This window comes from Miscanthus floridulus, chromosome 9 (assembly GCF_019320115.1).
Source record: "Miscanthus floridulus cultivar M001 chromosome 9, ASM1932011v1, whole genome shotgun sequence".
Lineage (NCBI taxonomy): Eukaryota > Viridiplantae > Streptophyta > Magnoliopsida > Poales > Poaceae > Miscanthus > Miscanthus floridulus.
The window spans coordinates 42927181-42999269 of NC_089588.1; the positions used below are offsets into that span (position 1 = coordinate 42927181).

At 43.3% G+C, this 72089-nt stretch overlaps 2 protein-coding genes and 3 non-coding genes across 10 annotated transcripts in view; all 5 read right to left on the bottom strand.

Moving 5' to 3' along the window:
- Positions 1 to 2181: 2181 nt before the first annotated feature.
- Positions 2182 to 2284, bottom strand: LOC136484490 (small nucleolar RNA R71). The gene has a single exon (XR_010766010.1). It is a non-coding gene; the product is annotated as a small nucleolar RNA R71 (small nucleolar RNA).
- Positions 2285 to 21609: 19325 nt separating this feature from the next.
- Positions 21610 to 21716, bottom strand: LOC136484478 (small nucleolar RNA R71). The gene has a single exon (XR_010765997.1). It is a non-coding gene; the product is annotated as a small nucleolar RNA R71 (small nucleolar RNA).
- Positions 21717 to 47040: 25324 nt separating this feature from the next.
- Positions 47041 to 47147, bottom strand: LOC136484491 (small nucleolar RNA R71). The gene has a single exon (XR_010766011.1). It is a non-coding gene; the product is annotated as a small nucleolar RNA R71 (small nucleolar RNA).
- A 13415-nt stretch (positions 47148 to 60562) lies between these two features.
- On the bottom strand, positions 60563 to 68374 carry LOC136483673 (disease resistance protein RPM1-like). Of its 4 annotated transcripts, none has more exons than XM_066480803.1 (3): positions 68065 to 68374; positions 67855 to 67937; positions 60563 to 63592 (listed from the first exon to the last, which is right to left on the bottom strand). In XM_066480803.1, exon 3 carries the CDS (start codon positions 63585 to 63587, stop codon positions 60873 to 60875), a length of 2715 nt encoding a protein of 904 aa, XP_066336900.1. In that variant the 5' UTR covers positions 63588 to 63592; positions 67855 to 67937; positions 68065 to 68374; the 3' UTR covers positions 60563 to 60872. The 4 variants fall into 4 exon arrangements, with proteins under 4 accessions (XP_066336900.1, XP_066336899.1, XP_066336898.1 ...); XM_066480802.1 differs by having other exon boundaries at positions 68025 to 68374; XM_066480801.1 differs by having other exon boundaries at positions 60563 to 63589; positions 68065 to 68373.
- An 800-nt stretch (positions 68375 to 69174) lies between these two features.
- LOC136481826 (probable inactive leucine-rich repeat receptor-like protein kinase At3g03770) overlaps positions 69175 to 72089 on the bottom strand; it is a 5720-nt gene continuing 2805 nt past the window's right edge. For all 3 annotated transcript variants that reach the window (XM_066479109.1, XM_066479110.1, XM_066479112.1), the window contains exons 3-8: positions 71464 to 71597; positions 71061 to 71301; positions 70753 to 70964; positions 70614 to 70660; positions 70148 to 70253; positions 69175 to 69698 (exon numbers count right to left, since the gene is read on the bottom strand). In XM_066479109.1, the coding sequence (XP_066335206.1) occupies positions 69462 to 69698; positions 70148 to 70253; positions 70614 to 70660; positions 70753 to 70964; positions 71061 to 71301; positions 71464 to 71597 (977 nt within the window). In that variant the 3' untranslated portion in view covers positions 69175 to 69461. The remainder of the gene's footprint in view (positions 69699 to 70147; positions 70254 to 70613; positions 70661 to 70752; positions 70965 to 71060; positions 71302 to 71463; positions 71598 to 72089) is intronic.

Consider the following 72089-nt stretch of genomic DNA (forward strand, 5'->3'; position numbering starts at 1 on the left):
GTTCCACTTGTACATGGAGGAATTTTTCTGTAGATAATGACAAATGGGGAGAATTGTGAGCCATGGGACCCACATAGGGGGGGGTCGGCCGACCCCCCCTTAGGGCCACCAAGCTGGTCCAAGCTGGAATGATCCATGTCAAAGTCCTCTAAGCCAATGTCTACCCTTGGATGCAAGTTGTGCTTCTTCTCAATAGCTCAAGATCAACTCACATGGATCCATGGGCCCACAAGGACACAAACCAACATGACACACATCAACCAAGGTGTCCAACCTCCACTATGACATGTGGGACAACCTTCTAGAAAATGAAGGAGGGCCCACCTGCCATAGGGGGGTCGACCGACCCCATCACAAGGTCAGCCGACCTACCATGTGGGCACAGGGGCATCCACCACATTCCAGCATGCCGTCATGCACCTCAGTGATCTCCACCCTTGATCAATGATGGTTCCAATGATGGTTTGATCCAATGGTTGAAGTGGAAAGGCACTCGGATTGATGACATGGCAATGGAGTAGCACCTACTCCACCTTCACTATAAATAGAGGCTCACACCCTGTCTACAACTCATGCTTTCAAGTTCAAGTGAAGAGTAGTATAGTTCCATTTCTCTTAGTAGGATAGTTAGTGTGGGCATTAGAGTTGAGTCGAGCTTGCTCGGGGTTTCCAGAGTTGTCTTCTAGAGACTCTGGTATAGCTCTTGTACCTTTCCTTTTTTAGTAAGACTTTTACTTTATTTAATATAGTTATATTCTTGCTCTACTTTACTTAGTCTTTACTTTGTGCAATATTACACTTGCTATAGTATTGTTTTGATCTATCTTTAGCATATACTTGTTGGATATTAGATTGTAATCCAGGCCCACACGTGTATTACGATCATCACCTGCCATAGGGTGCTCTAATTGATCTGTGCATGTGCAATTAGAGTAGTGAGAGAAGGTGCAAGCGTGGTGCTTATACATTATCTTGCCTTTGGTTACCGCTTATCGCATGGATTGTTTGTGGTAATTAGCATGTGGTGACAACCTTGTCTACCCTTTGTATTCCACCATGTGTTGTTAGGCAAGTTATTAAAATCGTAAGGCTCTAGTAACATGGTAGCTCCTTCAGGTAGGAGTTTTGCCTCCTATTTTCTCACCGACCACCTAGTATACTTGTTGTGTGGACTCAATCTATGTGTTGCAATTGTGTGATTAAGGTAGAATCATAGAAGATGAGTTTGAATCACAGGAATCCTTTACTCAGTCATTGTCCTCCCACCTAGCTATACCTTACTAGCTATCTTTTTATTATCTTTATCTTGGCTTGTTGCATCAACCCTTCCAGTTATATTTCGATTACCCCCTTGCACTAGTTGATACTAAGTTGTGGTAAACTTAAGGATCTCTTATTTATTATCATTCCTATCTACCGCTTTCCTTTGGGATAAAATAAATAACGATACCTTGGAATACTCCCGAGTGAAATGCTACAACGGTATATTCTATGCGCTTGTGGAATTATCCAATAGAAATAAGAAATACCAACAAGCATTTCTGGCGCCGTTGTCGGGGAAAGCATCAGCCTAGGAATTTTAATAAATTTGAATCCAGAATTTGCCATCAATTTAGTTATCAATTAGTTGTGGGGGCTTACCTTTGCCTTTGTTTCCCTTTATTGTGAAGCAAGGCATTGTATGAACGGTTTCCACCAGTCGAGCAATTTCATTGAAGATCCTGAGCAATTGGTGAGGAGAACTAGATGCCGTCAAGTTCCCCCTCAAAGGTTCTTCTCGATTCAGATCCATTCAAGGAAGGAGGCTCAGCACCACTACTCAAGGAAACTATGGCTCAAAAGACGATCTCCGACTTCTCGGCCCCATCGGCTACCAACGTGGCCACATGACCCTAGGTCAACTTGGAGGATGCTACCTTTGAGCTCAAGCCTACGCTTATCAACATGGTGCAAGCCAACCCATTTTGTGGGAAGCCCCATAAGGACGCCAATGCCCACCTGCAACACTTCATGGAGCTGTGTGGCACCTTCACCATCAAAGGGGTGACATTTGACGCCATCCGTCTTTGCCTTTTCTCATTCTCTTTGCTAGGGAAGGCGAAGCAATGGTTCTACACCAACCGTGATAGATGCACCAATGTGTTCCTCGAGAAGTTCTTTCCGATGGGCAAGACCAATGCAATTCATGGAAGGATCTCAAGCTTCCAACAACAATCTGATGAGACGATTCCTGAAGCATGGGAGGTCTCTAAGAGTACATTCGTTCCTATCCTCATCATGGGATTGAAGAATGGCTCCTTATCCATGGTTTCTACCATGGGCTAATCAGCATGGCCCGTAGTCACCTGGATGCTGCTGCTGGAGGGGCATTCTTTTCACTCAATGTGAAAGATGCAAGAGACCTCATCGAAAAGATGGTGGTCAATCAAGGATGGAATGAAAAATACCTCTAGCCAAAGAAGAGAGGTATGCACACCTTTCATGATGTGGACATGCTCTCTGCCAAGATGGACCTCTTAATGAAGAAGGTAGAAGAAGGATCCAACTCCAAGAAGGATCAGGAGGCCATTCAACACTACGCCACCACATGAGCCATTGAAGCTGATCCCTGATGTGAGGCATGTGGCGGAGATGATAATTCAGGCAACAATTGTCTCAAAACAAGGAAGGACGTGAACTTCATCATCATCAACAACAACAACAATGGGTATCGATCCCAACAACAAAATGGATGGAATAAACTATGGCTATCTCCTCGACTCGCCATTCATCACCAAGAAGGGAGATCCTGGTGACCCAATGATTGAGTGCTCAATTGGACCACAAGTCTTCCACAATGCCTTTTGCGACCTTGGATCAGGAGTCAACATCATGTCCAAGATAACATATGATAACCTGCTAGGTGGACCTTTGTTCGCTACCTTTATTCATTTGCAGATGGTGGACCAAACAATCTAGTTGCCTGAGGGACTAGCAAGAGACATCCTAGTAAAGATCCAAGATGACTAAGTCCCCGTGGACTTTGTGATTTTGGACATGGGAGCCATTGAGGACGTTCCTTTCATCCTTGGAAGGCCATTCCTCAACATAGCAAACGTGGTCATCTACGTGGGATCGGGGCAAATCCACTTCCGAATTCAGAATTCGAAGGTAAAGTGTGCTTTTAATGGATATACTAACAATCAAGTCAAGGCAAACCATCCTAAGAGAAGGCCATGATACAACCAAAGGAGGAACCAAAAGAAGGATGAACAGACCAAATAGGAAAAGAAGGACAACCGAAATCAAAATCCAAATAGGTTTGGAGGGAAAAGGAGGTGCAAACATCTCGGTCTCCATCTTTGGGAACGACCAATGAACCCAAAGAATGAACATGCCAGAGAAGTCCTGCTCTAAGGACTTAAAATATGAAGCCCTTGCCGAAAGGTAATTGGTAGTTATCTCATATTTGATTCTTTTTCAATTTGCATTCTCACTTTGCATTTTCATTTTGCATTTTTCATGCTCAATTTTTCAACAAACCTTTTTCTTTTATGCATTTAAGTTGAAAATAAACTTTTCACAAAATTTTGAGAAGTTTTGGAGGGAAGAGGGGTGTCAACTGACCCCCTAGGATGGCTTCTACCATTTCTTTTGAATGGGGAGAAAGAAGTGACCTTGGTGGAGACAAAAGAAAAAGAAAATAGGGACTAAGGCAGGTCGCCCGACCACCCTATGGCACCTTTGGTCACTTCTGCTTTCACCATTTGTTCTTGCTAGGAATCCAAGGTGGAGTGGCAGTGGTTGGCATGGTAAATGGAGGAGAAGGGAGGTCGGGCAACCTCCCCATGAGACCTCCAAGCCACGTCCTTCCTTTCCTATAAAAGGCTATGCTTGGGGAACTCATTTTCACACTCAATCTTCATAAATCTCGAGCTTCCCATCTCCCACTTCTCTGATGTTTTGTGAAAGTTCTTCTCAAACTTAGTTCATAGGTTAGCCACATTAAGAAAATACCAAAAATATTTTCTGTTTTTCTCTTGCATTTTAGTTGCATTTTCAAGCTTGTCTTTGACCTTGAGTCACTCTCACAAGAACTTTTGTGGTGGTTCTTACACCCGACAAGAACGATTTGTGGAGTGTGACTACCCACAAGAACGGTTTTGTGGAGGCAACCACGCCCCACAAGGACTACTAACCCGGATGACTAACGCTAATGCTAATCCCGCTAATCCTTTATCGCTCTAGTTGTGTTCTTGTGTCTCTTCTTGCTGCAGGAAAAAATGAAGAACCCGCTCAAGACGACAATCAAGAAGGTGAAGAATGTTGTTGGTGGGAGCTCGTCCCGACTCTCCCGTCACTCTGATGGTGACTCTCAAGGAAGGAGAAGGGGAGGTTCTTCCCATTTCTCTTGGGAGGACACACCAAGTGATGAACAAGGCCAGGAGGAGCAACATCTTGGTGCACACGAACAAGCCGCACCAAGCGAAGGTCAATATCATGGTGCAATTGTTGTACCCCCGATGAGAGCAATGGATCTCGAGAGTGGTCTCTGGTTCAACCAACCAGAGTACCTATAATGCCTCTCAATCCTAGGGCGCACGTTTGAGCACACCAAGATACTTGACCCAAGCCTCCTCAGCAGATCAGGTATGCACATGGAATTTACTACTGTCTTTCCTACAATTGGTTGGCAGAGTTTTTGGAAAATTGCTGATGAACTAGGAATTAGGCTTCTTACCATAGAGTTCTTGTGCCCGTTGCAAGTTTCTCATGATGGAGTTTATTTTCGCATGTTTAATCAAGAGTTTAATCTTTCATGAAGTCAATTAAATGTTGCTCTTGGTTTTGATGAAACATGCTTGCTAGATTTAGACTCTGCCACCCATAGATTTAATAAAGCTAAGTTTTGGGAAGCCATAACAACTTCACATAATTGTTTTAAACCAAGACCCAATGAAATCCAAAATCCAACCCTTCGTTTTCTTCACCGTTGGATGGCTGTAAATCTTTTTCCTCGCAATGATGTTCATCCCTTAAGAGTTGAAGATTTAAAACAGTTGTATGCCATGGTTCATAAAATTCATGTTTCACCTGTCAAGCTTTTAGTTGCTCATTGGCAAGGAGTGTTTAGTAGAGTTGGCTCCATCGAGTTTGCCTCTTTAATCACTCGTATTGCTGAAATAATGAACCTGCTAAATGGTGCACATCCTTTTGAATATATAACCATAGCTAGGGGCATAATCACAAAAGAATATTTTATTCATGCCCACATGCTAAAAAGAGGTCCAAGAGACTGGCTTAAAATGATTTATCGTAGCCATAAGGCTGAGGTCTCACTCCCAAGTTAAATACATCAGTTGTATAGGGCTCGCCAATTAACGTTTGATTTGGACCAAGTGGCGAGACACCAAAGTTTTGTAGGTACAAATACAGACAGGATCACATGAAGCTTGACACTAGCTGCTCAATTTGAGCAAGGTGGCACATCATGAGGTGCGGGTAGTGATGACGATGATGAAGAGGAGGCAACATTGAGTGCCATGGAAATTTCAGGTTCAAGTGGGATGCCTCCACCACGACCATCACGCACCCAAAGAGCGTGAGCTTCCTTCTCATCCTCATGAGATAGGGAACATCACGACTCATGGCAAGGTCTGGACCATCTCGCCAATGAAATGGGTGAGATGCGCATAGAGCAAGGGGCCACATTGAACATAGTCTAGCAAAACATCTAGCTAATCCAAGCCATCCAAGAAGAGGAAATCCATCATTGGATGGCTTGGTGGGTGCAACAAGGAATTTACCCACCACATCCACCACCAGGTCATTAAGCAAAAGACAAGCTTGGGGGAGGTTCCCTCCCCCACTAAAGAAAGTATTTATTTTCTGCATTTGCATTTTAGTTAGTTTGACTTCTTTCCTTTATTGCATTAAAAAAATCTGAATATGATAAATAGTTGCTCTGTTAATGTTTCTCTAGTACCTAGTTTACAACTTGATATTTCTCTAAGTATGGATTACTTGGCTCATATGAAACCTTCATGAACCTAAAACTTTTGTGGGAAACAAGTGCTATAACTAAGTCTAAGTTGTTGTGAGATAAGAAATAGCAAGACAAGAGCTGCTATAATACTGTTCCAAATGAGTATGATTATCAGAGTTTTATTCTTGAAATGATGAAAAACCTTTTTGTTCCTCAATGGTGATAATTCCTACCAAAGCCATATACGCTCTTTCATGATATAAGCTTTCTACATATGCTACTTGCTTTGTGTTGAGTTTTGTCAAGTCTTGTGACCCTTGTTGAGAGACTTATCAGGCTCCCAAGATCAAGATCACGTACACACCACATATATGTGCTACTTCTACACTGGAAGTACACAAAAACATGCCCTTCATTTTCCATAAAATAAATGCTCCATGCTCTAAAAGTGTGATCTCTCTCTAAATATGTTTTTAGTAGATGAGACATAAGGCTAAGCAAAAGTATGAGAAAAGAAAAATATTTGTGAGCACTTAAAGGCTCATAGAAAAAAATGATAGCCATGTCTCAAAATAATAAATTAGAGAGAGAGAACATATCAAATAGAGGAGTATTTTTCATACACCATGTTTCACACACTTGCACATCTTGATCTAAGAGCATGGCACTTCTCTCCTTGGATCCAAGCTTTGGCTTTACAGCATATGTATGGTAAGTATGCTACATTCTTCATTCCTACCTAAGCTCCACATAAGCCTTAAGAAGTAGGATGAAAAAAAACAAAAAAGGCAACTTCAAGAATATGCCTTGGTGAGGAACCATACACCATATGAGCGACATGAGAGTACCATATGAGGAACATTAAGTTTTCTTTTGAAAAATATTGCAAAACCTCCGATATGAAACTTGTGCGGAATGAGAAAAATGGTGCTCAAGTCAAGTTGTTCTGTCTCTCAACCGCCCAAGACAGAGGATAAGGCCATATGCCCAATGGAGGACAAAGGTAATATGGGTGAGTTTTCAACATTGCTAATTTTTCCATTCAAAGAGAAATATGTTTGTTGTACACTTGGTACTCTTGAAATGTGTAGCATTGTAGCAACTCCTGATCCACCGAGGCGAAGTTTAATTGTTTGCTCGAGATGAGCAAAGGTTAAGCTTGGGGGATCTTGTTGACGGTGAAAATGTCATAAATATACATACTCAAAACACCGTCAATAGCCTCATAATCAAAGGAAGAATAACATAACATGGACATATTTTATCAATAACGAGTTCCACCCTTGGATGCAAGTTGTGCTTCTCAACGGCTCAAGATCAACACACATGGATCCATGGGCCCACAGGGACACAAACCAACATGACACACATCAACCAAGGCATCCAACCTCCACTATGACATGTGGGACAACCTTCTAGAAGATGATGGAGGGCCCACCTGCCACAGGGGGGGTCAGCCGACACCATCAGAAGGTTGGTCGGCCTGCCATGTGGGCATAGGGGCATCCACCAACTTCCAGCATGCTGCCATGCACCTCAGTGATCTCCACCCTTGATCAATGACGATTCCAATGATGATTTGATCCAATGGTTGAGGTGGAAAGGCACACGGATTGATGACATGGCAATGGAGTAGTTCCTACTCCACCTTCACTATAAATAGAGGCTCACACTCCCTCTACAACTCATGCTTTCAAGTCCAAGTGAAGAGTAGTATAGTTCCATTTCTCTTAGTAGGATAGTTAGTGTGGGCATTAGAGTTGAGTCGAGCTTGCTCTGGGTTTCTAGAGTTGTCTTCTGGACAGCCTGGTATAGCTCTTGTACCTTTCCCTTTTTAGTAAGACTTTTATTTATTTAATATAGTTATATTCTTGCTCTACTTTACTTAGTCTTTACTTTGTGCAATATTATACTTGCTATAGTATTGTTTTGATCTATCTTTAGCATATACTTGTTAGATATTAGATTGTAATCCAGGCCCACACGTGTATTACGATCATCACCTGCCATTGGGTGCTCTAATTGATCTGTGCATGCGCAATTAGAGTAGTGAGAGAAGGTGTAAGCGCGGTGCTTATACAATATCTTGCCTTTGGTTACCGCTTGTCGCACGGATTGTTTGTGGTAATTAGCAAGTGGTGACAACCTTGTCTACCCTTTGTATTCCACCATGTGTTGTTAGGCAAGTTATTAAAATGGTAAGGCTCCAGTAACATGGTAGCTGCTTCGGGTAGGAGTTTTGCCTCCTATTTTCTCACCCACCACCTAGTATACTTGTTGTGTGGACTCAATCTATGTGTTGTAATTGTGTGATTAAGGTAGAATCATAGAAGATGAGTTTGAATCATAGGAATCCTTTACTCACTCATTGTCCTCCCACCTAGCTATACATTACTAGCTATCTTTTATTATCTTTATCTTGGCTGGTTGCATCAACCCTTCCAGTCATATTTCGATTACCCCCTTGCACTAGTTGATACTAAGTTGTGGTAAACTTAAGGATCTCTTATTTATTATCATTCCTAGCTTCCACTTTCCCTTGGGATAAAATAAATAACGATACCTTGCAATACTCTTAGGTGAAATGCTACAATGGTATATTCTATGCTCTAGCGGAACTATCCAATAGACATAAGAAATACCAACACTCTCCAGAAAGCTACACAAAGTTCTCATACTCTCGACGGTGTGTCTCAAAGGGTCTGGTTTTGGCATGGGATGTGCCCTCGTGATACCTCTCAAGGGTAGACCAGATCTTGTGAGTCGTCGCAAGATTTGAAACACGATCAAACTCAGGCAGCGAGAGACTTGCAAAAAGGGCATTTTTGGCTTATTGTTGGCTTCGTGTTGATCAATTTGGAACTGATCAACCCGAGCTGCCAAGACCACATAGTCCTGAGCCAAGAAAATCTCCCAAACTTTTGAGTTGATGCTCTACAAGTATGCAGACATCCGAACTTTCTAGTATAGGTAGTTAGTCCCATTGAAGAAGGGAGCTTTACTACTATCGCGCTCCATGTTGTCTTTGTGGATCAAGAACCGGTTAAGGTAGATTGATCCTTAACCCACTTCAATACCAATTGAAGGATCGAGAAAGGCGACCAGAGAGGGGTGAATGGGAGCCAATCAACCCTCGAGCCAACTAGTGGCTGGATGTTCTCGGTGATGACCAAAGAACACAGCAGGACAGTCACCACAGTAGAAAACCAAGTGCAACATAGAAACATTCCGAAACTCGAAAAACAGAGCTCTCAACTTCAATCACAATGAAGCAAGAGTCCGCCTCAAAATCCTCTAAGCCAACCGGTGACTTGAGGAATGAGAAAAGTTTCTGGGCACTGCTAGACACCCACGGAACATGCGGAAGCAAGACCAAACCAAGGAAACACCTCAGAACTACTAGAGGTCAATTATTAGCCCCCAGACCGTGGAACTTCAGCCTTTGAATGCGGAAGTTCAGCGCGCGAATGCTGAACTTTAGCATTCCGGCATGGAAGTTGGCGCGGAAGTTCAGTGTAGCCTATTTTCAGCAGCGCGAACCAACGAAGAAAAAGTCAGAACCTGATCAAACGAACTCAAATTGAGCTGAATTGCACACATCTTCTCTAGGGAGTCACCAAGGTGTCCACAAAAGTTGAGCTCCAAATGATTAAGGAAACTCTATACATCAAGAAATTTCTGGACCGGATTGAGGTTTTCTAAACTTTCCTCAAAATTCCCCAATCTTGTGCTCATGAGGAATCTACTCAAACTGACTTGCAGATACGTTCCTCATGTGTCATAGCATGTATCCATCCACCCCAATCGATCCCAAGTCCCCCAAAAAATGAAATCACCCAAAACTCAAGAGAAGGGGGTTCAGGAGAGGAATAACCGAATCGATACACAAGAACTCAGATCTAGAGCCACTAATTTCAGAGGTCAACATGCTTTATTTCAAGCACCAACAAGATCTAGTTCTTATAGAGGTCAGGTTACACAGCAGAGGAATCACTCTATACACTGTGGATCTCCTACCAGTGCTTAGGTAATGAAAACTAGAGACTAGGAAATCTAAGGAAATGACAACTGGAGAGATGGTCTGGTTAGAAGCAGCCATCCTCTTATTTATAGAGCTATTACATAACCCCCTAACATGCCCTTAGATAGTTTAGCTGAACCACTTAACCCCAGGGGCATAACGGTCCAACTTGAGATCCAAGCATCCGATGGCCATGGGCTGTCACACCACAAAATTTCCATTTTGGTGATGTGAATAGAAAACACTAAATAAAATAAATGTTTTCATGAATTTTCTAAAATCTTCCAAGATTTATTTATATTGTTTATAATTTAAACAATGAAAAATGTGATTTTCTTATACTTTTGAAGTTTAAACTTGATATGTTTGTTGCATTCATGCTGAGGGCATTAAATTTTATTGTGTGAAAAAATGAATTTATAAAACTCGTTTAAGCGTCGAATAGGTTTTATCCTATTTCCAAAATAAAAATATAAGTTTTTGTTGAAAAGTAAATTTAAATTTAGATTGAAAAAGGTAACTTTAAAAGTGAGTTGATTTGAAAACCTCTAATGGTTTAAACAAATTTAAAAACAAGTTTGACTCAAAAGGTTTGAATTTAAGTTTCAAACTATTTTTACAAAATTTGAAAAAGTTTGAAAACCCTCTCTCAATGCTCAGGAACGAAACTCTCTACCTTAGCCCATCAAACCCTCTCTCTATCCGTCTTTTTTCCTTTTTGGCCGTAGCTCTCTACATCTCGGGCCGAATCGCAGCCAGCCTGACCTGCTTCCTTCCGCTTCCTCTTTGTTTCGCGTGCACAGCAGCCCAGTCGACCTGAGGGGCCCCAGCCAAGGCCCAATGGACTCCTCTTCCCGCCCCTGCCTCTCCCTCTTGGGCCGCGCTCGGCTTGGCGGCCCAGCTCGCCAGCGTGTGGAGTGGCCCGCTCTCACTGCTCGTCTCCCTCTCGCTATAGCCTGGCCCTCCTAGCAGTCTACCCAGCACCTGCTGACTGTAGGGACCACACGTCAGCGACCCCATGACCCTTCTCCTGCCTCCAGCCGTTACCACCGCCGCTGTCGGTTTGCCTCCATGCGAGTGCGCGTTTAGTGGAGGGCGTGGTGGCCTACCATTACAGCTCGGTGCACCACCGCCTCGCACCACGACTCCCCCACTCCCCTCTCCGCCTATAAAGAGCACCCTAGCGTCCCCGTGCTCTCCCCTTTTCCCCCAAAACCGTAACCACGCCACCACCCTCTCGATCCGCCGCCTTGGAGCTTCCCCACCGACATTGCAGCGCCGTCGGGCTCCGCCTAGTGAAGCCACACCCACCGCGCTAGGTCTTAGCTCATCTCAGTGCAAGCATGGAGGCCGTTCGACCTCACCAGAGCTCCAAGCCTATCGTCATCCGCCTCACCACATCTCCCTCCCCCTCTGCCCCGAACCAAGCATCGAGAACCCCCTACTCGACTCCGCAATGAGCTCCTCTCTATTTTTCGCCGCTTATCGTCGTCCACCGTGCCCTATAGATCGAGTCTGAGCCTACATCGGCAAAGCCTCGCCGCGGTAGCCATGGCACCATCGTGCCTACTCTGTTCCGGCGACCAGGAAGCAGTGGTGCGCCCCTGGTCATCCATCTACCGATCAACGGCTCTAGTGCACCTGCACACACCGCCTCAGGCGTGGGCGCAGTCCACGGTGTACCGCAGGCTTGGGACTCAGCCGGTCCACGGGCTGTGGACCGAACCCACCGCACAGTCCCAGCTGCTTTGCAATCTTCCCCTTGCCCTTATCAAAAATTCCTCTACAAATTTGTGAGTCTCGGCAATCTTACCCGCTACCCCCTAATATCTATGTTTAACTCTGTTTTGGTCCTAGCACAAAAGGAAAAAAGAGTTTATTTGTTTTAAAATTGTGTTAATGATGTCATTATATTTGTTAATGATTTCATTAACTAGTTTTTGGTAATAAAAATATCTATAAATTTATTTATTTATTTTGTTTTTATAAAATTGATTAATGATGTCATAAATCATATTTATGATGTTATTAGCTTGTTTTGCTTGTAAATAATTCTGAAAACTGGCATTTTAGCAAATGAGCCATTAAACTTTATAAAATAATTTTGTGGTCCAAATAATTTACTTTTTGGTCCCTAATTTTGAAAAGTAATTACAAAAATGTCCTTTTATTTAGCAAAATGCCCCTAAAACTTCAAAAGCTCATATCTTTTTAACTGTAGCTCGGTTTTAGGTGGTTCTTGCGCTCACGAGTTCGTAGAAACGAGACCTATACGGTAGGAACCTTTATAGCTTGTTTTTGTAATGCTTCGTGTACTTTTTTAGGGTCATTTATAGGTGGTTGTACCGGATGTTGTGTTCTATAGAAGTGAAGCTATGCAAGGATGATCCAGAAGAAATGTTTGAGAAGTTTGAGCAACATTTGGAGGCAAGTGTAACATAAGTACGCCTTGTTACCTAATAACCATATAATCACTTTCATATGCATGTGTCTAATATGATGAACCCATAAGGACTTTACCTAGTACTTTTGATATCATGTATTCCTTGTTCCTTGGGTTTATGCATATGGGTAGTTTTGGCTTAGCTTGCAATTACCATTGTTATAATATTTAATTTGATTAATGACTTATGGAATCATTGGTTAAAATGATGTTTTTAGCAACATGGACAGAAGGGGCTAGAGCATTGGGCCTTTTTGGGTGCTAGTCTGCCCTCCGTAAGCACTAAATCTTAAAGCGGCCACCTAGGAGGTTCCGTACAACCTTGAGAATCACATGGCTCTGATCTTAACTAAGTAACTAGTTTTCTCTAGCTTATTAGTGATTACCGAAAGGCACAAGAGGGGGTGCCATGTTGGATATGGCTCTTGTCCTGCCCAAGTGAGTATAGGGTTGTGTGTCATGTGTGCCACTTGGGAGGAGAGCATCCATATACACTTGCCACTGAAACCTCACAGCTACTAACTTGTTAGAGTAATTAGTGAAAAGTTGTGTAGTGAGACCCTACTGCACATTCTTGGAAAATGTGATATGGGAGTCATGACCCCTGGCATATGGGAATCACGACTCGGGGGTAAAGTTGTACAAAGTCGGCAGAGTTGATCTAATCTGATATATCAGCCGTGCTCACGAACACGAGCGGCCTAGATCCTTTTTGAGTTAGATGGTTTGATGGATGGTTTGGGACATGATTAATCTTGATGATAATTAATTATATTCACATGAGAGCTCTAAGCATAACCTAGCAATTTAGGTTTAATAAATAAAATATGACCAACTAAAAATGCTTACCACAGTACAGCCGAGTCAAGACTTTTGAGCCTTGCATAAACTCATCTTATGCTTGTTGAGTATGGTGTGCTCACTCTTGCTTTACAATCAACAAAATCCTGGATGGTTACCAGATGGTGGTTCAAGTGATGAGTTACCTGAGATGTTCGAAGAATACTAGGCGAGTGCTCCCCCAGTCAACCGTCCCTGTGGAATATGGAGGCCTCAAGAGAAGATTAAGGATAGTTTCCGATGTGCTTTGTTATAGATGTAAGTTAATGTAAATATGTTTCGCTATGTAATAAAACAATGCTTCTGATATTTACCATATCTGTCACTATATGTGTCGCGTGGACATCCTGGGCACACATATAGTTAGCGCTTGGTCTTCTTTGGAAAACCAGGTGTTACAAAGTGGTATCAAAGCAGTGTTGACTATAGGACGCTTAGCCTAGTTAGAAATGGTCGTTTTTATAAACTTATTTTGGTGAAATCTAATCGTGGCTTCCTCGCCCTTGATGCTTTGTGAAAATTAAAAGTACTCTTTACCAGAAGCCCCTTGTTTCTCCTAGATCAGTGGATATGCATGTGAAGTTGAAGACTCTACATCAACAAGAAAAATCATCACACTAAAGAAGACTAAAGATTTCAAGATCGTTCTGTCCTATGACCTACATAAGTAGGTTTTTACCCGAGCGCTTTTATGTTAGCAACGATGCTAAGATAAGTGTTAGTTTGTTCTGATTAAGGACAACAACATGTTAGTGTGTTCTTACATGGTTGATTGTTTTGTTATCGCGTCCATGTGTGATTTGGCTCTTTGTAATGAGTGCCTCATCAGTGAATCTCAGGACAAGATTCCTGTGAAGGGGGGTAGTTTGTCACACCCCAAAATTTCCATTTTGGGGATGTGAATAGAAAACACTAAATAAAATAAATGATTTCATGAATTTTCTAAAATATTTCAAGATTTAATTATATTGTTTATAATTTAAACAGTGAAAATGTGATTTTCTTAAACTTTTGAAGTTTAAACTTGATATGTTTGTTGCATTCATGATGAGGGCATTAAATTTTATTGTGTGAAAAATGAATTTATAAAACTCGTTTAAGCCTCGAATAGGTTTTATCCTATTTCCAAAATAAAATATAAGTTTTTGTTGAAAAGTAAATTTAAATCTAAATTCAAAAAGGTAACTTTAAAAGTGAGTTGATTTGAAAACCTCAAATGATTTGAAACCCTAACCGACGCCCAATGGCCTCCTCTTCCTGCCCCCGCCTCTCCCTCTTGGGTCATGCTCGGCGTGGTGGCCCGCTCCCGCAGCTTACCTCCCTCTCACTGTAGCCTGGCCCCCCTGGCAGTCTGCCTCACAGCCACTGACTGCAAGGGCCCATGAGTCAGCAACCCCACGACCCTTTTCCTACTTCCAGCCATTACCGCCGCCACCACAGGTTCGCCTCCGCGCGAGTGCGCTATTAGTGGAGGGCATGGTGGTCAGCCGTTATAGCTCGGCGCACCACCGCCTCGCTTCGCGGCTCCCCCCTCCCCTCTCAGCCTATAAAGAGCTCGATAATCAACTAAAGCTGATCATCTCCTGACAATCACTCATCACAACTCGACACACAAGGGCACATATCAACCTTGTGTTCGCACCAAGCACGTATGGGAGGTGTTGAAAATTGAAGCTAGAATTCTAGAGGTGGAGAATCACTAAATCAGTTGAGGAGAGGTGATGTCCGGACATCCATTCATAAGCTGATGGCACACAAATAAGGAGAATATATTAGAAAATAGATAAAAGATCCAAGGGCTGTTGTAGCAAAATGCGCTTCGAAAGGGCGAAATCTATTAGACTTCTTGTACTACAACCTATCCACTTGAGTTTAAGTTCTTGATTTAACGTGGGTACTCGTATTTTTCTGAATCATTTCAGGATTTAATAGCACTATTTTTTAACCATAGGTGATGTACCCATCAACAACGAGGTGTTTGTGGTGATTTCGTCAATCTCAATATCCAACGACCTAGTCTTTCGGAGAGGCCAATATGGTGGCTTCATCAATCTCGAGGTTTACTGGCCTAATCTTTAGGAGGTGATCCTAGGGGTTGGGTGTGCATTTGTATATTCATAGTGTCTAATCTTTTAGAGGTACTCATAGGAACTAAGTGTGCGTTCGTACATTTACAGGGGTCAATGTGCTTATATGTATTACTCTTCAGGAGAACTGTACAAGTTCCTGGATCCAGACTGTGGCTATGTCACCAGTTTCACTGTGCACTGTTGGATCGATGGCGTAGGGCGCATTCTTCTTTCCGCCAGTTTCCCCATTATCATGGGTTCGGAACCATGCCAAGCATCGAGTTGTTCATCGGAGGTTCGTGTGTGGCTCTCTGGTGGTACGGACACACAAAACACTTAGAGGCACAGGCGATTTTATCCTGGTTTAGGCTTCTGAGCACCACGTCCAGCAGTATGGTGTTCTTCATGTTAGGAATGCCCAATCAGGAGTTTCTTACAACAATGGAGTAGCGAGACAGAGTTTGGTAGGGGATTACGTGGTGCTATCCTAGGGTTGTTCGGTTTGGTTTCTACCTCAGGCTAATAAATCTGCTGATCATCTGAGCCGATTGTCTATGTTCTGATCCCTTCTTTAGGAGCCTATGCCTCCACTTATATACCAAGGAGGGCACATGATATAAAAATGAGTAGGGTATACCCTACGGATTCTCTACCTAGTGCTTTTGGTTCCTCCGTCTTGGCGCCATCGAGTACTCCTTTGTCATGTAGGAGTGGGCCGACAATGCCACAACCACTCCTAGACGTCTCTGTGCAGTCTAGGGCTTGACCATTAGGTGCTGTCTTCCGCAATGTAGCCTTCCCTAGTGTGCCTTCTCGAGGCTTCCTTGGCAAGAGGGGTTGATGAGTAGGCCCAGAGCCCTTCACCCCGCGCGCTTGGGGAGTCTCTTGTCCTGACACGTCACACCCATTGCGTGACCCTGCCGAGGGGGTGGCTGACAGTGCCTCGCAATAGTTGGCTTCTTGTCTTGGCTCCAGATGTCGGTTGGCCCCGAGCTAAGGCTCGGGCAGTTGCCAGGCCAATGGCTCAGCCCGGGCTCCCCGTCGGTCAGGAATCCCGACACTGTGGCTAAGTCCATGAGCCCTAAGCCATAGTTGCCCAGTCATTCGGGCTTGTCCTTCTAACATCATGAGCCCCTCGGAGGAGGGTGATCCACGCGGTGCCGAGCCATCCGTTTTCTGCTAGAGGATACGCGCGAGCGTACCTGATGGGTATAGGCCCCGAGCCCCTGAGCGACTCAGAGTGTCAGTCGAGGGATCACTCGGTCTGTAGTCTCTTTCTTGAGGACTTAACATAACCCAATGTTAGACTCTCGTCAGGAGCCCCCGAGCCCTTCGTGGCCTCCTGGGTCATTTCTAGGATGGCAATGAGGGGTTGTTGCTGGCCTTGGCTAATCAATCGACCGAAAGGTGTTGGGCCTCATTGGCCTTTGGTTGGACATCCCTTCTGGAGACGCAACAGTTGCTTTACACGACCCTTGGGTCTGGCGATGCCATAAGTGAGCGTTACTCTGATAGAACCTGAGCGAGAGCCTGGCAAGTCTATCATGGGGCTGCCCACTCTGAGCCTAGTGAGGCGCCTGCTCACCCCAGCCAATCGTGGGTTGAGTGACTTGGGCTTGGTGCCCTGGCTTGGTGCCATTTCGTCGCTCGGCATCCCACGCTGATTCGAGGACTTGGTAACAGGCTTCTAGGGCTCGGGATGCACAAGGCGACGACCAAGACGCTCGGCGCACCCAGACTGGAGGCCGTTGATGGGCCCATTGCACAGTGCCCATTGCTCTTGATCTTTCATACCCCAGAGCCGGAAAAAGTCTAGATCACCCCCTCACCTATAACAAGGAGTCTACTTCACCCCCAAAACTATGAAACCGTCTGTTTTACCCCCTGAACTTTCCAAAACCGTCTATTTTACCCCTGGGCGGTTTTCAACGTCGGTTTTGCTACAGTAACAGCGGGTTTGCTACAGTACCGGCTGGTTTGAATTTCCTTTTTTAATATATTTTCGGTGCATTTTTGAAAAATCATAGTAAATCATAGAAAAATCGTAAAATAAAAAATCTAATTTTGTTGGACTCCACATGAGTAGATCTACATAGTGAATATATAATACGGTATGCTTTATTACAAAATTTTTACTGTAGCCTTAGATTAATTGGAAAATCTAATTTTGTCTGTAATTAATTGAAATAATTCATAGCTGCAGCTTGTATGGTCCAATTGTGGTGAAATTTTTATGGTACGCTAATTATTGTATGCTTGAACTATAGTAAAAATTTCGTACTCATTGGACCATGTATAACTTAGTTATAGATAAATTCTAATTAATTACAGACAAAATTGGATTTTTCAATTAATTTAAAGCTACAAAAAAAAATTTGTACTAAAGCATACCGTATTATATATTCACTGTGTAGATCTACTCATGTGGAGTCCAATAAAATTAGATTTTTCATTTTATGATTTACTATGATTTTTCAAAAATGCACCGAAAATAAATAAAAAAAAGAAATTCAAAACAGCTGGTACTGTAGCAAACCCGATGTTACTGTAGCAAACCCGATGTTACTGTAGCAAAACCGCCGTTGAAAACCGCCCTAGGGTTAAAATAGACGGTTTTGAAAAGTTCAGGGAGTAAAACAGACGGTTTCATAGTTTTGGAGTGAAGTAGACTCTTTGTTATAGGTGAGGGGTGATCTAGACTTTTTCCCCCAAGAGCCATCACATGGCGTCCATTGGCTGGACCTTTGATCTCCCGGTGGTGAGGGTCGGTGTAGCCCTCGGGCCATCATGGGGCCGGTTGGTCAGCGGGTGGAGTGGTTTCTCCACGTGCGCACTTCCCACTGTTGCTAAGTGTAGTCTTTTGATATTCCTCGGTCATCGTGCCAGCAGGTGGAGTTAAGGTGCGTAGCGCACCATGCTCCGTGCAGGGTGAACCGCCGTGCCGCGAGGCGATGATTCGAGGCGGCGCGACTGTAGCATTTTGATCACGCAGATCTGAGCTGTTGGTGCCATGCGGAGCATCCGAGAGCGGCGCGAATCCTCGATTCTTACGGAGTGTGCGCATTGTAGCTCTGTTGTGTAGTGGTGCGAATCTCAGAGCAGGACTTGATGGCTCGGCACTTCCCATCGGTCATGCCATTATGGCGCAGTTTCCTTCACGCAAGTGGCTCATGCCCATCACTCATCTTTGACGGATCCTAGCCCTCTTCTGGGGCCAGGGGCCAGTTAGCGAATCTACCATTGGCAGATGATCGGTCGGCCGTCACTACCCTAGGTTTCCCTGCTCTAGGCTATAAATGTCCTCCTAGTTGGGTGACCAAGTGGAAGCTCACTCAGACTCTTGTTTTCGCCCACACAACCCTTGTCGCCATGGTCTGGCCATCGAAGTGGGATGACGCTCTCCGTGTTAGCCTTCTAGGCATGGGGAGGAGCAGCTGTGTGGCACGGCATGAGGGGGCGAGTTCCCCTATGCTGTCGGCTAGGGGCCGCCCTTCTCTCCTCCCACGTCCTTCTCCTGCCGGGCTCCCTGCCGTAGTTAGCCTTTGCGCTGCCTCTGCACGTGAGGGGCCGGTGGCAAGCGACGGGTCCCCCATCTTTGTCAGAAATGGCATGGGGCCATATCAATCTAACCCTCACGTGAGGGCAGAAGTATTTCAGCGATGTTAGTTGCCACAAAATCCTTCCTTCAGGGCTGGTTTAGATTGCAAATTTTTGCAATCTGGACACTGTAGCACGTTTCATTTGTATTTGACAAACTTTGTCCGATCATGGATTAACTAGGCTCAAAAGATTCGTCTCGTGATTTACAACCAAACTGTGCAATTAATTATTTTTTTTACCTACATTTAATGCTCCATGCATGCGTCCGAAAATTAATGTGATGGAGAGAGAGTGAAAAAACTTGGAATTTTGAGGCAATCTAAACAAGGCCTCAGTTGGGCAAGGAGGATACCCACTCGGAAGGGTCGGCGCTACCTCGTCGGTGAGGCTAGCAGCTCGAGCTACACCCCCGACTGGTGCCCAGGGGATAGGTCATCATGAAGGAAGGGGGATGGAGCATGCAGAAATGGACACGACATCCTCTGTCGGTGTTGGTATTTCTTATGCTCAAGTAGAATATTCCACAAGTGCACAGAATACCATTGTAGCACTTCACCAAGGAGTATTACAAGGTATCATTATTTATTTAATCCCAAGGGAAAGCGGTAGCTAGGAATGATAATAAATGAGAGATCTTTATGTTTGCCACAACTTAGTATCAACTAGTGTATGGGGATAATCGAAATATGATAGGAAGGGTTGATGCAACAAGCCAAGATAAAGATAGCTCGAAGATAATTAGTGAGGTATAGCTAGGTGGGAGGACAGAGAGAGAGTAAAAGGTTCCTATGAGTCAAACTCTACTTCTATGGTTCTACCTTAATCATACAATTATAACACATAAGATTGAGTCCACACTACAAGTATACTAGGCGGTAGGTGAGACAATAGGAGATGTAACACCTACCCGAAGCACCTACCTTTTTACGGGGAACTTACCTTTGGAGAACTTGGCTAACAACACTTGGTGGAGTACAAAGGCTAGACAAGGCTGTCACCACTTGCTAGCTACCACAAGCAATCCGTGCGATAAGCGGCAACCAAAGGAAAGATAGTGTATAAGCACCACGCTTACACCTTCTCTCACTACTCTAATTGTGTACACACAGGCCAACTAGAGCACCTAATGATAGGCAATGATCGTAATACATGTGTGGGCTTGGATCACAATCTAATATGTAACAACTATATGCTAAGATAGGCCACAACAACAATATCATAAGTATAATGTTGCACAAAGTAACAACTAAGTAAAGTAGATAAAGAATATAAATATGTTGAATAAAGTAGAATCTTACTAAAAAGGAAAAGGTACAAGAGCTATACCAGATTCTCCAGAAGACCAGATCTGGAAACCCGAGCAAAGCTCACTACTCAACTCTAACTCCCGCACTAAACTATCCTATACTACTAAGATAGAATGGAGCTATGCTACTCTTCACTTGGAGCTTGAAGGCATGAATGGAGAGGGGGGGGGTGTGAGCCTCTATTTATAGATGGATAGAGGTGGACCCATGGATCCATGTGCTCTCCATCTCCTTCCTTGGATCAAACCGCCATCAAATGGAGTGTGATGATGCACCAAAGTTGTGCTTCCTTGTATGGGTGCATGCACAAGGTCGGTGGTGCACCAGGGGGGTCGGCTGACCCCCTCTCTCGCATGTGGGCCCATCCCCTCCTATGGGGTGGGTCCCTGGTTGGTGTAGAGTGGGTATGTGTTGATCTTTTCACCATGGCATGTCAGTTTGATGAAGTGTGGGCCATCCAATCCATGTGACTTGATCTTTCACCATTGAGAAGAAACACACTTTGCATCCAAGGGTTGAGGACCACTTGGGAGTGTGTTACATGGATCATGGAGGCTTAGGAAGGCTGGTGGGCCCATAGGGGTGGTTGGCCAACCCCCCTATGGTGGTCCCACCTGTTCATTTCTCTCCATTTCCTATTGTTCTGTAGCAAATACTCCATGGACATGTGGAACTTGTTATTTAATAAAAATATTCTCATGATATGCTTATCTTCCTTTATTCCAAGGCTGTTGATGGTGTTTTTGAGTATGTGAAAGTATGACATTTTCACCATCACCAAGATCCCCCAAGCTTAACCTTTGCTCGTCTTGAGTGAAGGGACTGTGACGCCTAAGAGGGGGGGGGGTGAATTAGGCAACTTAAAACTATATTTCTAAACTATGGCCTCTTTTTCTAACCTTAGCAAAACCTATGCAATTAAGTAAACTATCTAAATGTGCAACTACGGTTTTGCTATAGTATTGCTATCTCTACCGCAAAAGAGTTATGCAACCTAGGTGTTGATGGTGAAAATGTCAAAATTTACATACTCAAAACACCGTCAACATCCTCAGAATAAAAGGAAGAATAGCGTAACATGAGCATATTTTTATCAATAACAAGTTCCACTTGAGGCATTTGTATGTAGGATATCACAAAACAGGAGGAAATGAGCCAATGCATACTTGCAACACTTTATGGAGGTGTGTGGCACCTTCACCATCAAAGGGGTGACGTTTGACGCCATCCGCCTTTGCCTCTTCCCATTCTCTTTGCTCGGGAAGGCGAAGTAATGGTTCTACGCCAACCGTGAGGAAGCCACCATCTAGGATAGATGCACCAATGAGTTCCTCAAGAAATTCTTCCCAATGGGCTAGACCAGCTTCCTTTGTGGAAAGATTTCAAGCTTCCAACAACAAGCAGATGAGATGATTCCCGAAGCATGGGAATGTCTACTGGAGTACATTCGTGGCTGTCCTCGTCATGGGATTGAAGAATTGCTCCTAATCCAAGGTTTGTACCATGGGCTGACCAACATGGCCCATAGTCACCTGGATGCTACTGCTAGTGGAGCGTTCTTTTCACTAAATGTGAAAAATGCAAGAGATCTCATCGAAAATATGGTGGTCAATCAAGGATGGAACGATGAACGCCTCCAGCCAAAGAAGAGAGGTATGCACACCGTTCATGAGGTTGATATGCTCTTTGCCAAGATGGACCTCTTGATGAAGAAAATAGAAGAAGGATGCAACTCTAAGAAAGATCAAGAGGCCATTCAACACTACGCCACCGCATGAGCCATCAAAGTCGATCCTTGGTGCGAGGTATGTGGCAGAGATGATCATTCGGGCAACAATTGTTCCAAAACAAAAGACAATGTGAACTTCATCATCATCAACAACAACAATGGGTATCGCTCCCAACAAAATGGATGGAATTCGCGCCCCTTCTACCAAGGTAATGGAGGTAATGGTTTTAATAATAATTTAAATAATAATTACAATAACCAACCTACATTCAAAGATCTTGTTTGCCAATCTAAAATCAATGAAAGTATAAATAAAAAGTTGTTTGCCAATGACAAAATTCTTGAAAACCTTAATGCTAAAATGGACAGCTTTCCTTCTGCCATTAAGAATCAATTGAGTTTTAATAAAATGCTAGAAACACAATTAGCACTATTAGCGGCCGCTGTCCCATCCTTCGAACAAGGTAAGATCCCTGGGAAACCCAAGGATCCGATTGATACTGTTAAGTTGGTTAACATGAGGTTTGGTAAACCTCCACTCCGGTCAAACTACGGCTATCTCCTTGATTCACCGTTCATCACCAAGAAGGGAGATCCTGGCCGCCCAATGATCGAGTGCTTGTTGGTGTTTCTTAGCATCATCACCAGGATTATTAGTCCATGGCAATGGCACCAGAAATGTCAGTTGGTATTCTATAATGTTTACAGAATAAATCTGTAAGCGCACGGAAATACCGTTGTAGCATTTCACCCAGAAGTATTTTAGAGTATTGTTCATTTATATTTTCCCAAAGGAAGACATGGTATAAAAGTCTCTAAAAGTGATATGAATATGATAACATGACTGCATAATAGACCAAAGTTCATAACAGGGGTAAGCTAGGATAAAATATTGGATAGTGTGACACACACTCAAGCCAATCTCAAGGATAAAGATAAAATAAGAAAAAAAGAATATACCTAAATAGGAGCAGGCTTATCCTAATGGTTATGCTAAGATGAGTAGATGATCATACATATACATGGTTTTCTAGGGATAGAGATCCTAAGTTAAGATAGCCTTGGTCACTAAAGACTTGCTTTGGGCACCAGATCGCACCTGGTCTACCAAGTGATGCTGGCCTGTAGCTCTATGTGGTACCCGAATGTGGGGGATTACGAAGGATGGATAGGGCTATCACCACCTACCGCCTACCCCTCAACCGTGGAGTACGAGGCAAACGAAGGTAACTTCTATCTTAGACACCATGTCTATGCTATTGGTTACTTCTCTAGCATTGGATAGGAACTTTTGTCTTTATCAGGAGTCCTCTACTAGAGTATTCATCACAAGGACGAACAACAAACCCGCAAGCTTATAATGACCAAGACTAACTTAAAATAGAACTCACCACCTCAACTTAGGTCTTGGTCTAAACATGTATGTTGTATGAAAGATTAAGCATAAAGTTTCATATGCTAAGTGAATAACATAAGAACTTTTCTCTAATTCTATAACATAACTATATTGATAAGATCAGAACAAAAACATAGAAGAACTCTTCATATTGATCATACCAAGATTTCTTCTAGATGTCCAAGCTCTTCACAAGAGTCTTGCCTAGCTCCAAATACTACTAAAAGTAAAAGTACATGTGGGAGGAGAGAGGCTTCTTGAGTGAGGTGTGTGTTGAGAGAGAGAGCTCTCCCCCTCCTCTTATACTAGCCTAATGGTCGGTTTAGGGCGAATATGTAGGGGAATCTTCCCAAAACCGCCTCTCCTCATCATTATCGAACCGCCAGAGGAGGATGGACCTGGGCCACGGCACTGGGGGTGCGGCCGCACCCTAGCTAGCATGCCTGGCCACCACCTTTGCCAGGTGGGCTGCTGGCTAGGCCCAGGTTGCCTCCTCGGTGGTAGACTATGCTTTACGCTTCCTATATTGTGCACTTTGATCATACTTCCCATGCATTTCTTATGTATATCCTGCAAAACACAAAGTCTCCAATACATGTGCAAATATGTTAAAATGAATAACATATGTGTGTAAGGTCGCTAGTTCCTCCTGTTTTTGTGTCTTAATTGGCGGTCAGATTTGATCGTTAAGGACCACCAATAGTGCTCAATTGGGCCACAAGTATTCCACAATGCCTACTACAACCTTGGATCAAGCGTCAACATTATGTCCAAGGTAACATATGATAACCTACTATGTGGACCATTGTCCGCTACTTTTATCCGTTTGCAGATGGCGGATCAAACCATCTGGTTCCCTGAGGGACTAGCAGGAGGCATCTTAGTAAAAATCCAAGATGACTATATCCCTACGGACTTCATGATTTTGGACATGAGAGCCGATGAGTAAGTTCCTCTCATCATTGGAAGGCCGTTCCTCAGCACCACGAACGTAGTCATCTACGTGGGATCATGATAAATCCACTTCCAAATTCAGAGTTGGAAGGTAAAGTTTGCTTTTAATGGATACACTAACAATCAGGTCAAGGCAAACCAACCCAAGAGAAGGCCACGATACAACCGAAGGATGAACCAAAAGATGGACGAACCCGCCGGATCACAACCACAACCAAAATCGAAACCCGAACAGGTTTGGCGGGAAAACGAGGTGCAAACATCTCGGTCTCCATCTCTAGGACCGACCAATGCACCCAAGCAATGAATACGACGGAGAAGTCCTACTCTAAGGATTTAAAACATGGAGCCCTCGCCGAAAGGTAAATTGGTAGTTATCTCATATTTAATTCTTAATTGCATTTTCATTTAGCATTTTAATTTTGAATTTTTTATTTTTGATTTCTTGACAAACCTTTTCCCTTTCTGCATTTGAGTTTGAGTTGAACTTTTCATAAAAATTTGAGGGATTTTGGAGGGAAGAGGGGGGTCGCCCTACCCCCTATGATTCCTTATGCCATCTTTAAGCAAATGGGGAGCAAGAAGTGACCTTAGAGGAGACAAAAGAAAAGAAAAGTGGCCTAGGGCAGGTGCCATCTTTAAGCAAATGGGGAGCAAGAAGTGACCTTAGAGGAGACAAAAGAAAAGAAAAGTGGCCTAGGGCAGGTCGGCCGACCACCTTATGGCAACTTTGGTCATTTTAGCTCCCACTGCCTTGCTCATGTTTGGAATAATAAACAAATGCTGCTAAGTGGCATGACAAGATGAGGAAGAGGGGGGTCGAGGCCTCCACCTTGTCACCTTCTTTGGCTATAAATAGCCATGCATGGGAAGCTCAACCCCCAGCTCAAAACCGTCAGAATCTCGAGCTTCCTATCTCCCCCTTCTTTCAAGTTTTGTGATAGTTCTTGATGTAGACTAGGCCCGATCTTCTGATAGGTATGATAGCGTCGATTGGTGGAGACTCGACGTTCATGATCTAGGCTTCGAACCAAGACTGATTCGAACCCCCGCAACCGTTGCACCACTGCTCCGTTGGTTATCAACCACGCGAACGCGATTGACCTCGCCGAGAAGGCTTTCCTGCAAGCGAATCGAGAACACAAGCAAGAATGAGATGAACGCAATCTGAAATTGCAAATAAATATGAGGCTTATGATAACAAGAAGTAGTTCAAGTCTTTATTCGAAAGGACTAATCGCCACAGGCGAACAAGATCAAGAACTGGGGCCCTAGTTCACAGCAAGCGGCCTTGGCGGCGACAGTTACAGCAAAACGATGTCTGTTTCACGAGGAAATCAAGAACTAAACAAAACCCAAACCCTAAGGAGAGTGATGACTGGTATTTATAGAGTCTTGGGCGTCACCCCCCTAGACGCGCCCCCTAATGGGCCCAAACACGATACACGGTCCAACGGACCAAAAGACGGTGTCGTAGCACCCTGACAGATTCTGGACGCTGACTTGTTTCAACGATTCCTGTTGATTCTAAAGGGATTTTGATGTGAGACCAATTGGGTTGGCTTCCTTATCCAATTAGCTTTCCATCCATATGTGGATCATCGAAAACAGAGTCCGGATGCGTCCTGGGTGACCAGTTTAAGGCAAACTGGTCCCGGAGGCCGAGATGGACTCGAACTTGATTTGGGCCTCCACCTTGGTGACTCGAACCGGATGAGCTTTGGGCCTCCTTCATGCTTAGGACACCCTCGCTGATCTCCTTGGTCTCCATATGGTTCTCCAAGCATTGTCATATGTATGGAGGTCATGTCCTCATCATCCTCCCTTTCTTGACGAAAAGCCATCCTCGGCGTCGATTTTCTTTGAAGTCGATCCTGCACAAAATGAGGACAAACGAGGTTTCCAAAATAATGGGAATGGACAATGTTGTGAGAAAAAATATGACCACATGTCCAGGTTTGTAGCATGTCTTGTCCTACAGACATGTAGTCTGCTCGATTGAAATACACACGATCTTTGCCAATACTATCCTGCAAAAGATTAGTACTAACAAGAAATATATGCTCCATTTCTTTGGATTCCACTTGTGTTCGAAAAGCAAAACTAGAGGAATATGGCATAACAACAGTGTTGATCTTATTGTCCTCTAGTTGATCATTAATTTGCACAACAAAAGGAGAATTTGGATTTGCACAAATGTAAACTCGTTGTATCAAATATTGCCCTTGGTTGTTATATTTACCAAAAACATGATAGGTATGTCTAGAGAACCATGGTAAATCAGCATATGCATAAAGTTTCTCCTCTAAAGAACTAAGATTACACGGAACATCAAATTCAATGTAACCCAAAGTATTTAAAGAAGACAATAATTTTAGCTCATCAACTTCACTAGCATTATGAATAACAAGTCTATTTTCAGCACAAGTTCTCATTTTCAGCACACATATAGCGTGATCATTCTTCAATGATTGCATGGGTATAACATAAATATCATCATGCAAGTCATCTTCGTCACAAGAAACATCAAGCAAATCATCTTGTGACAAAGGTAAATCAAACGAATGCTCCACTAAAATTTGCTCTATCATAGCATGATTGGTGGAAAAATTCAGCACATCAAGAGAACTCTCACCTGCTGTGAGTTTAGCATCATGGGCATTACCTTTGCTCTCATGTTCAACAGGGGTAATAGTTGATGGTTCTAAATTTTCACATGAGGCTGTGAGCTTCTCATTTTATGTCACGTCATCCTCGCTCTTTTCTACATTGTCCTGCAAAAGGTTAGGCATAGCAGGAGGAATAACAACAGACTCTTCCTCTAAATGGTGCACCTCATCATATGAAGTCAAAACAGGAGGTGGATTAACAAAGGTTTCTCGCATAAAAAGTTTCATATCATTCCAAGTTTGAGGCTTATTAGAAGGATCTAAAGACTCCCACCAAGATAAAGCAGAATGTCGCAAAACACTAACTGCATTTTTTATCTTCCTCCTTGGACACATAAAGCGAGTAGAAAATATGTTATCGATGGCAATTTCTCACTCCATGTACTCATCAACACCTATACCATCATAAGTCGGTGGATACGAACAACCTGTCATTGTTAGAAGACAGCAAAAGACAACACAAAAGTATTATCTCTACCAACTACTTAGGTTGTGAACAAGGAAAAACAAGGCACTCAACTCTCAAGTATCTTACTACGGTCTTACAAGTGTTCTTACCAAAGCAACAGGCGGTGCAATCGGTCAGTGACTGTGATACCGTTGTAGCTTGAGTGTAACAGTTGCAAGGCGAACCTGTACTTGGTTAGAAGAAAGTGGAGCTTGGACAGGCACAATATAGTAGCAAGGAATAGCAAAATTCGCAACTGAATAGCAAAGCTGAATAAATATCCCAAGTACTTGTCTTAGTTGCTGGCCTACTCACGTTCCAAGTACCAGATGTATCAAGTGATGTGAATAGCAAGAATATGATTAGGAACAAGGTAGAAATCATCACACGCAAACACAGCTCAAATGGCGCTCTCTATGTGCTCCTCTAGATATTGTTCCTCTTTTGCCCCTCTCTTTTTTCTATTTTTTTGCTGTCGTTGTTTTTTTGAGAAATTTCAACTTTTTCTTTTTATTTTTTTTATATTTTTTCTTCACTTAGGAGGACAAAAGAAGTAACCACAAAAAATATGGGCTTAAACAAGTGAAAGACGTGGCCTGTGGAATTTTCAGAAGACGTGCTCGAAATCGATAAATACCTTGTGACCACGAAAAGAGGATCTTGTGACCACTTTTTTACCACAATAAAAATCTCTGACCCTGATACGTCGGGAATGAACGGATCCGAAATTTTTTTCTGATCGATTTTGATATATGGAACGTCAAAATTTGAGTTTGTGTGCGAAAACTAGACAGTTTTAAGAACGGACTCTGAATTAGAGGACAAAATGGGAACAATGCGCGCAAAATTGGTCACGACAGCAAGGATTTGATGGAAACAGTGAGATAAGTGTAGGAAATTAGATGGTGTGGACTAGGGTTTGACGAATATAAAGGAAACTCAACAAGACTTGGAGATGTTCATGGATTATGATGAAAAACAAAGGGGAAACACAAACTGGACAAAAAACGATCTAAAACCAGCAACAAGAACTTGACCTAGGACACAAACTCAACAACGCGAAACAGGGACGAAATTGCACGGCACAATGAGGCTATAGGACAGGGAATATGTGATGATGTTTATTTTTTTTGGCTTTTTATGGACTATAGGTAATGCAAAAACAGTAACAATCTAAAAGGGGAAAACAAAGTTATACCTAACGGGCAACAAGGTCTCTGATACCACTTGATGTAGACTAGGTCCGATCTTCCGATAGGTATGATAGCGTCGATTGGTGGAGACTCGACGTTCACGATCCAGGCTTCGAACCAAGACTGATTCGGACCCCGCAACCGTTACACCACTGCTCCGTTGGTTATCAACCACGCGAACGCGACTGACCTCGCCGAGAAGGCTTTCCTGCAAGCGAATCGAGAACACAAGCAAAAACGAGATGAACGCAATCTGAAATTGCAAATAAATATGAGGCTTATGATAACGAGAAGGAGTTTAAGTCTTTATTCGAAAGGACTAATCACCACAGGCGAACAAGATCAAGAACAGGGGCCCTAGTTCATAGCAAGCGGCCTTGGCGGCGACAGTTGCAGCAAAATGACGTCTGTTTCACGAGGAAATCAAGAACTAAACAAAACCCAAACCCTAAGGAGAGCGACGACTGGTATTTATAAAGTCTTGGGCGTCACCCCCCCTAGACGTGCCCCCTAATGGGCCCAAACACGATTCACGGTCCAACGGACCAAAAGACGGTGTCGCAGCACCCTGACAGATTCTGGATGCTAACTTGTTTCAACGATTCCTATTGATTCCAAAGGGATTTTGACGTGAGACCAATTGGGTTGGCTTCCTTATCCAATTAGCTTTCCATCCATATGTGGATCATTGAAAACGGAGTCTGGATGCGTCCTAGGTGACCAGTTTAAGGCAGACTGGTCCTGGAGGCCGAGATAGACTCGAACTTGATTTGGGCCTCCACCTTGGTGACTCGAACCTGATGAGCTTTGGGCCTCTTTCATGCTTAGGACACCCTCGCTGATCTCCTTGGTCTCCATATAGTTCTCCAAGCATGGTCATATGTATGGAGGTCATGTCCTCATCAGTTCTTCCCAAATTTAGTTCATAGTTTAGCCACATCAAGAAAATCCCAAAAATATTTTTTGTTTTTCTCTTCCATTTTAGTTGCATTTTCAAGCTTGTCTTTGATCTTGAGTCACTCTCACAAGAACGTTTGTGGTGGTTCATACACCCCGCAAGAACGATTTGTGGAGTATCACTACACACAAGAACAGTTTTGTGGAGGCGACCATGGCCCAAAAGAACTACTAACTCGGACGACTAACAACAAACGCTAATCTTTGTTGTCCTAGTTGTGTTTTTGTGTCTCTTCTTGTGCAGAGATGAAGAACCCATTCAAGACGGCGATCAAGAATGTGAAGAATGCCATTGGTGGGAACTCATACCGATGCTCCCGCCACTCCAACAGAGACTCTCAAGGAAGGAGAAGAGGTGGTTCTGCCCGTTTCTCTTGGGAGGACACGCCAAGCGACGAACAAAGCCAAGAGGAACAGCATCATGGTGCACATGAGCAAGCTGCACCAAGCGAAGGTCAATATCATAGTGCAATTGTTGTACCCCCACTGAGAGCAATGGATAATGAGAGCAGTCTCTTGTTTGACCAACAAGAGTACCAAAAATACCTCTCAATCCAGGGGCGCACTTTTGAACACACCAAGATATTTGACCCAAGCCTCCACAACAGATCAGGTATGTATGTGGAATTTAACACTGTCTTCTCTACAATTGGTTGGCATAGTTTCTGGCAATCTATTGATGAACTAGGAATTAGACTTCTTACCATAGAGTTCTTGTGCTCGCTACAAGTTTCTCATGATGGAGTTTATTTTTGTATGCTCAACCAAGATTTTAATCTTACATGGAGTCAACTAAATGTTGCTCTTGGTTTTGATGAAGCATGTTTGCTAGATTTAGACCATGCCACCCATAGATTTAATAAAGCTGAGTTTTGGGAAGCCATAACAACTTCACATAATTGCTCTAAACCAAGACCCAATGAAATCCATAATCCAACCCTTCATTTTCTTCACCGTTGGATGGTTGTAACTCTTTTTCCTTGCAATGATGTTCAACCCTTAGGAGTTGATGATTTAAGATTGTTGAATGACATGGCCCATAAATTTGTGTTTCACCTGTCAAACTCGTAGTTGCTCATTGGCAAGGTGTGTTTATTAGAGATGGCTCCATCGAGTTTACCTCTCTAGTCACTCGCTTTGCCGATACAATGAACCTGCTAAATGGTGCACATCAATTTCAATATATTGCCACAACTAGGGGCATAATCACAAGGGAATATTTTATTCAAGCCCACATGCTAAAAAGAGTTCCAAGAGGTGCTCTTAAAATGATTTATCGCAGCCATACGGCTGAGGTCTCACTTCCAAGTGAAAGACATCAGCTGTATAGGGCTCGCCAACTAACATTTGACTTGGACCAAGTGGCGAGACGCCGAAGTTTTGCAGGTACAAATACAGATAGGGTCACATGAAGCATGACACAAGCTGCTCAATTTGAGCAAGGTGGCACATCACGAGGTGCCGGTGATGATGAAGATGATGAGGTGGAGGCAACATCAAGTGCCATGGAAATTTCATGTTCAAGTGGGATGCCTCCGCCACGACCATCATGCACCCAAGGTGCGTGAGCTTCCTTCTCGTCCTCACGAGACAGGGAACATCGTGGCTTGCGGCAAGAGTTGGACCACCTCACCAATGAAATGGGTGAGATGCGCATAGAGCAAGGGGCCACATTGAACATAGTCCAGCAAAATATCCAACTCATCCAAGCCATTCAAGAAGAGGAAGTCCATCATTGGACGGCCTGGTGGGTGCAACAAGGAATTTACCCACCACCACGTCCACCACCAGGTCAGTGAGCAAGAGACAAGCTTGGGGAAGGTTCCCTCCCCCACTAAGGTAAGTATTTATTTTTCTGCATTTACATTTTAGTTAGTTTGTTTTCTCTCTTCCATAGCATTTAAAAAATATGAATATGATAAAAATATCAAAAATATTTCCATTTGCTTTATATATGCTACATGTATGTTTATCTCTTCCTATCTTGGAAATGATGAATAGTTGCTCTGTTAATGTTTCCCTAGTACCTAGTTTACAGCTTGATATTTCTCTAAGTTTGGATTACTTAGCTCATATGAAACCATCATGAACCTAAAACTTTGTGGGATGCAAGTGCTGTAACAAAGTCTAAGTTGTTGTGAGATATGAAATAGTAGGACAAGAGCTGCTATAATATTGTTCCAAATGAGTATGAGTATCGGAGTTTTATTCTTAAAATGATGAAAAACCTTTTTGTTCCTCAATGGTGATAATTCCTACCAAAGCCATATATGATCTTTCATGATATAAGCTTTCTACATAGGCTACTTGCTTTGTGTTGAGTTTTGTCAAGTCTTGTGACCCTTGTTGAGAGACTTATAATGCTCCCAAGATCAAGATCACGTACACACCACATATATGTGTTGCTTCTACACTGGAAGTATGAAAAACATGCCATTCATTTTCACAAAATAAATGCTCCATGTTCTAAAAGTGTGATCTCTCTCTAAATATGTTTAACATAAGGCTATGCAAAATATGAGAAAAGAAAAAAATATGGACACGTGAAGGTCCAAAGTATTGAAAAAAAATGTGTTAGCACATGAAGGCTCACGAATAGAAAAAAATAATAGCCATGTCTCAAAGTAATAAGTTAGAGAGATAGATTGTGTCAAATGAAGGAGTATTTTCTATATATCATGTTCCACACACTTGCACATCTTGATCAAAGAGTATGGCACTTCTCTCCCTAGATCTGAATTTTGTCTTTACAATATATGCAAGGTAAGTATGCTACATCTTTCAGCCCTACCTAAGCTCCACATAAGCCTTATAGAAGTAGGATGAAAAAAGGCAACTTCAAAAAAAATGTTCCTTGGTGGGGAACCATACACCATATGAGCGACAAGAGAGTACCATATGAGGAACATTAAGTTTTATTTTGAAAAATATTGTAAAAACCTCTGATATGAAACTTGTGCGGGATGAGAAAAATGGTGCTCAAGTCAAAATTGTTCTGTCTTTCAACCGTCCAAGACAAAGGAAAAAGCCATATGCCCCATGAAGGACTAAGGTAATATGGGTGAGTTTTCAATATTGCTAATTTTTCCATTCAAAGAGAAATATGTTTGTTGTACACTTGGTACTCTTGGAATGTGAAGCATAGTAGCAACTCCCGATCCACCGAGGCTAAGTTTAATTGTTTGCTCGGGACGAGTAAAGGTTAAGCTTGGGGGATCTTGTTGAACGTGAAAATGTCAGAATTTTACATACTCAAAACACCGTCAACATCCTCAAAATAAAAGGAAGAATAGCATAACATGAGCATATTTTTATCAATAACAAGTTCCACTTGTACTTGAGGCATTTAATGAAGTATATTACAAAACAGGAGGAAATGAGCTGTGGGACCCACCATAGGAGGGTCGATAGACCTTCCCTATGGGGCCCACCACCTTGCAAAGTGACCAGGATCCATGACAAAGCATCCAAAGTCACTCTCCACCCGTGGTCACACTTGTGTTTCCTCTCAAGGGAGGAGGATCAACTCACACGGATTCATGGGCCCATAAAGATGCAAACCGACGTGCCAACATGACAACTTCAGCACATACCCACTCTACATCAAGCCAGGACCCACCCCACCAGAGGGGATGGGTCCACAGGGCAGAGAGAGGGTTAGCTGACCCCACCCCTAGGTCGGTCAACCTATCAAGTAGGCCCAGAGGCCTCCACTACCTTCTAGCATGCCGATATGCACCTCAGATGATCTCAAACGTTGATTCTAAGGTGGTTTAATGATGGTTTGATCCAAGGGGCCATGATGAAGGTCACACGGATCGCTGATGTGGCGCCAGAGTAGACCCTACTCCACCTCCACCTATAAAAGGAGGCTCACTCCCCCTCACAATTTAGGCCTTCAAGCTCCAAGTGAAGAGTAGTGTAGTTCCACTTTATCTTAGTAGGATAGTCTAGTGTGGGAGTTAGAATTGAGTCGAGCTTGCTTGGGGTTTCTGGAGTTGTCTTCTGGAGAGTCTGGTATAGCTCTTGTACCTTTATCTTTTTAGTAATACTTTTATCTTATTTAATATAATTATATTCTTACTCTACTTTACTTAGTCTTTACTTTGTGCAATATTATACTTGTTATAGTATTGTTGTGACTTATCTTAGCATATAGTTGTTATATACTAGATTATGATCCTATAACCACACTTGTATGCGATTATAGCCTGTCATAGGGTGCTCTAATTGATCTATGCCTACGCAATTAGAGTAGTGAGAGAAGGTGTAAGCGTGGTGCTTGTACATTATCTTGCCTAGCATACATGTTGTAAGGTATCAATCTATATATCTCAATTGTGTGGTTAAGCTAAGATCATAGAAGCAGATGTTTGAATCACAGGAATCCTTTACTCTCTTGTTGTCCTCCCACCTAGCTATAGTTTACTAGTTATATTTTAATTCTCTTTATCTTGGCTTGTTGCATCAACCCTTCCTACTATATTTCGATTACCCCCTTGCACTAGTTGATACTAAGTTAAGGTGAACATAAGTATCATTCCTAGCTACCGCTTTCCCTTGGGATAAAATAAATAACAATACCTTGGAATACTCCCGGGTAAAGTGCTATAGCGGTATATTCTGTGCGCTTGTGGAATTATCCAATAGACATAAGAAATACCAACAAGCCTTCTGGTGTCGTTGCCGGGGAAAGCATCAGCCTAGGAATTTTAATAAATTTGAATCCAGAATTTGCCATCAATTTAGTTATCAATTAGTTGTAGGGGCTTACCCTTGCCTTTGTTTCCCATTATTGTGAAGCAAGGCATTGTATGAGCGGTTTCTACCTGTCGAGCAATTTCATTGAAGATCCTAAACAATTGGTGAGGAGATGTAATATCCTAAAATTTGCACTCTTTTAAAATAGCTAAATTGATTTATTTACGCAATTATGTGTACATACAAATGTAGGAAAATAATAATTTTATAAAACTAAAATCAAATATAAGATTAGCTACAAGTGATGCCTACATGCTGCTGCATATTAATTTGTGAATGTTGGTATTGATCAAAAATCTCAAAGAGAATTGAAATTTGAATTTAAAATGCTTTTGGAAAATTTGTTTGGAAAAAGAAAAAAAGGAATTCTTTCCTTTCCTCCCCTTCTCTATTTTCGGCCCGCAGGCCTTCTCTCCTCACCGTGCCAGCCCAGCTCGGCCTCCCCCTTCTGCTCCGCGCTGGCCCAGTACCGCCGGCCCAGCCCAGCCGAACGGCCTTGCAGCAACCGCCGCGCCTCTCCCTTCCCCAGCCGCTGACGCCTGGGCCCCGCTTGTCGGCGCCGTCCCCTTCCTCCCGCGTGACTCGGAAACCGTCCGCCCTCGCGTGTGCCTGGGCAACCGCTGCCCACACCTCCGATCGTGGGAGCGCCTTCCCCCGCGCCCAGCCTCTTTTTAAGCGAAGCCGAGCCTCCCCCGCCGTTCCCCCTGCTGTTTTTCACCGCTTCTTCTTCGCGTTCGCCGAGCGCAGCAGAGGCCGTACCCGCCGCACCGATGAGCCGAGTTTTGCCATCCGCCCATTCGCGCGGACAACCGTCCCCAAGCCACCGTCGACATCATTTTTCCTCGCTATGAGAACCCCCTTGCTCCACTCTATCTTCCCGTGCCATTATTTTCGTGTTTCTTGGCTTGTAGCACCGTAGCCGCACGTGCCGAGGATCTCCGGCCGCCGTCCATGGTGACCGCCGCCATGGCCGCACTCTCCGGCCACCTCTTTGGCCTGGACGCGTTCGCCTGCTTCCCCTCTCTCATCCGGTGGTTTCGATCCTTCAAATCGTGTATCCTAGCCCCATAACTGAGCTCGTCGGCGAGACTTCGCCATCGGCCATGGCGCCTGGCCGCCTGGAGCTACTGTTCCAGCCACCCCTTTCTTCTCTCTCCCCGGATTCATTTCTGGCCGTTCCTTTCTAATCCGACGGCTCTGATTGGCCGATACCCCTTCGGGGGTCAATTTGCTAAAGAGACCCTATAATTTTCTAAGTCCTAACCCGCAGTCCAAAGCGTATTTTCCCGATTACGCATTCTCGTTTTGAAAGCGTAAAGTTCACTGCTTTAGTCTAAAATACGTTTTCAGTATTTACAGAAATGCCATTTGAACTGTTTTGCTTATAAAATTGTCGTTTTAGCTCCGAATTGATCCGTTCAAATCGCGTTAGCTTCGTAATTTCATAATCTACATGTTAGACTCACTGTTAGTCAAGTTTGGAACTTTTTAATTTCATGATTAGATTTAATTAAATATATTGCTATAGGAAATCCCGTTTAAATCATAACTTTCACACTTTAGCTCCGTTTTTCGTGAACTTCGCGTTGACGTGATCGTAGCGAGACGTAGATTATTTTCACAAACATTTTATCTTGTTTTCTATACTGTTGGTGTACTGTTCTAATGATAGGAATGTTTGCTTTGCATGAATGCTTTTGGAATGTTGTATGTTGCCGTGTTGGTCGCGTTCAGACGGTGAGGAGAACGTTGGAGACCAAGAATTCTTCGATGATCAGCAGGACCAGCAAGAGTTTGTGAACCAAGGCAAGTATAGCATGGGCCTACCTTGATGTCCTATTCACCATTATTAATTACTCATTTGCATGTGTCTAATTTTGAAACCCGTAAGGACATCCTAGTGATTGATTATTCTGTTCCTTGTCTCCTATGGGTTATTTGCATATGGGTAGACTGCTAGTGCTCTAACTGAACATGATCTACATGATGATGAATGATTCTATGGAACTAAAAGTATAACATGATTTATAACAACTGTTCTATTGGGCGAAGGTGCAAATGACCTTTGGTCATGTTGCTCCCGGCCCTCCATAAGGACTTATCTATCGGTAAAAGCTAGGACTGATAGTGCAACCAGGAGAGTCATATGGCTCTAACTTTAGCTCAGTAATAGGATCTTTTCTAGCTAGTTAGAGGTTACCTTTTTGGCGCAAATGGGGCTTGCCACATTGGGTATAGGGCTGCCTCTGTTCCTATGAGTATAGCCGTGACGGATATGTGCCATAGGAAAGGGGGGTTCCTACATCTGCCTACCAAGGAAACCTAGCAGCCCTAACTTATTAGAGAAACCTATGAAATGGCTTCATAGTGTACCTTGCCCGCTCACCTTGACAGTGACATGGGAGTAATTAACCCGGGCATATGGGAATCACGACTCGCGGTGAATGTGCACCACCTCTGTAGAGGGTAACAAACTGTTATAACAGCCGTGCTCACGGTCACGAGCGGCCCGGAAAACTCACAGAATAACTGGATACTTGTTGATGATCATTTAAGATGTTCTATGATGTTACATGATACACTTGACCTTGATATCTGTTCATATGGGATTAAATGGGAGCTTAAGCATAATTTGATAATACCTGTGAATAAAAGCTTGACTTACTAAAAATGCTAACTATAGTAAACTAGAGTCAACCTTTTTGAGCTTCATAACCCCATGTTAACTTGTTAAGTACGGGAAGTACTTACGCTTGTTTATTTTCTTTATTTGGATAAAAATCCCAGATGGGTAACAGATGACAACGGGTATGAGGATTTCCCTGAGGATTTTTAGGCTTGTGGTCAACCAGTTGACCTTCCTTGTGATGAAGCCCCCGAGAGAGTTATCTTTTTATATTCCGCTGTGTGATGTAAGAATATGTTATATTATGAATTTGATGTAAGAGACACCGTGATGATACTTTATGTAATTTGTCAGCTTGTGTGTGTGATTGATCCCTGGGCACACATGAGTTTTGTGCATTCAATTTTATCCTTAAAATTGGGTGTGACAAATTGGTATCAGAGCGGTGTTGACTGTAGGACGCAAGCCTAGTTAGAAAACGGTCACTTTAGCATCTTTGCTCCTCTGGTTTCTTGCTTACTGTCTTATTCTTGTTATTTTATTAAAACATTTATGCTTTTCATACCTTAATCTATTATATAAAATTGTTGATTCTAATTCTATCTCACTTTAAATCTATAGATGTCTCATAACCCGAAGACTGCTCGCCTCAGCACTGCTGGCTACCGTGCCCTGTTCACCCCACGTGCTCCACAGGCGGAGAAGGAGATTGTGATCATCTCCAACGACGAGGAGATGGCTACCCCGACGCATGCACCTACTCCTACTCCAGTTGCCGCGCCGGTCTATCCTGTCGTAGCTACACCTGAGGAGTCGACGGCTACTTCCCCTACACCTGCACCATCCCCAGCTGTTCCCGTGGTGGATGAGGAGATTGGCTGGAAGTGCAAGTACTACTTCAAGCCAGCCCCAGAGACAGCCTACTACCACACCCTCCTCACTCACGTGCTGGACGACTACTACCCCGACTTGCATGCCTCCATCAGCTACCACTGTGCCGAGTACCAGCATCCATTGGAGGCTGCCTTCTGGAAGGTAGAGCTGGCGGTCACCGCTTGGAACGACGTCAAGAATGGACATGAAGTGGAGACTGTCCATTGTGCCCCTGCCAGAAGAGCCCATGCCTTGGATGGCATGGAGGATGCAGCACAGAACGCCTACATCCACTACCATGGGCGTCGCTTTGAGGCCATGAGGGAGGATCGCTTCAGGTTCCTTCCTCGCAATGATCATGAGGGTGTTTGGTAGGTTTTGGCTCCACCAGAGAGTGACCCAACTCTGGAAGCAACGGTGCAGCATGTCCACGCTATGCAGGGAGTGGATGAGGAAGTCAAAGGAGAACTGCGTGCATCTCAGAGGGCTTAGAGACGCCTCCAGAAGCAAGTGGATGAACTTCGAGCACAACTTGGGCAGCCTTCGATCTACAAGAAGAAGCGCCAATCCTTCACCATGATTGACACCGCTCCATAGGTATTAGGTGCCTTGATCTAGATTACCACGTCGTTAGTTCATGTTTCATATTTAGTTTTGTTTGGTCTTGTGAACTTGGATGATTAGATGTTTAATTTGTGAACTTGGTTGATTTGGTATTTGTTTGATTGCTGGAAGTTTGTGGGAATGTCCACAACTTCCTTAGATTGGAACTTTAAGTTTAGAATGAAATCTTAATGCTGATGTCTCGCTTTACCTTATCTCTGCTGTGCTGATTTCTGGAGCAGCCTGTGTTCTTTATCTGGTATATCGAAATCTGGGCTGTCAAAAATTCTGAAACTTTTGTGGAGATAACTACACTTCTGTATCTTTCAAATGTCTCTGGAATCACGACAATAGCTGTTCAGGTTTGTGAGATCTAGCTGTCACAAGTTGATATTCCTGTGCAGTCTGGAACCCAGAACAGATTCGGTTTAGCTCTACTTTTGACCATGTGTGTGGCAGAATCTGTAAAAGTGATCTAAATAAAAGTTGTAGCTGATCTCCTAAGCTTTCTAACAAATCTTGGTGCACCTCTGTTGGATCTCTGAAACTCGAGTTATACTAGTTTTATTGAACTGCTGAATTTGAATCTTGTCCAGAAAATTCTCAGCAATGTTTCTTATCTTTTGTAAACTCTCTATAATTTGGAAAATCTCTAAATTTTGCACATTTGTTGGAAAACAGATGGCTGCAAGAGGAGAAAGAGGCAGAGGCTGTGGTCGTGGACGTGATGCTCTCATAAATCCACCACCACCGCCACCTGTGACCATGGAACAAATATTGGGAATGCAAGCGCAGCTGATGCAAGCTATGATGCAGCGCTTGGACAATGAACCTGCAAGAGGACCACCGCCTGTTTAGGTCAGAGATAAGCGTGGAGAGTTTATGAAAGGTCGACCACCGGTGTTTACCCATGCCTCAGACCCTATGGAGGCAGATGATTGGTTGCGTGCTGTGGAGAAATAACTGAACATAGCACAATGCAACGACCTTGAGAAGGTGTTGTATGCTTCTGGGCAACTCCAGGGAGCTGCTCAGGATTGGTGGGAATCATTCCAGTTTGGACGTCCCAACAATGCTCCTGCTATCACCTGGCAAGAATTCAAGGACAATTTCCGGTCATACCATATTCCCGATGGACTAGTGGAACTGAAGCAAGAAGAATTCAGGTCCCTCAAGCAAGGATCCATGACGGTGGCGGAGTATCGGGACAAGTTCACACAACTATCACGCTATGCCCCAAATGATGTAGCAGACGACAAGGATAAGCAACGTCGTTTCCTCAAGGGACTCTATGATGGACTGCAGCTCCAGCTGATGTCTAATACCTACCCTAACTTCCAGTCTTTGGTGAATCGCGCTATCATGATTGACGATAAGCGCAAGGAGATGGAAGCTAAGAAGAGAAGGCTCCAAGGGCAAGCTTCTGGAAGCAACACTCGCCCACGTGCTTATCCCCAGCAAGGTTTCTAGCAGAGGAATCAAGGACCAACTCACCAGGGAAACCGTGGTCAGTATCCTCAGCGGAACTAGTTCCAGCAACGCCCTCACTACCAGCAACAGTTTGGAAATCAGTGTCCCCCACAATAGACCAGCAATCCTGCAACACGCCAGGGAGTGCCAACAATGCTCCTGTGAAGAGTGGTGCACCCAACAATCCCAATGCATGCTACCGATGCGGAGAAGTAGGTCACTATGCTCATCAGTGCCCTAAGAAGCAGAACCAACAAGCACCTCAGAACCAGACCAGCAATCAAAAGTTCAATGCCCGACCACCTCACACTGCGAAGGTGAATTATGTGTCATCTGATGCAGCTCAGGAGACGCCTGAGGTCATGTTGGGTACATTTAGCGTCAACTCTATCTCTGCTACCGTACTTTTTGATTCTGGTGCTTCGCATTCTTTTATCTCCCAAGCTTTTGTTAGAATGCATAGCATACCTTTGTGTGCCATGAAAAACCCCATACTAGTTAATTCCCTAGGAGGTAGTATGCCCGCTTCTTATTGGAGCCCCTCAACTAGCATTTCCTTAAGGGGGGTAGACTTCAAAGTGAAGCCTATTGTGTTGAGAACAGCGGGAATTGACCTTATTCTAGGAATGGATTGGATGAAACAACACCGGGCAGTGATTCAGTGTCAGGAGAAATCCGTGGTTGTGACATCACTCAACAGAGATAGAATCTGTGTAGAAGTGGTAGTGCAAGCTCGACCTACAGCCACAGTGAACCAGCTAGATGGTGAAGTCAATGAACAAGATCGTGTTGTGGAGGAGTTTCCAGATGTCTTCTCCGATGACTTGCCAGGTATGCCACCTGACCGAGACATTGAATTCATTATTGAATTATTACCTGGAACTGCACCAATAGCTAAACGTCCATATAGAATGTGAGTTAATGAATTAGAAGAGCTTAAGAAACAACTAAAAGAGTTGCAAGAAAAAGGTTTCATATGCCCCAGTTCTTCCCCATGGGGGGCACCTGTGATCTTTGTGGATAAGAAGGATGGTAGTCAATGGATGTGTGTTGATTACCGCTCACTTAATGAAGTTACAATCAAGAATAAATACCCGTTGCCTAGGATTGATGATTTGTTTGATCAGTTGAGAGGAGCCCATGTGTTCTCCAAGATTGATCTCCGCTCAGGGTATCATCAGCTTAAGATTCGAAACTTGGACATACCCAAGACAGCATTCACTACACGGTATGGATTATACGAGTACACCGTTATGTCTTTTGGATTGACCAATGCACCTGCATACTTCATGTATCTGATGAATAAGGTGTTCATGGAATTTCTGGATAAATTTGTGGTGGTATTCATAGATGACATACTAATATTCTCCAAGACTGAAGAAGAACATGCTGAACATATAAGGTTAGTCTTGCAAAAGCTTAGAGAGCATAAGTTGTACGCTAAGCGGAGCAAGTGTGAGTTTTGGTTGAAGGAAGTCTCTTTTCTGGGTCATGTAGTCTCCAATGGTGGAATAGCAGTGGATCCAGGCAAAGTGCAAGATGTACTGAATTGGAAACCACCAACAACTGTAAGTGAGATTCATAGCTTTTTGGGATTGGCTAGATACTACAGAAGGTTCATTGAAGGTTTTTCCAAGCTAGCCAAGCCTATGACAGCTCTGTTGGAAAAGAATGCTAAGTATGTATGGTCGGATAGATGCCAGGCAAACTTTGAGGAGCTAAAGAAGAGATTGACTACAGCTCCAGTATTAATTCTGCTAGATTTAAGCAAGGACTTCTCTATATATTGTGATGCATCCCGTTTGGGCCTTGGGTGTGTGCTTATGCAAGAAGGAAGAGTGGTGGCATATGCATCTAGACAACTAAGGAAGCATGAGTTGAATTATCCTACTCATGACTTGGAATTGGCAGCTGTGGTTCATGCTTTGAAGATCTAGAGACATTATCTAATTGGACATAAGAGTGATATCTATACTGATCATAAGAGTTTGAAGTATATCTTTACCCAATCAGATCTAAATCTGAGACACGTCATTGGTTGGAATTGATCAAAGACTATGATTTGGAAGTGCATTATCACCCGGGAAAGGCAAACGTCGTAGCGGATGCACTTAGCAGAAGAGCTATGCCAATGGACTTCAGATGACATCTATGTCAGCAGAGTTGTGTGCTAAAATGGAGTATCTCAACTTGAGCCTTGTCACTAATGCAATGGAATTGGTGATAGAGCCTACATTGGAGCAAGAGATACGCAAAGGTCAATTGGAGGATGAAAAACTTAAGGAGATAGCAGAGAATGTAGTGCTTGGAAAGGCACCCGGATTCAGAATGGATGAGAATGGTACTCTTTGGTTCAGAAAAAGGATATGTGTACCTGAAGTGAAAGCTATCTATGATGCAATTTTGCAAGAGGCCCATGAGTCTGCTTATTCTATACATCCCGGAAGTACCAAGATGTATTTGGATCTCAAGGAGAAGTATTGGTGGTATGGTTTGAAGAGAGATGTGGCAGAATATGTGGCTTTGTGTGACACTTGTCAAAGAGTGAAAGCTGAGCATCAAAGACCTGCAGGGTTACTACAACCAATGAAGATTCCTGAATGGAAATGGGAAGAAGTTGGTATGGATTTTATCGTAGGATTGCCCCACACTCAAAGAGGCTATGATTCAATATGGGTAATAGTGGATCGACTCACCAAGGTTGCCCACTTTTTACCAGTCAAGACTACCTATACGGGTGCAAGACTAGCAGAGTTGTACATGGAAAGAATAGTGTGCTTACATGGTGTTCCCAAGAAAATTATGTCGGATAGAGACACTCAGTTTACATCACAATTCTGGCATAAAGTACATAGATCTTTGGGGACAAAGTTGAATTTCAGTTCTGCTTACCACCCGCAAACTGATGGACAGACCAAAAGGATCAACCAGATTTTGGAAGATATGTTGAGAGCTTGTGCATTATAGTATGGTGATAGTTGGGATAAAAGTCTGCCATACGCAGAGTTCTCGTACAACAACAGTTATCAGAAGAGTCTCAAGATGGCACCTTTCGAGGCGTTGTATGGACGTAAATGTAGGACGCCTTTGTTCTGGAATCAGACTGGAGAAACTCAAGTGTTTGGACTCGATGTCCTTAGAGACATGGAGGAACAAGTGAGAATGATTAGAGACAATTTGAGAGTAGCTCAGTCCCGACAGAAGAGTTACGCTGATATTCGCATAAGAGAGCTGACTTTCGAAATTGGTGATTATGTGTACTTGAAGGTGTCACCAATGAGAAGTGTGAGAAGATTCAATATGAAGGGAAAGTTAGCACCAAGGTATATAGGACCTTTTAAGATCCTAGAGAGATGTGGAGAAGTAGCTTATCAGTTGGAACTGCCTGAGAGTTTGTTAGGTGTGCACGACGTGTTCCATGTTTCCCAATTGAAAAAGTGTTTGAGGGTACCAGAAGAGCAAATTCCTTTGGAAGAACTTGCTGTCAATGAAGATCTTACTTATGAAGAGTATCCGATAAAGATCTTGGAAACTGCCGAAAGAGTTACAAGAAGCCGAACTATAAAGATGTGCAAGGTGCAGTGGAATCGATATATAGAGGATGAGGCTACTTGGGAAAGAGAAGAGGATCTGAGAAAGACTTATCCCCAACTGTTTGAGTAAGCAATCACCCGAATCTCGAGGACGAGATTCATCTTAAGGGGGGTAGAATTGTAACATCCTAAAATTTGCACTCTTTTAAAATAGCTAAATGGATTTATTTACGCAATTATGTGTACATACAAATGTAGGAAAATAATAATTTTATAAAACTAAAATCAAATATAAGATTAGCTACAAGTGATGCCTACATGCTGCTGCATATTAATTTGTGAATGTAGGTATTGATCAAAAATCTCAAAGAGAATTGAAATTTGAATTTAAAATGCTTTTGGAAAATTTGTTTGGAAAAAGAAAAAAAAGGAATTCTTTCCTTTCCTCCCCTTCTCTATTTTCGACCCGCGGGCCTTCTCTCCTCACCGCGCCAGCCCAGCTCAGCCTCCCCCTTGCGCTCCGCGCTGGCCCAGTACCGCCGGCCCAGCCCAGCCGAACAGCCTTGCAGCAACCGCCGCGCCTCTCCCTTCCCCAGCCGCTGACGCCCGGGCCCCGCTTGTCGGCGCCGTCCCCTTCCTCCCGCGCGACTCGAAAACCGCTCGCCCGCACGTGCGCCTGGGCAACCGCCGCCCACGCCTCTGATCATGGGAGTGCCTTCCCCCGCGCCCAGCCTCTTTTTAAGCAAAGCCAAGCCTCCCCCACCGTTCCCCCTACTGTTTTTCCCCGCTTCTTCTTCGCGTTTGCCGAGCGCAGCAGAGGCCGTACCCGCCGCACCGACGAGCCGAGTTCCGCCATCCGCCCATCTGCGCGGACAACCATCCCCAAGCCGCCGTCGACATCGTTTTTCCCCGCTATGAGAACCCCCTTGCTCCACTCTATCTTCCCGTGCCATTATTTTCGCATTTCTTGGCTTCTAGCGCCGTAGCCGCACGCGCCGAGGATCTCCGGCCGCCGTCCATGGCGACCGCCGCCACGGCCGCACTCTCCGGCCACCTCTTTGGCCTGGACGCGTTCGCCTGCTTCCCCTCTCTCATCCGGTGGTTTCGATTCTTCAAATCGTGAATCCTAGCCCCATAACTGAGCTCGCCAGCGAGACTTCGCCGTCGGCCATGGCGCCTGGCCGCCTGGAGCTACTGTTCCGGCCACCCCATTCTTCTCTCTCCCTAGATTCGTTTCTGGCCGTTCCTTTCTAATCCGACGGCTCTGATTGGCCGATACCCCTTCGGGGGTCAATTTGCTAAAGAGACCCTGTAATTTTCTAAGTCCTAACCCGCAGTCCAAAGCGTATTTCCCCGATTACGCATTCTCGTTTTGAAAGCGTAAAGTTCACTGCTTTAGTCTAAAATACGTTTTCAGTATTTACAGAAATGCCATTTGAACTGTTTTGCTTATAAAATTGTCGTTTTAGCTTTGAATTGATCCGTTCAAATCGTGTTAGCTTCGTAATTTCATAATCTACATGTTAGAATCACTGTTAGTTAAGTTTGGAACTTATAAATTTCATGGTTAGATTTAATTAAATATATTGCTATAGGAAATCCCGTTTAAATCATAACTTTCGCACTTTAGCTCCGTTTTTCGTGAACTTCGCGTTGACGTGATCGTAGCGAGACGTAGATTATTTTCACAAACATTTTATCTTGTTTTCTATACTATTGGTGTACTGTTCTAATGATAGGAATGTTTGCTTTGCATGAATGCTTTTGGAATGTTGTATGTTGCCGTGTTGGTCACGTTCAGACGGTGAGGAGAACGTTGGAGACCAAGAATTCTTCAACGACCAGCAGGACCAACAAGAGTTTGTGAACCAAGGCAAGTATAGCATGGGCCTACCTTGATGTCCTATTCACCATTATTAATTACTCATTTGCATGTGTCTAATTTTGAAACCCGTAAGGACATCCTAGTGATTGATTATCCTGTTCCTTGTCTCCTATGGGTTATTTGCATATGGGTAGACTGCTAGTGCTCTAACTAAACATGATCTACATGATGATGAATGATTCTATGGAACTAAAAGTATAACATGATTTATAACAACTATTCTATTGGGCGAAGGTGCAAATGACCTTTGATCATGTTGCTCCCGGCCCTCCATAAGGACTTATCTGTCGGCAAAAGCTGGGACTGACAGTGCAACCGGGAGAGTCATATTGCTCTGACTTTAGCTCAGTAATAGGATCTTTTCTAGCTAGTTAGAGGTTACCTTTTTGGCGCAAATGGGGCTTGCCACGTTGGGTATAGGGCTGCCTCTGTTCCTATGAGTATAGCCGCGATGGATATGTGCTATAGGAAAGGGGGGTTCCTACATCTGCCTGCCAAGGAAACCTAGCGGCCCTAACTTGTTAGAGAAACCTATGAAATGGCTTCATAGTGTACCCTGCCCGCTCACCTTGGCAGTGACATGGGAGTAATTAACCCGGGCATATGGGAATCACGACTCGCGGTGAATGTGCACCACCTCTGCAGAGGGTAACAAACTGCTATAACAGCCGTGCTCACGGTCACAAGTGGCCCGGAAAACTCACAGAATAACTGGATACTTGTTGATGATCATTTAAGATGTTCTATGATGTTACATGATACACTTGACCCTGATATCTGTTCATATGGGATTAAATGGGAGCTTAAGCATAATTTGATAATACCTGAGAATAAAAGCTTGACTTACTAAAAATGCTAACTGCAGTAAACCAGAGTCAACCTTTTTGAGCTTCATAACCCCATGTTAACTTGTTAAGTACAGGAAGTACTTACGCTTGTTTATTTTCTTTATTTGGATAAAAATCCTGGATGGGTAACAGATGACAACGGGTATGAGGATTTCCCTGAGGATTTTTAGGCTTGTGGTCAACCAGTTGACCTTCCCTGTGATGAAGCCCCCGAGAGAGTTATCTTTTTATATTCCGCTATGTGATGTAAGAATATGTTCTATTATGAATTTGATGTAAGAGACACCGTGATGATACTTTATGTAATTTGTCAGCTTGTGTGTGTGATTGATCCCTGGGCACACATGAGTTTTGTGCATTCAATTTTATCCTTAAAATTGGGTGTGACAGGAGAACTAGACGCCGTTAAGTTCCCCCTCAAAGGTTCATCTTGGATTCTAATCCATTCAAGGAAGGAGGCTTAGCACCACTACTCAAGGAAGCTATGGCTCAAAAGACTATCTCCGACTTCTCGGCCCCATCGGCTGCCAACGTAGCCACAGGACCCCAAGTCAACTTGGGGGATGCTACCTTTGAGCTCAAGCCCACGCTTATCAACATGGTGCAAGCCAACCCATTTTGTGGGAAGCCCCATGAGGATGCCAATGCCCACCTACAACACTTCATGGAGGTGTGTGGCACCTTCACCATCAAAGGGGTGACGTTTGATGCCATCCGTCTTCGCCTTTTCTCGTTCTCTTTGCTGGGGAAGGCGAAGAAATGATTCTATGCCAACCATGATGAATCCACCACCTAGGATTGATGCACCAATGCATTCCTCGAGAAGTTCTTTCCGATGGGCAAGACTAATGCCCTTCGTGGAAGGATCTTAAGCTTCCAACAACAATCTCATGAGACAATTCCCAAAGCATGGGAGCATCTCCAGGAGCACATTCGTGCTTGTACTCATCATGGGATTGAAGAATGGATCCTAATCCAAGGTTTCTACCATGGGCTAACCAACATGTCCCGTAGTCACCTGGATGTTGCTACTGGTGGAGCGTTATTTTCACTAAATGTGAAAGATGCAAGAGATCTCATCGAAAAGATGATGGTCAATCAAGGATGGAATGATGCATGCCTCCAACCAAAGAAGAGAGGTATGCACACCATTCATGAGGTGGACATGCTCTCTGCCAAGATGGACCACTTGATGAAGAAAATAGAAGAAGGATCCAACTCTAAGAAAGATCCAAACGTGGTTGGTGTGGTCTTGCAAGACTACAAGCCCCGCTGAGTACAAACATGGTGTGCGCAAGCACCTAAGTTCAAGAGGTATGCAAACCTCACCAAACACTAAACCTAAGCCTAGAGCAAGCGCATATGAGCAAGGTCTAACTAACCTAAGTGCTTTGCAAAGCACCTATGCTAATCACCAAGTGATCTTTAAGCCCTATGCATATGGAGAGCTCCAATGTGGTGTATGAACACCCTAGCACCTTCCCTTAGCTCTTCCACACTTCAAATGGCTGGTTCGGGCAAGTATTTATAGCCCCCAAGTTGAAACTAGCCATTGGTGGCACTGTAGCTTTCTGCGTGAGCACCGGTTACCATGGTGCTTGCACCGGACACGACCGATGCCGCCACGTCGACTAGCCATTAGGCGCTGTTAGAACCGACCATTGAAGATGCTAGTGACCGGTGCAATGACCGGTGTACCACCGGTGACGACCGGTGCCCTTTGTGCCCTTCTCCAGCCATCGCAACCTTCTCTAGAACCCGTAACCGATGCAAATCGGTGTGACCGGTGCTCCTGGCTACTGAAACCCGCGCTGCATGCTCTCTGGATGCCCCGACCAGTGAGGCAACCGGTGCAGCACCAGTCATGACTGGTGCTGCTGATGCAGCTACCCTTCTTTCATTTTCTCATTCGTTGATCGTCTGGGCTTCTTCTCCTTTGCGGCTTGGACTCTTATCTTGACTTCTAGATCTTCTACCAAGCTTCGAATGTCTTCATTAAGGTGTAGATCATCTTCTCCATTTGTCCATCTCGATCCAAGTCTGCCATGCATCCTATTGAACTACAAAACAAACACTTGTAAATTCATTAGTCCAACTTGGTCATGTTGATCATCAAACACCAAAATCCAAACTAAAGGGTCCATTTTCTTTACAATCTCCCCCTTTTTGGTGATTGATGACAACACGACCAAAGCAAACAAACAATAATAAATACCAAATGATGTTAAAAGATACCAAATGAAATGAACTTTTATAACTTATCTTGTTATTGCAAATGTCCCCTTGTGGTATTATGGACTTAAGCCTCCCCCTAACTCCATAATCCACTTTTCTCCCTTTCTCAGACCATTCCCAAATAGGGTTCTCTGCCTTTGATCTTTTCAACCTCCCATAACCAAAACCACTTGAAAGCTTGACACCAATTGCACCAATTGAATGTAGGCTTAACACCAATTGAAGGCTTGATACTAATTGAATGTCTCTTCAAAAAAATTGAATTGGTGGATTTTGGTATTATTATGGGTTGGGCCTGCTTTTGGTCCTACAATTCTCCCCCTTTGGAATCAAATACTTAGTAGCACAAGGGAGGGTCAAATTTTGTGATCCTTTGTATGTGGAATGGAATTGATCACAAAATTTGACTCTCACATTACATAGACTAAGATCCCCTAAGTGTATGCATACATATGGTGTAAGGCAAAGCATATGCATAATGGTCAAATTAATGCACTTAATCTATATAATGCATGAAGAAAGCATATAAATATACCAAGTTGAAAATCAACATAATGATATCGGTTTAGGAATACCACATGTAGAGATCCAATTAGATTGATACCGAATGAAGGCAATTTAAAGCATGATGCTTATCTCTGGGGACTCCATTTTTCTTGCAATGAGACTACTACACACATGATAAACTTGAAGATGTTAGTCTCAAAGCTTCCAACTTATAGATTAATCTCCCCCTAAAAATGTGCATACAAGTTTGCAATACTTGTAGGAAACATTCACATTGACTTTTAAGGTCAAAATACCAATTGAAAGATAATGTCACATGAAAGTGGACATCACTTGAAGTTGGTATTTGGGGTTAGTCATCTACAATTTGGACTTTGGCAGATATAAGATAAATCAATTGAAAACAAGCTATGTGCCATGCTCCAAAACAATTTTAAACCATGTAGGTTTGTTCCAAGGATAAGACTAATACCGAGCAACCCTACCATATGATTTACCTAGTGTATGCATGACAAGAATTTAAACATGCAAATGCAAACCTTGGCATAAAAGGAACTAGATGCTAATTGAAATTGCAAGAATTTAAATCTTGTTACCTAACATGGGAAGGGGAATTTAGGTCAATAATATTTACTAACCCACTTGGCAATGACCTTGTCCATCATGATGCACCCCATGAAATGCACCCAAACTTTGCCAAGTCTCCAAATTCCCTAAAGTCCATTGTACTTCTCATTCCCCTTCGGGATCCAAACCTTCTTGGTGCTCTTCATGTTGGAAATAATCTCCTTTCGCACCCAAATGTGTTTGGTGCCATTTGTGTTGGCTTGCTTGTTCACCTTGATGGACACCACCTTGTCATTCTCTTCTTTTTCAATAAGTATGGTGTAGTGGCCTTCTTGTTCACCTTGTTGGTGTAGGTGTTGGAGAGATTGTTTATTTGCTTTTTGTTTTTCTCTTTCTTTTCCCCCCCATTCTTTACCTTGCACTCATAGGACTTGTGGCCTTCCTTGTGGCACATGTAGCAAACCACAGTTGCTCCCTCATCAAGCTTCTTGACTCCCTTGACGGTGTTATCTTGATGAGGTTGGGCTTGCTCCATCTTGCCTTGTACTTGAATCAAGTCCTTGGTGAGGCAAGCCACTTCTTTATTGAGTTACTCATTCTCCATTGTGACCTCTTGTGTACATGTTTCTATAATCACATTCTTAAAACAAACTTGGTCGCAAAAGGGTGAGTCTAATTTAAATAAATTACCGCAAGAAGTAGAGGCGTCCTTTTTAGGCATATCAAAAATTGAACTTTTCTTTTTAGGTGCCTCAGTGGGGGTTGCACCGACGGCTTCAAGATTAGCAACTTTATTAGTTATCTCATCACAATGTTTGCTAAGGATTTCCATTTTAGTAAGCAAACTTTTATAAGCTTCTTGTGAACTAGCTAACTTAGCTTTTAATTTATCATTTTTCTTCATTAGTAGCTCATCGGTTATTGTGCTTTCATTTGTGTTTGCGCTAGCTTCAAGTTGCTCAATTTTAGTAGATAGCTCCACGTTTAGATTGGCATAAGTTTCATATTGTTCAAGCAACACATTATAAGCTTGTTGTGAGCTATCTACCTTTGTTTTTAAGTCTTTTATTTTCTTTTGTTGGCTAGTGCAAAGCTTAGCAAATTCAACATTATCTTGCACAATTTTATCATAAGAAGGCATCTCATCATCACTATCACTCTCACTAGAGGATGAGCTTTTGTTACCTTGTGCCATAAGGCACACATGTGAAGAGCTTGATGATGAGTGGTTGCGGCCATGCCTCTTGTGTTGGGCTTCATCTTCACTTGATAAACCATCCCATGTCATGATTGTGGTGAGGGCTTGGCCTTTAGCTTTTCTTTCCTTCTTCTTTGCCTTGGGTGTGGGCTTGTTTGGATATTCTTCCACAAAGTGCCCCTTCTTGCCTCAACCATAGCATCCTTTCTTTCTTTGCTCTCTTCTTTGGTTGGTAAATAGGAAATCTTCAATTTGAACGGGCACACCCTTGACATTCAACTTGTGAATATTTTTCAGCACCTTCTCAATTAGCTTGATTGTGTCTTCATTAATATCTGAGGAGGAGGTGGAGGCTTGATCATCACTTTCTTCACCATCATCATCCTCATCTTCATCTTCATCTTTACTTGAGGAGCTTGAGCTTGAGCTTGTCTCAACTAGATTGCCCTTCATCTTATTGTGCTCATCACATGTGAGAGCAATGCCTTTGCTTGATGAAGTGGCTTCTTCTTGACCCATCTTGCGTGACATCTCAAATGCCACCAACTTGCCAATAACGATGGTCGGGGTTATGTTGCTCAAATCCTCCATGTTGTGAAGGATAGTGATGATGCTTGCATATTTGTCATGTGGTAGCACCGAGATGATCATCCTCTCAATGTCCGCATCACCTAACTTTGTCAATCCTATAAAATTGAGCTCATTGATAATTAGATTCAAACGAGAATACATATTACGAACAAGCTCATTTTTATTCATTTTAAAGGAATCATATCTTTATTTTGCTAGGCAATGTTTTGCTCATGGACATTACTTGTGCCGTCATGGTGCTCATGCAATTTTAACCAAATTTCATTTGCACTTTTTAAGGTGAACACTAGGTTAAAAAATTCCATGCTTAAAGATTCAAACAAGCAATTTTTAGCTCTCGCATTAAGGTGAATTTCTTTTTCATCACCCATCGTGGGTTTATCGGGATTCTTTAGGGGTTTCATCCCATCACGGGTGACTCTCCAAACACCAAGGTCTACCTCTTCAAGGTAGCAAGCCATTCTAGCAGTATAGTAGGGGAAATTAGTACCGTCAAAGTGCGGAGGCCTAGAGGTATCCATCCTTCCCTCTCTAAATGGTGTCGGCTCAACGGCGGTGGAGCCAAAGGTCCAAAAATGAGCCGACCAGCTCTGATACAAATTGAAGGGACCATGATGCCTAAGAGGGGGGTGAATTAGGCAACTTAAAACTCTATTTCTAAACTATGGCCTCTATTTCTAACCTTAGCAAAAACCTATGCAATTAAGTAAACTATCTAAATGTGCAACTACAGTTTTGCTAGTGTGTTGCTATCTCTACCGCAAAAGAGTTATGCAACCTAGGTTCTAATCCTATAAACTAGCCTATCAACTAAGCTAGGAAAGCTAAAGCACACAACCAAGGTAGCAATGTAAATGCAGAAGCTTAATTGAGATAGAGATGCAAACTCCTGTCAACGACTCTGGCATTTTTACTGAGGTATCGAGAAGCGCGCAAGCTTACTCCTAGTCCTTGTTGAAGCCCCTCGCAAGGAAGCCCTCGCAAAGGCCAAGCTCCTAGTCAGGTAACTCCATGGATATCCTCGGGCCTTCCCCACGAGCAAGTGGGTCTCCGATGTGCTTTCTAGCAAGCCTCTCTAGGACTGCTACCCGCTGTCTTCACTATCAAGCTTCCGATCGAAACGCCACGGGCCTTGTTCCCTCCGGTACACGGTGGCGGCCACACCACAAACATGGTTAGTGTGGTCTCACAAGACTACAAGCCCTACCGAGTACAAACATGGTGCGCGCAAGCACTTAAGTTCAAGAGGTATGCACACCTCACAAAACACTAAGCCTAAGCCTAGAGCAAGTGCATATGAGCATGGTCCAACTAACCTAAGCACTTTACAAAAGCACCTATGCTAATCATCAAATAATCTTTAAGCCCTATGCATATGGAGATATCCAATGTGGTGTATGAACACACTAGCACCTTACCTCAGCTCTTCCATACTTCAAATGGCTGGTTGGGGCAAGTATTTATAACCCCCAAGTCGAAACTAGCCGTTGGTGGCAAACTACAGCTTTCTGCGTGAGCATCGGTTACCATGGTGCTTGCACCAGACACGACCAGTGCCACCATGTTGACTAGCCACTAGGCGTTGTCAGAACCGACCGTTGGAGATGCTGGTAACCAGTGCACATGATCGGTGTACCACCGGTGACGAGCGGTGCCCTTTGTCCCCTTCTCCAACCATCGTAGCCCAAATCTCCATTTTTCTTCTCTTTTCATTTTTGGCCTGCCATTCTCTTCTCCTTGGCTGAGCCCAACTCTCCGTGTCCCAACCCAACTTCGATGGTCCATCCTTAGGCCCTCGGTCCCTCGGTCCTAGCCTCCATGTCCGCCCTTCACCGCTCTCGGTCCATCGTGCACATACTTGCTTGACCTTCTCCATTTCCATCGACCTCCTCAACGCTCAACACTTGCACATCACAAGACAAGAGAGGCATGTTGCACATGCACAACTCACTCACACCATGGTTAATCTGAACACACTAAACCAAAGCTTCGATCAACTCTTGACAATCACTCATCACACATACAAAAAAAGACTTGATCAAGGGGAGAGACGTCCCCTTGACTTCAGTCTTAAAGAAGGGGTCCACCAAACCTGGAACAGGCAGGAACCTCACGTGTGCATGCTTCTTTGGCAGCCACGGACCCATCTGCATAGTTTCAATAGGGAGGTGGTCACACAAGCATGTAGCTCCAGGTATCGAGCCGTGGTGGGGAGCTTCGCACCTCGGGTGCTCAACCATTGCGCCATCAGCGCGTCTGCCACTCATCACACATACACATGGGCACACATCCACCATGTGTTCGCAATCTCCCCCTTGATGACTGCATTGTCAACACCAACACAAAGAGATGAATCAAAAGCAAAAAGAAAAAGTGTGTGAACTCATTCAAATGACCAAAAGCCGATGAAAATCAAAGTACAAGGTCATCTGAAATGAGCAAACTCGGTCCCCAAAGACATGGCAACAGCCCGATGCAACTGAGAAGAAGCAAAACTTGGTTCTCAAAGACATGGGCAAAGGATCAACATAACTAAGCGGAGACAGCTAGTCCTCAAGAAGATGCAAAAAGGCTCAACACCACTAGCAAAAGATCGAAGCATCTCAAAACTTTCCAAAAATAGTTCTAGTCCCTCCAAAAGAGGCAAAGGCTCAACACAACTAGCAAAGTGATCAAAATTAGTCTTCGAATGCAACTCCCCCTAAACAAATGCACTCTACCAAATGAACGCACACTCTCCACATATGCCAACTCTTTGTGTAACCATTCTCCCCCGTGTTGGCACATGCGTACATCAAGACAAACAATCACAACCCCCTCAAAATATGATATGAAATGCATTGGGATGTAGAATGAGAGAGCTTTAAAAGTAGATCATAAAGAATGAGAAGATGCTCAAAGTGATAACCTCATGTGAGTATTACAATAAAGTCGTGTGCTAGCAAATGCTCAAGATGATCATATGACACAAACCAAGACTAGCAAAGCATTTTGAGCAGATTTTAGGCTTTTGAAAGGGTTCACCACTGAAATAGCACCAAGAACGTGTATAGCAAGAATAACAACAAGTGTTAAACATGATTAAACAAGGTGAACTAGCCTTATCCAAAGATCACTGCAAACACCCACATATTAATCCAAGCCTTGTTGTTTTTTATCCTCAAGTCAACTTCTTGCAACCAAGTGTTCACTTCTTTGGCAAACACATGAAGCGAGTAAGTGACACAAAAGAACTTATGTTCTCCCAAGGGTATAACTTGTAGCACAAAATCTCAACATTTCTTGGATATTTTCATATTTGTCATTCAAACTTGGTTGATCATAAGTTCACCAATTATTTATTATATTTAGGCACAAGTTGTGTCTTTGTGACACAAAAGAACTTATGTTCTCCCAAGGGTCAATCATGGGCTATACATTCGCAATGACATTTGGCCTTTGGCCCAAAGTATAAGCTCTAGAAAACCTAGTATAAGCATGCTAACACGAATTATCAATCAAGCCTACACATGCTAGGAGCCAAAATTAGAGGTCAATAATTTTAATATTTCATCAGTTAAGCATCATGTTTGAAAGGATCAAAATGCCCAAGAGGGGGTGAATTGGGCTAATTCTAAATTTTCTTGCAACAATCAAATCCTACCACTTAGCCCATTTCACCCCCTTGTGCCTAAAGTGATTTCTATCCTAAGCACAAAGTTTTGCACCCTAGGTTCCAATCATACTCTAGCATGGCAATTCTAAGAATGTAAGAACATCAAAGTAATTGCTCAAAAGTAAATGCGGAATGTAAAGAGAGGGAAAGGAACACGACGATGTTTTCCCAAGGTATCGGAGAGTCGACACTCCCCACTAGTCCTCGTTGGAGCACCCACGCAAGGGTATCGTTCCCTTTTAATCCGCGCAAGGATCAAGTTCTCTCTACGGGTTGATTCTTTGCCACTCTGGCACGGTGAATCACCAACAACTATTTACACCATGAGTTGGGCCACCCACAAGCTCCACCGGGTGATCACCAAGCTCCCGATCGCCACCAAGCCATCTAGGTGATGCCAATCACCGAGAGTAACAAGCAGAAACTCTCACTTGACTTAAACAAGCCTAATGAGGAAGGTGGATGCACACTTGCTACTCTCTATGCACTAATGAGGTCCTTAATCTTGCGATTATGATATCTCAATCACCCCGCTAGGCACTTGCTCTCCAATGTGTTTCTTCAGCGGAACAAATGGGCAAGAGAGCTATGAATAAGGATAGTGGCTGCCCAAGACAGCTACCTCTCCCACCTAAGGTTTTAGTTCCTTAGGCTAGCCAAGTTCATATCGCTGAGAGAAGATTAGCAGTAAAGAGGGTGAGCACCTCTTGCTTCTGGTTTTCCAGTCTGTAAGAGGGAGGAAGAAGGGTGGAGGCTAGACCTCGTTCTTGTAAACTTATTCTGGTGTTTAATATATCAAGTTGACCTCACAATTCCTGAGTCCAATCCCTTTCTCTTGTCTCTGCTCTTTTGATTGAGTTTTTGGAAATTTTGTGAAGTTCTTCGATTTGAGGTTTTGGGGATGTTTTTGGGTTGATCTCTGGGTGCTATGATCTTTGGGGAACATCTCTAGCCACTGGTCTGACCAGTTTCCCCACGAGCATCTCATATTCAACTTTGGAGGAAATTAGAGAAAAACCCATTTTGGAGAGCCTCTTTCTAGATCTGCTTTGATCCCTTGGTTTTCTGGAGTTAATTCTTTGCTGATAGCTTCCTTTCACCTTGGAGAAGGTCTGTGCCAAATTTGGTTTCAGTTGGACTTGTTTTGATCAAGATTTAGATTTTTCCCTCTTGGCTCGGGGTGCAGTCCAGGAAAACCGGCCAGGCCGGTTCTCCAAACTGGCAAAGCCTGTTTTTTCTGCTCGTCTTGCTTCCTTGCAGTGTCTCTGTTGTCTCTGATCTTTTCTAGGTCATCCAGTCGCCAGTTGACCTGTGTGATCTCCGCTTGGGCTTTGATACCCTTGGGGTTGTTGGGACATAGGCCAGGTTCTCGGAGGAGAATTTTGAATAGGCTCCCATTCAAACCCCCCCTCTGGTCACTTGTTCAGTCCTTCATTTTCTATTCAAAATAATTGCAAGCATACTATATTTGCTAGTTGCCATTCGAGTTAAAGGAGGATACACATCTAATCAAGCTCTTGACTAGCCAAGATATCATGCGGTGACTTCAACAACCGCTGTTCAAGTACCTACAGTGAGGCTACAAGCTATAACCGTTTGAACCAACAGGTACAACACCAAATGCGGTTATACACCTGCTACCACATTTTCGTTCACTGTAATATGTATGTGATGGTAATATATCCGAAAATAACATGTGTTGTGTTGGTTTAATCAGCCTTTTCATCGACTTGGAGCTGTGAGTGCTGGGCAATCCGACCGGAGCTGGAAGCTTAAATACCGCCCAACTCTTGTTCCTTTGTTTTGATTTTACGCTTGTATAATACATTATGTTTTACTGTCTCAATCTAGAGACTTCAGACCTTTATGTCAACTATCTTAAGGTCTATATTATCGGCGTGTGTTAAGTTTAAATCTTTGGACCTTTATATGTCGGCTATCTTAGGACCTATATTATTCTTAGGACCTATATTATTTATTAATATATATTATTAAGTTTGTAATCTTCAGACATCTCGCTTTGGTTTGTCCTTCTGTTTCAGATGTCGTTATCTATAATCAATTATGTTTTTCTAAAAGAATATCTGCCGTGCTAGCCTGCGCGCAAGGGGGCGCGCTAATCACTAGTATGAGCAATATTGTGTTTCAAGAAAAAGCATTTCAAAGGTGGATCCACTGACTGATGCATCCTTGCCACGTTTAGTGGATTTTCATCATGTCAACGTAATGCAAAGTTCTGTATTACTCATATAGAATCGGTATTGGAATGAGATAACAGCCAAATTATTTCTGCTCCTTGTCCATGAGAATCGTCATTTTTGAATTGTTCCGGTAAGAGCAATATTCAACATTGCAATATTCATTTGCTTGGTTTCAAGTGAAATATTGTCTTGTTGAGTCATACTCTGTGCTCGCTCACACTCGGCCACCGCGCTCTGCTCGCTCGCGCGAAGTGGGTCAACCCCGTCCGCTCGATTCGGAAGAACCGGGTCGACCCGCATCTAACGAGAATACTCCGTTTAGGGATGAACCCAACCCCCTACTCCCCCAACCAAACACTCCCAAACTTGGGTCCAACCCATCCCAAACCCACTTCAACCCTCAACCAAACACATGCTAAACTAGGTACACAGTACGTCACATGTCAAAACGGATCCAAAGTAGACCCGTTTGCTGACATGCGGTCTATGATGGCACCAACAATACCAAACTGGCTCCTAAACTTGGTACAAGGTGTCATCTAGGTCACTAAACTCCTAAAATACACATCCACATGCATGAACTAGGCCCATGCTACGTCACCGATCCAAAACGGGTCTAGGCTACACCTATTTACTGACATGGTGGTCCATGCTAGCACTGACAAAGCCAGATAGCGCAACTGCCACTTCTCGTTCGTGCACCTCTCGTGCACCCATCGGAGCTGGTCATGCCCCCGATTTCTGTTGGTCCGGTCACGCACGGTCGTGCCCGCTCCATGACCACGCGCATGAGCCTGGCCGCACGCACCAACGCCGGAAACCATGCTGGCAGCAAGCTCATGTTGCTGGCGGAGACTTTGCCAAACCTGCTTGTCGATGAGGACCTAGATGACACCCGCTGCCAAGTTTAGAGGCCGCTGGTGCATTTTACTCAAATATCAAGGACCAAAAGAAAGGATCTCTAGATGGTTAGAGGGAAGAATATCTACAGTAATAAAATAGTAGGCAACATAAGTTAGATAGATAACAAGATGGCCCTAATAAGCACTACAATTAACTTTGTCTAGGAAGCCTAGGGTGAACAAGAACTACTCACCCTAGTGAACAAAAACAGCTATGCTAATTCACTAGGAGAGTAAACTAGCCAGACAATTGATGTTGAACCCAGAGAAATGTCTTTGATGTTAGACAAGGTAAGCTGCTAGGATGTCTTATGTCCACGAGAAGAATATAAAAGCGAACCCCGAGAAGATGGATGCAATCTTAAAGATGCAACCTCTGCTAAATAGGAAGATGGCTTAGTGCCTGTCCGACATGTTAGGAAAAAACCTATATAAATTAACCTAAAAGAGACGGGTGAGTAACATTACTTTGGAAGAACTCATTTTGGTCGCTTGGGAAATATAGAAGCATCATAATGCTTGTGTTTGAAGAAGCTCCTCCAAATGTCCAATTGGTTCAACAAGATGTGTGGCTAATGAAAGTGCTTTGTGGTGCATAGCTGGAGCCTTTGCTCTTAATGAGCGTTTCTTCGACTGCTGAGCATACATGACTTGATGTATGTACTGTTTAATTGTGCTTGGGGTGTTTTTTCCTTTTAGTTTTTTTGGTTTTAAGTGATGGGTGTGGGAGTTAGTTTTTTTCTCCCTTGTACTTGGAGTAGACTCTTGCCTCTCCGTATTTCTTTTCTTCTTAATAAAATGACATGCAACTCTCCTAAGTTGTTTGAGAAAAAAAAGAACTCAAGTAACAATTGTATTATGCTATGAACTAGACTAGCTCACTTAGTTGGGTTCCATGTGTTGGTTACGTAACTCTGAATTCTTCCTGAGTGCAGCGATAGTTATGTGTTGGACTATCTGGAGAGCCCGAAATGATTTAATTTTCAATGAGATAGGACCTGAGCTGTAATCTTGCAAAAGAGCCTTCAACAAAGAGATGGCCCTAACTTCACTCAGAGTAAAGGAAAGTTGCTCAGAGAGATCTTGTTCATGGATCCAAAATTGGTTATAATACAGAAAAAGGATAGCATTTTTCCTTTCTTTTTTGTCTCTCGAACTTTGTTGTAAACTCTTCCTGGTATTTACTTACTTTAATATAAAGCTGTAGGGGCCTCGGCCCCTCTAGATTCGTCGAAAAAAAAAGTTGGGTACTTATATTTCCTAGATTTATTGTAGAATTCAATAGGTTGTTTTTTATGATACGTGTCCGTTGATAAGAGAGTTCAATGGCCCGTGGATGCATTTAGTGAAACGAATTGTGTTTCTATTTAGTAGAACAATTGCAGCGATGTCACCGAACTGACTATGATTCATCGTGCCAAATGTGAAGGAACCAGTGCTTGTATTTGTTCCATACCTTGTTGCTCCTCCATCTCCTCTTCTTTCTTTTGCTTCTTTCCTTTCAAGCTTTCGTTCCCAATCCTCCTCGCCGTTACTCCGTCCTTGATTTTATAACTTTGTCATAATTTTTATAATATTTATTTATGTCAAATCAGGATTGTTATAATTCTCCTTGCTTTCAGTATAAAATGTTTGCTTGCGTTAAAAAAATTAAACGATTTTGAGTCAAACTCTTGCAGCCACAAGCCCACAACTGCGCTGAACCCAAGGCCTAGCAGTTGCTCCTTCTTGGGCCGAGAGTAAATCTGAGGAAAGACACGAGAGGGGAAACACTGGGCTGTCGCCTGTCGCCTGTCGCCTGTCGCCTGTCGACGAGCTGAACTGGGCCTCAAGCGAAGGCCCGTCTCCGTGGAACCTGTCTGCACTCTGCAGCCTCCCCTCCTCCCGTTTGGGATGGTTTCCTGCGCATTCGGCGCAGCGCCGCCGGCGGCCGTGGCGAGCCCCGTGTCCCCCTCTACCCCTCAGTGGCGCAGCTAACCTTGGAAGACTTGTGCCACTCCGAAAATCAGGTTGATAACTTCGTCGAGCTTCATACGATGTGGCCGTTTGTTTTCAGTGCAGTTCCCATTGTATTTGCCAGTGTGCTGACATCGATTTATCATAGGGGTTCAGTGCCTGCTGTTCGACATGTTGCATCCAATCAGTTTTTCCCTTGGTGGTAGATAACTTTTTAACATTCAATATAGTACATATTATCGATTTATCAGGTGTAGGGCACAAGAACCATTTGTATGCTAAGTGCTGGCGCTGTGTGCCTCAATCAGTTAATTACTCGGACCATATGCCTAAACCTGATACAATTATCCAAAAATCAATGTGCATTTCGTCGCCTGACCCCGTCAACCGAGCATTTCTTTTTTGCCTTTCCTCATTGGATTCATGTGGAGTTGGGCTCGACCGTAAGCTGATTTTAAGGCACCCTTCGTGCTGTATTTCAGAAAACTGTTTGTACAAAGGACTTTTATGGCACAATGTTGCAGTGTTTCTGAATTATTGGATCTGGAAGAGATTGAATCTAGTCACAAGATAAATAATTTATTACATTATGCAATTCAGTACACAAGGTCCAGGTTCTTGCATGGGGATCAAACTACAAACCAAAACCACACTACAACTTGTAGTAGGTGCAACCTGATGTCAAAACAATGACAAATTTAAGGGTTTATTGGAGCATTACAAATCTAGTACATATTATAGATGCTACGCAGGTTTACTGACAATGCCAATGACCGATGGCTTATTGAGGAGGACTGAACAATTTGCGTAGTAGGTACAAGTAGATATCCATGGATAAATGCCAGTGCACATGGAACCTAAGTCCCACTGCTATATGTGGAGCTCTGAAACATACTGCATTTTCTCCTGCATTCCGTTCATATGCCACTGAACTTTGAAGTCCTGGTGCAGATGCAGCAGCCATAGCTTCTTCAGAGAGCGAAGGGATTCGATGCCTTGGGGGACCTTGTTAAGTTTTGGAAGTGTCACAACATATAAACCTTCAATCTGTGGAAGGGCACGATGGCTGATGTTCAGCTCGCTGACATCAGGCATGCGCTTCAAGACAAGCGTTTTCAGATGTGGGAAGCACCCCTCATAAAGAACTAGGGTGTTTGCACTACGAACCCTGTTAAGGCTAAGATAGGTTAGGTTCGGCACATATGGAGCAAGCAATTTGAATGGGTCGTCCTTAAGTCCACACCAGCTTATAGCTAGATACTTCAGATTTCTGCCATGGTCAAGAAATATTGGGCACTCTAATGTCTTGTCTGCCCAACACCCTCTGATTATCAACCTGTGGAGTTTATCAGATTCTGGCTTGAGAGCTTGAAGGCAAAGTTCCTCGTTCTCATCACTTGCAGAGAGTAGCAAGCTAGAAAGAAGTGGCATCATGGAAAGTGCAGCAAAAAGATTTGCACAGTCAACAGCATGTATTTTGTCAATCCACACACTCTGTAGTTTTGTAAGTTTCGCTAGCTGCTCAGCCAAGTCCTTGCTCGCTTCCACGGTCTCAAGAGTCTGCAGATCCTCCAAATTGGATAGCTGTTTTGGTGCTTGCATTCCGATGAAATACCGGAACTTTGACTGCTCCTCATCATCATATCTATCAGCTAGAAGGTGCCGCAGCTTCTTGACCCTGACAATCCCTCGTGGCAACTTCTCTATTTTTGTTTGCTTGATGTCCAGAGTGAGGAGGTTTGAGAGCTTCCCGATAGACTCTGGGAGTGACTTGACCCTTGTGCGGCGCAGACCAATGTAGCGCAGATTAAACAGATTTCCTATGGATGCTGGCACTTCGGTTGTTTCAGAATCTTGCAGCTCAAGAACAGTAAGATAGTGGGATTCAGATAAAATTGGTGATAACAACTGAGAAGGTGATGCAATTATTCCAAGTGCCACTAGGGTTCGAAGACGTGGGAATTTTGCTTTTACTGCATTTTTGTCTTTCCATCCACATGACGACAGGCGACGAACATCCTTGTCCATGTGGGACATGCTTGAAAAATCAATGGCGGAACCATACTTTTCCTCTTTGGCAATAGAAAGCACCAGGTCTCGCACAAGGTCATGCATCTTGCAGGTACTAACCCTGCCTAGCTCATCATTCTCCACAACTTCCATCATATTTCTTTGAATCAATTCTCTGAGATATCTGTCAGCCACCTCCTCTGCTGTGCTTTGTTCTTTTGGAAATGCAAAACCTTCTGCAACCCACAGCCGCACAAGGCTTTCTCGTGAGAATTCGTGATCCTCTGGGAAGAGACCACAATACAAGAAGCAATTCCTCAGTTCTCCAGGTGTGTCATGGTAGCTCAGATTTAGAATTGCACGAAGATGATCATTATTTGCCAGCTCACCACGAAGTTGGTTGTACGTCTCGTTCCAGACGTATTCTGTTGCTGGCAGTGAAGACATCATACCACCTATGGATACAATTGCAAGTGGCAGGCCTTGACATCTATCCACTATAGCTTTAGCCAGCTTTTCAAGGTTCTGAGGGCACTTGCATTCCATGCGGTTATAGAAAGCCTTTCTGCTGAAAAGATTAAATGCATCATTGTGTTCCAATGGTTTGAGTTTGAGTTGATGTCTTGGTTGAGCAAGTGTAGCCACATGCTCCTGTCGTGTTGTGATTATAACTCTACTTGCTTGGAGATTCTGGAATACATCTATTATCTGAGTGTATGCTTCTCGATTCCAGACATCATCTAATACAAGCAAACTGTTTCCACCTGATAACCTTTCTTTTATTTTTACTTCCAAGTCATGGGTATCCAAATCCATTAGCTGTGAATGCTCTTGGTCCCCAATCTTCCTAAGCATTTTTCTCAGCAAATCAACCAAACCATAGGTCTGAGACACAACAATCCAAGCATGAGTGGTGAAGTTGACCTTCTCCCGCTCATACACATTTGCGACCAGGGTGGTTTTTCCCAGTCCACCCATACCAGACACTGTAATCACTGTGCTACCTTGCTTGTCAGAGTACAGCCATTCAGTCACCTGTCTCCTGTTGTCTTCAATCCCCACAATATCAGCTTGTACAACTTCCTGGAAATTGCTATGCGGTTGTTTTCTTTCAATGTCAGCAAGTGGATTAGGAATAAGGTGTGGCAGCTGCAGCCATCGATCTCGCCGCTTCACAACATTTTCAATTTTCTTCTCTATCTGGATAATCTCATCAGCAATCTCACTGAAAACTGTGACATAATAAGCTTTGGAGAAGAACTTCTTCATGGTATTTTCTTCCGCCAATTTAAGAGCATGATATGAATATTTATCCATTACATCCTCAACACGGTGGGCCAAATCCCGCACGTCTCCAATCCAGTCTTTAACAAGCTCATTGCTATGACCTGGTGTACTAAATTGCTTTACAACAGTACTCATCATCTTAAATTCTTTCCCTATTTCCTCAACTTTCTCTGGTAATTCCTTCAGATTCTTAACTTTGTCTGATAGCTTGGCTATCACAGCTTTTGTGGTTTCTTCCGTTAATGTGGCACCAATCTTTGAAACAACATGGAGTAAGGCCTCCGCCATTTCTGCTGAGCAGCATAAACGTAGATCATGTTACATATTGCAATAAGAATTGAAAGAAATTGGCAGAAACTAAGAGCAGTTGCATGATCTGATATTTATGCCATGTAATTATCAGTGAGATTACTAAAGAAAAATGGAAGGACAAGAAAAATATGCTTAGGAGTATATCTATATGTTCAGTTTGATTCAAAATTGTTTCCTGGCTTCTGATTTGGAATTCAATATTTATAATTAGGTGTAGAAATCTGGCCCATTAGCGCATACAGAATTATGATGCAGTTAATTAAGACATTTTGTTAAGTTTATGTATGGAAGCAAAGTGTCAAATAAACCTCCAGTATTAATAAACAATTATCCTTTTTGTAAAGTACCTTTTTCTCTCTTTAATTGATTCATCATTGTATTGTGACTCTTAATGTCATTGAAGGTAAGCAATTTTCATTAGCCAAATAGTTCAAACTTTGTCTGCATCATTGCTTTGATAGTGTGTCATGTGGGGCACACTGGCATATCATCTTGGTAGGCATGGATGCTAGCAAAGTGCAGCAGTGGTGAACTGATTGATACCACGTTTAGTGTGAGCACTATGAGGCTTTCTTGGTCTCTCAGGAAACATGGTGTCTATCCAAAGAGACACCCCTTGGTAATCTTGCTTAACAAGTAGTCATTAGACAGTTGGTTGTATATTACTGATTGGGTTAGGATCTTGTTTGCTAATGTTTGGATCCACGAGATTGAGAGTTCATTTAGTTCATGTTCAGTGGGGATTCATACAGGTTGACCCTGCAGGAGATTGCCATTGCTCTGGGGGTTCCTCTAGTGACACTCATTGTTACCCTAGTGCCTATGCACCTCGTCGTGCTTTGGGAGGCGATATAGTTCCTCTAGCTGAGACTATTTCTGTGTTGTTCAAGTAGTCGTTTAATGCTAATTCTTTGAGGATTCCAACAGAGTTGACACTAGTAGAAGCTTCCCTTCTTGTGTTCAAGAAATCTTTGCTTCCTAGAGCAGTATATGACTTATGGTGAGGTCGTTACAGTTGTTCAGCAGTGGTTGCTATCATTGGTAATGGGGCATATTCAGTTTGACATTGTGGACATGCTTCATTGTGAGTGGGAGGAGGGGATGGCTGAAGGGTTGGGTCGTCACCGAATGCCATATGCTCACCGTATTTATTTTATTTTGGCTCAATGCATTGGCTTCCCACAGCACATGGAGACCTTAGAGGCCAAGCCCCAGTGGCTACTGAGAAACACCATGGAGGCCGTGCCCTGAGAGCTCTTCAGAGGCAGCTGGCAGAGTTAGCTTAGGCCGACGTGGAGGATCTTGCTTTGAGAGCGGCTGAGGCTAGCGCTAGTCTTACTGGGCTATATGGATCACTTGCCAGTGACGAGGATGATGAGGACTATGTTAGGTGTTACCTTCATCACCACCTCTGTATCCGAGGCCAGCCCATTATGATGAGGCTAGGGGATCTGGTGTTGCTAGAGAGGATACTTTGTTGCCTATCACCACCAGCCAGTCCACTGCTACTCCAGCTGTTCCATATTCTTTTGTTGAGATATAACGACAGATGCTTGACATGCAGGCCTAGCTTATAGCTTATACAGATGCACCAAGAGCAGGCTGCAGGCTGACAGGTTTGAGGCTCAGCAGCTATGAGCTGAGAGACATAAGGAGGCTCTGACATCATTGGTTCGAGGACAAAATCCCTTCTTGACCAGATGAAATGAGGGAGGAGCAGACAGGACTTGCCCCTCCGCAGCTAAGGTCTCCAGTTTCATATCCACTAGTTGTTCAGCCATCACCGATGATTGAACCTAGTCAGAGAGCTTTCTTTCAGCAGCAGAGATTTTACCAGGTGCTACCAGCGTCAGTGTTTTCTTAGGGGATGCTAGTTTCTTCAGGACTGCAGACTCCTCGGCCTCCCCTCCTCCCCCTCCCCCACCCCACCCCCCCGGTCTGGTGCACTCCCTTTGTATCGGTTGGTCTACAATTTGAGTCAATTGGTCATCAATTTGTTACCTTGGCATCTTCAGCGACTCAGAGGATTGTTGGTTCTGTTCCTATGAACGAGTTGTTGGAGACTCCTCCGTCTCATGGTACTACAGTTGTTTCCTCTTTAGAGACCGTGAGTCAGGCTATGGATACAAGCTGGTACCTCTACTGCTCCAGGCATGTTAGTATCTCTACAAAGGATACCACTGTCACCACAGGGACAGTGCGATAGACTATGACAGAGACAGACACCGCAGAATGCATTCAGAGTCAGTACATCTGTTGGCACTCCTATCGACAAGGCTCTTGATCAGCTACACAAAGATGACGAGACCGATGCCTCGCTGTTCATCGTGACCCTCAGTGTAGACTCGACAGTTGCACCGCCTCAGTCGACCCTTCGATGCTTGGTGTCTCATCTTTTTGGGTGCTTAAATACCAAAAAGGGGAGAGTTGTGTGACTTAGTGGGAGAGAATGGGTAGCTAGGGTTTTAGTTCTTCCTTGTATGTTTGCATCCTGCTTGTGTAATGTACTCTTTGTACATTTTGTGAAGAACCAAACTTTAGGCCTTGTTTGGATCCATAGAACTAACAACAAGTTGAGTAATTTTTAGTCCCTAAGCATCCAAACAGGCGGACTAATTGTTAGTCCACTAGTCATGGACTAGTTGTTAGTTCACTGGTCCACTTATATAGCTAATAGGATTAGTTGTTAGTCATAGTCCATCCAAACAAGCCCTTAGTTTAGGGGTTATCTGGACATAGGAAAAACTTGGAGGGAGTAACTTGAACATTTTCTTTTTGTACTTTATAGTTTTTTAATAAGTCACTTAGGTGTTTGATTTGAGAAACCACTGCTTAGGGTGGTATATTTTGTGTTCATCTAATGAATTTTGGTTACAATACTCCGTCTCTCATGCTTATACTAATATTATATAGTGAGGGGATAAGGTAGTGATGGATCCACTGATTTTATTTCACGAAAAAAGGGCATACCCAGTGCAGAGAGCTCCCGCTCTGTGCGGGGTCTGGGGAAGGGTGTCATTGGCAAGTCTTACTCTCACCTGTGCAATGCGAGGAGACCGCGACTCGAACCCGGGACCTTCCAGTCACAGGCGGTAAGACTCTACCGCTTGCACCAGGCCCGCCCTTCACTGATTTTATTTCACGGATCAAACAAAAAGGGTAAGGAGTAACGAGTGTGAAAATGATGAACTGTCACATTTCTGAAACCAAATACCAACTTATTGTGTTACAACTTGCAAGTGTGTTTCCCATATGTGTCAATCACACTGGCTCTTCGGGCTGTTTGTTAGGTTGGAGCCCCTTTGTTTTTTAAGAATACAGTATTCCCAAGGGCTGTAAAAGCATTAGTATGCTTTTGTGATATACTTACATATGGGTCATGTTCATGCAGACTGGCCCTTGGGGGCTGTTCCTTATGTCGGAGCCCCTTTGTAATAAGAGGTTAGTATTCCTAATGGTTCTACTGGCAGCGATAGCTACACTTGTAATAATGGTGGACTGATTCCTCTTCTTGAAGAGGATAAAGCTAAAACTTTCTTCCATTGTCTAAAAAAGGATTGGTGTGCTTTTGTGATATACTTGCATTGTATATTCAGGGTAGATTTGTTTAATGACATGACCAACTGGAAATACATTCGAGTCCAGAAGTTCTGACATACTGTTTGTTGCCAAAGATGCAATCTGAAACGGAACAGATTTTGATAGATCTTTCTTAGGCACTATGTTTAGAGAAATAAGAGCAAAAATGATGTATGATTTTGTTCGAAGCTCTGTTTCTCATTGCCCTAGGGCTTGTAATTCAGTAGCTCATACATTAGCAGCAATTGGTCTAAATTGTAATAATGGATCTGTTCTCTGGCAGGACCATTTACCTGAATACGTTGCTGTTCTAGTGTCCAGTGAGTTGGCTCGACAAAGTGATTAATGTATATTTGACTTCAAAAAAAAAAAGATGCAACTGATGCTTTGGTGAGCTATACTTGTAATCTATTGAGCTATCGGTTGTTTTTTTTGCTTTTTCTTTTTTGCAAAATCTGGGAGTGTTGGCTCATGCCTATTTGCAGATTTGGTATGTCTGCCTACAAGCAGGGGGGATAATAATATAGTAACACTGCAAATCTCGAATTCTGATATGTGAAAAGAAAATTCGCTTAATTCAATTTGATGAACATGGCAATTCATTATATCTCCTAGCAAAGAGAAGGGTATCAATAAAGATGGAAACATTTGGTTCTGATGATACCTGCTGGCCGCTGGGGATTGGAAATTGAGAAGTGCTCAACAACAAGAAGCCTGACACTGGAAGTCCAACAGTCTGATCTAACCCTGCAGAAAAAGGTGGATGTGAATGGTGTTAAGATGCAGAAGCAAATCTGAGACAAATCTCGGAAGGAAAGACTCGGGGAAGCTAACCACTCGAAGATGATGCTGGAAGACAGCAGCAGAATCTAACCTCGACAGCACTTGGGTTGGGAAGCCGGTTGCCTCTGGTGAGCTAGTTCATCGCAAAGCAGCAGGAAGCCAGCAAGCCTTTGTGGTGTTTGATGAGCTGCTTATACCTGAGGCTGCAATAATGGAGGTCGGCTGGTCGCTAGGGAGATCGAGTCGACCTGGACTTAGACAGAGGTCCAGTGATGCAAGCAAGGACAAGGAGGCAAACTACAGAAGACTTGAAGTCTTCTTGTTTTCTTGCACTACGCGGAGGACGACTTTGGCAAGGTCAAGGACCGAGTACTCACAGGAGGCCCCATATGTGGGAAATGAATCAACGCAGAAACTACCCTTTGTAGATTTTTTTTTTCATCTTTTTCGATAAAAATACCCTGTCTGGATTGTATGTTCTTTTTTCATTCAAAAAAAAAGGATTGTATGCTCTTTCTTGGACACATTGCCACGCCAAACGCGGGCCTTTTGATGCAGCCTTTCTTTCTCTATCAACGTCCCTTTGAGCTTAGCTTTGCCTTGTTGTCTGTACTCGTCACCAACCATGGCCGTGTAACAATAGTTTACCTTTGCATCATTTCGTCATCTCCTCAAGGTCATTTACATTATCTTTTATTCGCGTACAGTCATACGCCTGCGTCTCAGTGTCAATATGATGACCTGATTAGCAAAATGATGTGACCATGACCTTGAGCAAATCCAAATCCATGGGAAGAGAACGGGAGAGAGAAGACCCGGGACTGGCTTTTGAGGCCACCCGCAACTACCCCAAACTGAAGCTGTAGCATCGAAAGAGGCATGTTCGCTTGAACTTATCAGCCGGCTTATCAGCTAGAATCTATAATATTTTCTCTCACAACAAACCAGTTTCAGCTGGCTTATCAGCCGGCTTTAATACCACTGGGCAATTACCCTCACAGCCTCACTGTACGAGCAGGAGGTCCCACACCAAGGGATCCAATGGGACTCGGGAGAGAACGACATAAATAAATGCATATTTGCTTTGGATTAATGTGTGTTTGATTGTGGCCAAAATGCCAAATACTAGTATATTCAAAATAGCGAAATTAAAATTTGACACTTCTGATTAATTTTAGCTACCATTTGCTTATATCCTTTGTTCTTTATTAGGTGGCTAAAGTTGACTATATTGAGGGCCACTAATTTGGTGGTCGAGATTTAGCCATGCCAAAAGTTAGCCTGGCTATTTGGTAGCACCTCTGATAAGAAAAACAAACAGGCTCTAAGGATCAGAGATATCAGGCTCTAAGAAAAACAAACAGGCAGAGCTCACTCATCCGGTCATCCCCTGTCCTCAAATCGAGATCATATATAAAGACGAATCTTGCTTCCTATCATCTTAGATCCGGTCTAGATTACAGTTTCGAGCTATTTCCAGTTTCCATGCTAACTAGCTTGTGAGGAAACTTCTGATCGTTGGTCGCCGTCTGCCGCTGTCTGGACCTGGGCAGCATATTGCAGGTTCCACAGAACTTCTTCAATGGAAGGTCGGGCCGAGCATTCGACGGACAGGCATTTTATCATAATTGAAACCACAATGGATAAGGAATCCTGTGAAGAAGTGCCAATAATGACAGGATCCACAACTTGATCGCGCTCTTCCAAAGTTGACATTGACGCAACCTGCAGATACAGGCAAAAGTTAGATTTCCTCTTTGTTTTTCTCTCCCGCAGGCAGTAAATGTATCTGTAAGTATGGTCAGAACAATGATCATATCAGACTTCGCAAAGGGATGAAGGTCAAGCTTAGATCACAGATAACTATTCCAGTTAATTAAGTAAGATGCATGGCCACTTCGTTCAAACAAAAAGTAAGATGCATGGCCCTTTTTGGAAAATGGTGAAACCAAACACGAGATAGTTTACAGGTATTTTGCATATGTGCTGCATCAAATCACAAACACTGGGGAAAGTATGATGAAGAATGGAGTCAAATCCCAACCAAGACAGAAGGTATTTTAAGTGTTTTAAACATCCTAAAATCCTCGTGAGGTTAACTAAGCTACTCAGCATTGAACAATCTCTATCCAGTATCTATAAAATTTGTAGTATAAATATGTAGGGCAACATACCAGATCTTTCAAAATGAAAGGGTCACCTTTGTCATTTAATTTTGGGCCCATAAGTACTTCCAGTAGAATAAAGCCGAAAGAGCATACATCATCCTCCAATTTTTCCCTATAACACATATGTTATATGGGTCAACTAATTATGTCACACCAGAATTTTAGAACCAGAATTCCTTTTTTTCTATTTCAATGCACTTGGTGTGCTGAACTCTAAATGTTATTACCAAACTGTGCATGTGAAATAAAAAACTCGACCTGCATGGGTAAGATAGGCCCCGAGCAATGTTATAGGAAAGACCTCACGCAGGTCGGCTCCCACAGGGAATCGAACCCAAGACCCGAGGAGTGCTACTAGAACCACCTAGCCAACTCAGCTAGAGGCCCGTTCGCATGCATGTGAAATCAAACTTGCCCTTGGACTATGCATCTCAAATTAAACAAAGATACAATTTGTTTAGCATGTACTTACATTTCCGTAGTATCATTTTGCAAGTATTTTTTCTCTTGTCCTATTACCTGAACACAGTAAGTAATTTATGTTAAAATAAAGCAGCATTGTCTGACCTTTAAGCTGCTTAGGGATAATACTTTCAGAATGACAAGCCCACCTCATGTTTGTATATCTCCTCTGTGATTATGGATAATCCATAGTCGCTCAACTTTGCCATATGGTGTTCGTCAACCAAAATACTGGAAGATTTTAGCCGATTGGATAAGGAACCAGGAATTATTCCTGTATGTAGGAAATGAACAGCCTTAGCAATGGCAATCAGCACCTGCAGCCTATCACACCATTTCAGAGTCTTCTCTGGACAAGAGGCTGCCAAAAAGAAAGTGTAAACATAAATAATAAATGGGATCCGAAAATTTATGTTGTTCATTTAATTTGACTTCATAGTCAAATTCAGGTCATTACCAGAAAGATAAGAAGAAAGAGTTCCACCAGGCACATATTCATATACAAGGAAAACCCTCTTTACAGTTGATTCATCAACTGCGCTGTCAATGCAGTGCCCCAATAGGCAAACCAGATTTGGATGGCGAAGCTTTGCAAGGAGATCTAAACGAAGCTTTAGATTCCTAATCGAATGTCGCTGGTGCAATGCCAAACATCTTATGGCAATCAGGGTCCCATTCTCTACTTTTCCCCAGTACAGCTGAAAATATGAAAAGTTGTGACCAATCGAATTAGGCTAGAAGAACTGCTATTGGTACAAGTGTAACCTAGAGCAATTGAAATATTCTACTTTGGTTCATTTGCTAATCGTGTTATGCTTAGGGTAAAGCAAAATGTAAATAATACAAAAACACTAACAAACCTTTCCAATTGCTCCCTCGCCTAAAAATGCTGACCGTTCAAAGCTCTTTGTTGCTTCCTTGAGTTCTTCTAAAGAAAATACGCGATGTGATGGCTGCATTTGTGTTCCTAACTTGACAGCTTGAGATATGCACCCTGCAATGAAGGGAGAAATTATTTGAATTGACAAGAAAAACAGGTGTAAAGCATCTGATATAAATATTTATAATTAAGACATGTTAGGATTCATGCATAAGCAAACAGGTCCCTAATGGTCACAGGAGCCTTAGTAGCACCTCAAGTCCGGGGTTTTACTTCCCATGGGAGCGAATTCAAATAGGTCTAGGTTAAAAAAGACACCCATCGTCGGCTATGTTCCTGAGTTATACAGCGTGATGAACATGGCCACAGACATGTGTCCTAGGTGCTCGGTAGCACATCTAGGGCAGCCGTCCTTCGGGGTGTTTCTCAGCCTACGCGAGTAGTTCCTTCTTAATGCAATGCTGTGGGAGCGGTCTTTCCCCACAAGCCAAGGTTTGTTTTTTTGGATTCATGCATACAAAAAAATGGCAGGCCATCAATTTTTAAGATTACCATTACTGTCACCCAAAGCACATTCACATACACATCATTACAGAGCATTTCTAT

What these genes read in the sequence shown, in the direction of transcription:
- LOC136483673 (XM_066480803.1), bottom strand. Translation starts at nt 63,587, where the DNA reads ATGGCGGAGGCCTTACTCCATGTTGTTTCAAAGATTGGTGCCACATTA.